This window comes from Aphis gossypii, chromosome X, assembly GCF_020184175.1.
Source record: "Aphis gossypii isolate Hap1 chromosome X, ASM2018417v2, whole genome shotgun sequence".
Taxonomy (NCBI): Eukaryota; Metazoa; Arthropoda; class Insecta; order Hemiptera; family Aphididae; genus Aphis; species Aphis gossypii.
The window spans coordinates 1,707,526-1,772,476 of NC_065533.1; the positions used below are offsets into that span (position 1 = coordinate 1,707,526).

The window sequence follows — 64,951 nt, forward strand, 5'->3', positions numbered from 1 at the left end:
TTTTAAAAATAACTTACAACTCAATATAGATAAGGTTCTCATACAATCTATATCAATTTTCCAAGGTAAAACCAATGGAACTTTTATTTTTATTTAATAATAATATATATAGTACCTACTCACTACTTAGTACTATATTAGACTAAAGGATATATTATATTATACTCGTACTATCGTCTACATTGATCATACCTAATTATTGATTAGTAATTACCTATGTATATATTTATTTTATATGATTTAATTCTTAAAACAATAGTACCGATGTGAACGAAATTAAACATATTTCATATACCTACGTGTTTTACATATTAATAAATAATACATACTTTTTTTATATATATAAAATAGCCATAAATAATTAATAGAAAATATAGTTAAATGTTTAAAGTAATACAAAATGTTTGATTATTATTATTTGCCTGACTTGAAATATACATTTAGTTAAATGCCTAGTCATTTTATTAAATTACTAGTTATTTGACTATATGCCTAGGCATTTAGTAACATACCTGATTTGACTATATGCCTACGACATAATATACACTGTTAATGTATAATGTAGTATAGGTAGGTAGGTAATAGTGCTGCAGCTAGTAACTCACTCAGTCACTCATACAGTGATCGCTGTATCTTAAAAACTACACAACGTAAAATTACAATTGGGTGGGCAATATTACGCAGTGTTTAGATGGTGTCAGTTAATAACTAATAAATCCGTTTTATCCTATTCAAGTTCCGGATTACAAAATATCTGTAAATCTATTACATTATCAATAAAACACTGTATTATTTCGTTTTTAATGTTTAATGAAAAAGCTCATATTATTTGTATTAAAAAAAGAATTCGCCAGACGACATAATAAATTATTCTAGTATGTAATGTACGTGCGCTATTATGCGTATATATAATAACATTATCTCTAGCATATAATAATATATATTATAGTATATAGTGTTGGCGATTAAGCAACACATATTAATAATAATATATATTATCTTACAATAATCGACTATGTATGTTCGCCGATCATTTATATTTGAAAATTTAAAAAAATATGTGGTAGTAGCATTTAAAATACATATTTCTTCTATTGATTAAGAATTATAAATTGTATAACTAAAACAATAATTAATGCATGCGAAAAATAAAAAAATAATTTTTAGTTTTTATTCTCAATTTTACATGTTTTATAACAATCAGCTTATCATTGATATATTTCTTGAAATAAATATATTTGTGTGTGTATCTTTTAAAAATTAAGATGCATATTTTTACATACTTTGGTAAATAAAATGCATATTTTACAATTTTTTATTGCATATAAATCCCAGCTCTGATTATAAGCAAACGATACTAACAGATTATTTCGATTTAAAATTAAGATTTTACTAAGTTAAAAAATAAATAAAATAAGTTTGATAAAAATGTTAATAATTAGTAATTTACAAATGTGTATAATGTATTTGCAATATGTAATAAATTAAATTTAAAAAAACATAATTGATAGTTGATACACCGTAGTTCAGCAATTTAGCACTGTTGCTCTCGTATTGAAAAACAATTTTACTGAAGAATTAGGAATAAACTAATATAAAATACAGAAACCGACTGGTGAATGCTGATAAAGATAAACGTAGGTCGTAGGTATAATGTATAAGTACTAATATTAAGATAAACTTTTATCACTATTCTGTATAGATATTATAGTTAAAGTTGGATATCTGTTGTCATATTAGTTAAATCCTAAATAGTCGAGAAAACCTTAGTCGTTTGTGGTAATCATTGTTATAGCCGTTCGTCGTTCTGCCGTTATGACTTTACGTTATATACACGCAAAAATAAAATATATTTTATATTATATTTACCTACCTCAATATATAATATAAATGTTTAAATAGTAAACACTAATAAATAAACATCACCAAGGCGCAATCCAGTTATATATATAGTTTATTGGCTTTAAATAATTTATAAAAAAAAAATTTTATTCTCAAATGCGCTCCTTACTTAACTGCGTTCTTGGCGAGCGCCCATTGCCGCTAACTTCTAGTTACGGCACTGATAACACAACTGCTGCGTAGTGACTTATAACACGCAGAACTACTTAACCATTATTAGTATTTTTTTTTTTTGAAACAACAAATATTTTTTGTGCAAGTGCTACGTATGTTAAATTAAAATTAAAATGACTAATGATGATTTACAACAATTGGAACGATTAGTTACCAAGTTGAGGTAGGTACACATGCGGGCTCACCAACGACCCACTCACTGCACTATGATAATAATAAAATACAAATTATATCCCTCTTTGTATATATTTAATAGGAGAAAAAATGCATGTTAAATGTTATTGCATTTGCGTAACTCAGTACCTATATTATGTGAAAATAATCATTAATTTGAGTGCGACGTCATTTGACTGAGATGCTCTGCACATAGTGGTTCTTAACCGCCGGTCCGCGATAAAAAAAGGTACTGCAATGGTCCGCGAAAGCAAAAAGATTGAGGCCCGCTGCTCAACACATATACGCAGTGCATCACGCAACTTACATTACGCACTTACGCCATTAACAGAATCTCTTATAGAAAAAATTCTTACACTGGTATAATTTGGCCATTTTTTTTCTGTTAAAAAGTAGAAGATTTTCTTTAGGATACAATAGAATTCGATTTTTATTATTTTTATCATAAGATATAGGTATCTTGATTTTGAGAATATCGAAATCTAATAAGAGTAATCTAATACTCAGAGTACAATACAAAAGAGATAGGCTATGTTTTTGAAAAAAAAAAACAGTTAACTCATGCAAAAGTTCAAAGCTGTTCTGTTATTTTTTTCACTACTCAATTATTATTCATTTTACGTTTTAATCAATTATTTCGATTACAATACATACATTCATACATACATGCATACAATACATTTTAATACCTAGCTATTATTAATATAGCCGTATATGTTTGGGCAAAACAAATGTTACTTACACAGTTACACACATTTCATTTAAATAAGCAGTTATAAAATATAAAACCTTATAACTACGTCAAATACATAAAGTTAAAGAAATTCAACAAACATTTTATGTATAAACCGTAGGTACGCAATCATCATGTACCTCAAAATGTACACAATTCTGCACGTTTGATAAGGAATGTATAATACAAGCAATCGCGTTCCTTCTATTAGATTTATTGTAGGTACATTTTATGCTCTCGAATATAGAAATAATATGCCTGAAACTACTAGGGACTCATCCGATGATGCGTGCGTGTACGAGATAGTCGTATTTGTAATCTTTTAAGAAATAAAATTGATATTGGTAATAAATTATTTTTAATTTTATTAATACCTAATTAAAATTATTTATTTATTTAATATTATTAACCTTTTGACTAAAATCATTTAGTCCAAATGTTCATAATCTACATATTATATACACATTACACACCCACACATATATTATGTATAAATATTACATGGTTTTGATTTTATAAATATTATTTTAATTTTATTTCTGTAATCTGTATTCTGTACATTATTAGGTGCTCGTCGCTTCGATTGCCTGTATATTTTGTGTAGATGATGCAATAGCTACAGTGAATATAATCGGTTTATGGTAACTAAAATACATTATATACGTTCTTGATTCGATTGAGTATTTGAGTAAAGATAACGAAAAAATATAGCATCTATTGTTGTTCCTGATTTTGTTATTGAAGTAGGTATAATATCGGTCTTATGGCTCGTGTGTGTTCATTTCATCAGGCTGGGGCTATACACGGCGTTTTCCGACGCGTTTCGTACGCCGCGTATTCCGCCGCGTTTCCCGTCGAATCGAAAATGCGTTGGTTTATATCGGAGTAGCTATACACAACGGACGTAATACGCCGCGTTTTAATCCGCGGCGGAAAACTCCGGCCGGCTTGTGTTTTGGCGGACGAACGCCGAAGTTATAAAAACGCAAACTCCTAATTTTACATTGTTTTAAATTAGGATGGGCTATACTGGTGACGGAAAACGTCGCGTTTGCACCATAATTTTTTAGATATTGTACAGATATCCGCGGCGGAATAGTTATTGTATGCATGTATGAATGTATGTATGTATGTATGTATGTATGTATGTATTATTATTATAAGATAATTCAATTTTACTTATTACTATTTAAATTTAAAATGATTGGTATAAAATATAATGTTAGTGATAAATATTTTGGATTATGCTGTTTCCGGTTATACTTATTAAATATTATTTGTATTTAATCTTTAATTACATAATATATAGGTATTATAATATTTAAACAATAAAAAATAAAATTTTTGAGCGGAGTTAGGGTTGAGATGAATAGATGATATAATATAAAATTGCAGAAATGCATTCGTTGAATACTTTAATTTTTTTATTTTGAACAGAGCAATAGTTATTTTATTATATTTTAAAGACATTCGAATTAAATAGGAACAATATCATTTCCGATAGCTGTTGAGTGTAGACGCGGTCTCATGTTTTGGTGGTAAAACCATTTCTTCGAGTAAAATCGATTCCAATATTATTTTTATTAACGTATATTCTTTTATTTCGATTGTAAGCGTAGGCTTGCAGGTCTTGGTGGTCTGTAGACGAGGATGACAGTACCCAACTCAAATAAATCATTTCGGACACAAAAGGGATGGAATGCTTGTCTGCACATGTGTACGATTTAGGTCACAGCTCACATAAGTGAAATCGAACAACTAAAATACAAATCCTGCTAGTATTATTGCAATACGTTTCTCTTAGTCGTGAAACTGCGCAGTATTTCTTTCAGCTCTTTATACATAAAGGATAGTTTGTTGACCATCTGCTGTGACATTGTGACAATAGTTTATAATGCAGGTACTTTGATCCCTAACGTACAATGCCAAGCCGGTCCCGTGTTCTGTGACTGACCGAAGGGCGCCAGCCAGCCGAGTCAGGAACAGAACACGGCACCGACGCCGTCGACCGCAGTTATAAGAATAATAACAAGTATACACCTATAGCCATAGCCTTGTATTTTAAATCGTGACAGATTTTCGTCTTATTTATTAACAAGACGAATCTAATTAGAGTAATCTAATACTCAGAGTACAAGACAAAATAGATACCTAGACCAGTGTTTCCCAAAGGGTGTGCCGTGAAGCTGTTCTGTTATTTTTTTTACTATACTCAATTATTATTCATTTTACTTTTTAATAAATTATTTCGGTTACAAAACATACATGCATACAATACATTTTAATACCTAGCTATTAGTAATATAGCCGTATATGTTTGGGCAAAACAAATGTTACTTACACAGTTACACACATTTCATTTAAATAAGCACTTATAAAATATAAAACCTTATAACTACGTCAAATACATAAAGTTAAAGAAATTCAACAAACATTTTATGAATAAACCGTAGGTACGCAATCATCATGTACCTCAAAATGTACACAATTCTGTACGTTTGATAAGGAATGTATAATACAAGCAATCGCGTTCCTTCTATTAGATTTATTGTAGGTACATTTTATGCTCTCGAATATTGAAATAATATGCCTGAAACTACTAGGGACTCATCCGATGATGCGTGCGTGTACGAGATAGTCGTATTTGTAATCTTTTAAGAAATAAAATTGATATTGGTAATAAATCATTTTTAATTTTATTAATACCTAATTAAAATTATTTATTTATTTAATATTATTAACCTTTTGACTAAAATCATTTAGTCCAAATTTTCATATGCACTACAATCTACATATTATACACACACACACATCTATATATATATATATATATACATGGTTTTGATGTTATATCGAAGTTATACGGTCATGTATCATAATTCATCCAGAACTTTAGACTTGCTCGTTTGATAAGGGCTGTAGAATATAAGCAATCGTGTTTTACTAGATTTATTGTATTTAGATTTTATGCTTTCAAATATTGAAATAATATATCAGAAGCTACTAGGGTATCATCTTACAATGTGCGTGCTCGAGTTTTAGAATATAATCTAATTTGGTGCCAAAGTACCTATGACATTTTTTTTAAGTATTTAAATTAAAAAATAAATCTTAAAATGTTTTAAATGCTATAAGTATGAAAATATAATTTTATCAGTGTAAAAAAAGAGTTAAATATTATGAGGAGGACAATACACAACCCATATAAATCACTTCGGACATAAAAGGGACGGTATGCTTGTCTGCACACGTGTGCAGGATTTAGGTCACAGCTCAGCTCATAAGTGAAATCGAACAACTAAAATACGAACCTTGCAATGTATTATAGCAATACGTATCTCTAAGTTCGGAAACTGCGCAGTATTTCCTTCAGCTCTTTATACATAATGGATATTTTGTTGACCATCTGCTGTGACATTGTGACAATGGTTTATAATGCAGGTACTTTGATCCCTAACGTACAATGCCACGACAGTCCCGTGTTCTGTGACTGACCGAAGGACGCCAGCCAGCCGAGTCAGGAACAGACCACGGCACCGACGCCGTCGACCGCAGTTATAAGAATAATAACAAGTATACACCTATAACCATAGCCTTGTATAATAAATCGTGACGGATTTTCGTCTTATTTATGAATAAGACGAATCTGAAAACAGATTTGAATTTTTCATCAAATATACTTTAGAACGTCCAGTTCACAATTTTTATTAAAATATAAATTTTTAAACAATTGAAAAATGACAATTTTTAATTACTCGTTTGTTATATAATGATTTTAGGAATTTGGTAGATAATATCAAAAATGTGCACTGACCGTTCTCAAGTAGACTTGAGCGACAAATTCAAATATGTTTTCAGATTCGTCTTATACATAAATAAGATGAAAATCCGTCACGATTTAAAATACAAGGCTATGGCTATAGGTATATATTTGTTATTATTCTTATATCTGCTGTCGACGGCGTCGGTGCCGTTTTCTGTTCCTGACTCGGCTGGCTGGCGCCCTTCGGTCAGTCACAGAACACGGGACTGGCGTGGCATTGTACGTTAGGGATCAAAGTACCTGTATTATAAACTATTGTAACAATGTCACAGCAGATGGTCAACAAAATATCCATTATGTTAAGGTACAAGACGATATTATAGTAGTTTATAAAACAGGAGTGTACTTCATTATAGAATATATAAAATAATATATAATTCAATATATTTATAATATTATTACAATACGTTTCTCTCAAGTCAAGAAACTGCGCAGTGCACAGTATTTCCTGATCTTTATATTTTTACGAATTATATATTATTTTATATATTCTACAATGATATACACTCGTGTTAGAGAACAAAATCAGAAGATATATAAAGGGAGGGAAAATATATATTTATAGAATAACATACAATACTGTTTCGATGTAAATTTATTTAATCTTTAATATAAATAATATAATAATAATATATAAATATAATATAATATTATAATATATTAATATAATATTAATATTTAATATTAATAATATATTGTATTTAGGCATTCGCTGAATATTTTAATTTTTAATTTCGAACAGAGCAATTGTTATTTTAATATTTTGATGACATTCGAATTAAATAGGTGCAATTTTCATTTCAGATAACTGTAGAGAGTAGACGCGGTCTCGTGTTTTAGTGGTAAACTCGTCTCTTCAATTATAAGCGATTCCAATATTATGTTTATTATCGTTTATTCTTTTATTTCGATTGTAAGCGTAGGCTTGGTCTTGGTGGCCTGTGGGCGAGGATGACAGTACCCAAACCATATAAATCACTTCAGACACAAAAGGGACGGAATGCTTGTCTGCACAAGTGTACGATTTAGGTCACAACTCAGTTCATAAGTGAAACCGAACAACTAAAATACGAATCCTGCAATGTATTATTTCAATACGTTTCTCTAAGTCAGGAAACTGCGCAGTGCGCAGTATTTCCTGATCTTTATATTTTTACGAATTATATATTATTTTATAAAATACTACAATATCGTCTTGTGCCTTTACAGAATGTATATATTTGGTTGACCATCTGCTATTTTGCTGTGACAAATGACAATGGTTTATGGTACAGGTAACGTACACCGCCACTCCGGTACACCGTACACGTACCCTTTGGTCAACAGGACGTGTTATTTGCGCTGCAAACACGATTACTGTCTTTTTATCTTCATGCTTAAGTACAAAAAGAACACACACACACACACACACATCACCTTTGCGCTCAAAAACATATAACACTGTTGACTTAAATTATTTACAGTTGATAAATACACACATAATTTTATACAATATACGATATAGGCACCTAATATTATGATGTGCATATTTCATTCACATTTTATTACATTAATAAAATATATTATTATAAAAATACAATATACCTAGTACCTACATTATAAATACATTATTACATTATCATTATTATTTACATTTATTTATTACATTTTTATTAAGTTTTGGTACTGTAAGTAAATCATTACAGACATTATGATATTTAAAGCATAATATTGTGAAATACTTTAAAGTTTATGATATAATTTAATTTATAACATTTTTAAGTGTTCTTGAAAAAATATACTTAGTAATATGTAGGTTGGTACAATTAGAAAATATATTTAATACAATTTACGATTTTATATTTTATATTAAACAAATATAATAATAGTATCAATTATATTTAATGGAAACTCCTATTAAACGACAACTCAAATTTAATTTAGTTATAATACTACAATTATTTTTGCATAATCTGTTATAATTTACAAACACGTCAGCATTTTCTACACACAATCAAGCGGAGATAATGATGGTTATATTTCAAAAAAAACGATAAAAAACTAATTTAAATGTAATTAAATTTATTAATACTACATGATGTGATAATAATAATTCTTTATTTTCCAGACGGTTAGTCATTAACCATCAATTTAAACGACAAAGTTATTGATTTTGAATACGTTAGTGTGCCCAACATATGTAAAGTTTTTTTGGTAATTATTATTTATGATTCGTGAAAAATAAAATGGATTACAAACACGGCCCGCACGAGTGGCCGTACTCGTTGCGGACGGTCTCGTGTTATATATATATATTATAGGTCACCTTCTGTGACGGACCAGATCGCGCCAGCCAGCTGAGTCAGGAACAGAACACAGCAACGACGCCGTCAACCGCTTATGATAATAATAACAAATATAATATATAGCTATAGCCTTGTATTATAAATTGTGACAGATTTTCGTTTTATTTATGAATAAGACGAATCTAATTAGAGTAATCTAATACTCAGAGTACAAGACAGAAGAGATAAGTTATGTTTTTGAAAAAAAGAAAACAGTTAACTCATGCAAAAGTTCAAAGCTGTTCTGTTATTATTTTCACTATACTCAATTATTATTCATTTTACGTTTTAATCAATTATTTCGGTTACAATACATACAATAAATTTTAATACCTAGCTATTATTAATATAGCCGTATATGTTTGGGCAAAACAAATATTACGTACACAGTTACACACATTTCATTTAATTAAGCAGTTATAAAATATAAAATCCTATAACTAAGTCAAATACATAAAGTTAAAGAAATTCAACAAACATTTTATGTATAAACCGTAGGTACGCAATCATCATGTACCTCAAAATGTGCACAATTCTGTACGTTTGATAAGGAATGTATAATACAAGCAATCGCGTTCCTTCTATTAGATTTATTGTAGGTAGGTACATTTTATGCTCTCGAATATTGAAATAATATGCCTGAAACTACTAGGGACTCATCCGATGATGCGTGTGTACGAGATAGTCGTATTTGTAATCTTTTAAGAAATTAAATTGATATTGGTAATAAATCATTTTTAATTTTATTAATACCTAATTAAAATAATTTATTTATTAACCTTTTGACTAAAATCATTTAGTCCAAATGTCCATATGCACTATAATCTATATATTACACACACACACACACACACACACACACACACACACACACACACACACACATATATATATACATGGTTTTAATTAAATATATCGAAATTAAACGGTCATGTATCATAATTCATCCAGAATTTTAGACTTTCTCGTTTGATAAGGACTGTATAATATAAGCAATCGTGTTTTACCAGATTTATTGTTGGTAGATTTTATGCTTTCGAGTATTGAAATAATATACCTGAAGTTACCCACATCTTACAATGTGCGTGCGCGAGTTTTAGAATACCACCTAATTTTGAGTCAAAGTACCTATGACATTTTTTTTAAGTATTAAAATAAAAAAATAAATCTTATAATATTTTAAATGCTATTAGTGTAGATGCCCAATCAGTGTAAAAAAAGAGTTAAAAAAACGGTGGGTAATAAATAGACTGATTATTTACAACTTTAACATAAAGCAGGTATATTAGTCAACACAGAATCTTACGAAATTCCTACATCACTAGAGAAATAAAAATACTACCTGAGTACAAAAGTCTAGTCCAGTATTCTGAATAGCTGTATAAAAAGAATATTATCCTACCTATGTGTAATTTAAGATAACATAAAATTATAGATTTTTAAAGAATGTACACAAATTACACGGCCTAAAATAAAATAATTAATATATAGGTACATACTACGTATTATATAAATGGAAGATGGAAAGCGCCACATCAAATACGTCTCGATGATTTTAAATGTCTCTTAGTTATACGTTTTTTTATTTATTATAGAAATGTAATAATATATATAATAATAGGGTGTGATACTCCGATTCGTTATATAAGTCTCTTGAGAATTTGACATTTTTTTTTTTGAGTAAAAACGTCAAGCTATCCCATATCGGTCGGCTTTAAGACATGCGTTGAATAACTGGGCGTGGGAATTAATCGGGAAGGTTATTCTGGAATTAACCTGACATTGAACATAACACTTTTAAGCATATATCTTTCTATTAGGAAAAAATACTTTAATTCAATTTGGAAAAATATTTAAGTTTTTATAGCGTTATGTTCAAAAAATGTAGCGAAAATTACGATTTATATGTAAAATCTACCGGTTTTTTATGTTCAAAAAACGATTACTCCAAAAATATGTTAAGTACAAAAGCACATTGCACATAACACTTTTAAGCATATTTCGTTCTATTAGGAAAATATAGTGTGTACCAATTTGGAATAATATTAAGGTTTTTATAGCGTTATGTTCAAAAAGTAGATAGTATAATTACCGTTTATTACTAAAATCAACGATTTTTTTATGTTCAAAAAATGATTACATCCAAAATACTTTAAGTACAAAAACAAATTGCACATAACACTTTTAAGCATATTTCATTCTATTAGGATAATATAGTGTGTACCAATTTGGAATAATATTAAGGTTTTTATAGCGTTATGTTCAAAAAGTAGATAGTATAATTACCGTTTATTACTAAAATCAACGATTTTTTTATGTTCAAAAAATGATTACATCCAAAATACTTTAAGTACAAAAACACATTGCACATAACACTTTTAAGCATATATCTTTCTATTAGGAAAAAATACTTTATTTCAATTTGGAAAAATATTTAAGTTTTTATAGCGTTATGTTCAAAAAATGTAGCGAAAATTACGATTTATATGTAAAATCTACCGGTTTTTTATGTTCAAAAAACGATTACTCCAAAAACATGTTAAGTACAAAAGCACATTGCACATAACACTTTTAAGCATATATCTTTCTATTAAGAAAGAATACTTTATTTCAATTTGGGAAAATATTAAGGTTTTTATAGCGTTATGTTCAAAAAATGTAGCGAAAATTACGATTTATATGTAAAATCTACCGGTTTTTTATGTTCAAAAAACGATTACTCCAAAAATATGTTAAGTACAAAAGCACATTGCACATAACACTTTAAAGCATATATCTTTCTATTAGGAAAAAATACTTTATTTCAATTTGGAATAATATTAGGGTTTTTATAGCGTTATGTTCAAAAAGTAGATAGTATAATTACCGTTTATTACTAAAATCAACGATTTTTTTTTGTTCAAAGAACGATTACTCCAAAAATATGTTAAGTACAAAAACAAATTGCACATAACACTTTTAAGCATATTTCGTTCTATTAGGAAAATATAGTGTGTACCAATTTTGAAAAATATTTAAGTTTTAATAACGTTATGTTCAAAATATAACTTTTGTCATAGTAAAATAGATATTTTTTTCCTAAATTACTTCGAAAAAATGTATATTGTGATAATCCAAAATACCGTGATTACAGTGGTTTCTATTTTGATCATAAGTCTATTTACCCTTTAATTTTTACCCAAACTTTATTTATATATTTCTGATAGATAATTACATGACGAATCGTTTTATATACAAATCATAGCTTAGGTTCAAATATATTGACAGAAAATCACGTATTGAACGAAATTTATTCAGTATATTTGCATCGATTTAGCGGGTGTTATCGGTTTTGAACGTAAGCATATTTTTGCTTCATTTTTTACCCAAAATGTGTGAACATATTTTTTTCTGATAGAAGATTATGTGATGAGTATTTGCATATAACATTTGTCATAAAAATACGATTTTTTTTCTTTTAAATTTCTACGAAATCTGATATGTTTTGACGAATCAAAATATCAAAAAATTCACCTCATTAATTCGGTTTTAGGATTGATGGAAGTATTCCAACAGTAAAATATCAATAAGAATACCATTATGAACAATTAAAAAAAAAAATCAGGTCGATAAGTGCAATATTAAAGAAATTAGGATATCATATATTTTTGAAATACGTCCATGCTGATACGTTTATCTGCGAATACGTTATTTCTTAATTTCACGGACCATATGTAGTATAAAAACCTATATTCCTCAACCAAACTCTATGAATTTATATATTTCTGATAGATAATTACATGACGAATCGTTGTATATACAAATCATAGCTTAGGTTCAAAAAAAATTCCAGAAAATCACGTATTAATCATAAATTATTCAGTATATTTTCATCGTTTTAGCGCTGTTTTTCTTTTTTGAACGTAAGGCTATTTCTATTTTGTTTTTTACCCAAAATTGTTGCGCATAATTTTTATTGATAGACCACTATGTGCTGAATATTTACATATATTATTTGTCATAGTACAATAATTATTATTTTTATTTAAATTGCTTCGAAAAATGATATGCTTTGACGATCCCAAATATCTTAGATTTCACGCCACTGATCCGGTTTTACGGTTGATGGAAATTTTCCAACTGTAAAATATGACTAAGGATACCATTCTGATCATTTAAAAAAAAAAATCAAGTCGATATGTGCAATATTCAAGAAATTAGGTTTTCATAGATTTTTGTTTAAGTCCAGGCTGCTTACGCATAACTGTGAATACGTTGTTTTTTAACTCTGCGCACCAAATGTAGTATAAAAAACTGTATTTTTCAACAAAACTCTATACAATTATATTTTTCTGATAGATAATATCACACTGAATCTTTATATCTACTAAACTTACCTTAACTTCAAATATTTTCGCAGAAATCACATTTTGAACGTAAATATTTGACATATTTTCATAGTTTTAGAGGGTTATTTTTTGTTTGAACATATGCCTATCAAACTTTTATTTCTTACCTAAACTTTATGAAGTTGTATTTTTCTGGTAGACCAGGTCATGGCGGTTAAGAAAATATATCTTTTGTCATAGTACGATAGATATTTTTTATCCTAAATTACTTCGAAAAAATGTATATTGTGATAATCCAAAATATCGTATTTACAGTGGTTTCTATTTTGATCATAAGTCTATTTACCCTTTAATTTTTACCCAAATTTTATGAAATTATATTTTCCTGATAGACCATTTGTACTATATTTATTTTATTTTTTTAATTACTACGAACAATAATATTATTGTTATATTTCACCTTTAAAAAAATGTATAATTTAATTTATTTCTTATGCATTTTATGTATGCCAACCAATGTTTTGCCACCCAGCACAGTGCACCTTTTCTGCACTTCGTTTCGGCATGATGATGAACTTAATAAAAAAAAAAAAAACCTAAAACGTTTGATTCATATCTTATAATATTATTTTTTTGTGTACTTAAACTCTAAAATAAAAAAAAGTCAGATTCATTTAAGGTTTATAGTCATATATTTATTGATTGATATTAAGAATGATATTAAGATTGATATTTATTGATATTAAGAAATATAACACGGACATTCAGTCTCTTCATTTTGCGGGTGAAAAGGACGAGGAGGAGGCGGCACCATGTACCCAGAATCATAGGTAGTTGATTTTTGTTTTCCTGTAAACAATTAAATAAATGAAAATTTATTAGTTAAAATATTTCAATAAAAAAAAAACAGCAAATAATTGATTCATTTCATAATGATAGTAGGGCAATTGAATTAAAAATACAGTAATGTAGATATATTTAATTACATATGGAATAATAACAGGTTGTGATAACATATAAACAGAGATAGCTGGTAGTGGCAGGACTAATTTATATTTAAATTATCAATCAAGGTAATTTTATTTTATACACAAGTCAATGAAAATATGTTATCATGTATTTTTTTATTATTTCTTATATTGTTAGTTACGTTAATCTCTTAGTTTAATTTGTTTGTAAATTAACTACTGTCCAATAATTATTCTTATGTATTTATTTTAAACAATAAGAACCTGCCTCAGCACAAGCTATGCTTATTATAGGGGGTACTACAATTTTTAATTCATATTTCGTTGATAATATATATATATATATTATATATTCTATTGTTGTAATAAATATTATATAAATACATAAATAAAATTAAAAAGTAAAAATTACTTTTGCATAAATGTATGTCATATCTGTCTTCTTGCTTTTTTGAAGGACGAGGAGGAGGCAGCACCTTATATCTATCAATATCATTGTTTTCAGATGGTATTAGTTTTCCTGTAAACAATTAAATAAATGAAAATATACTAGTTGAAAATATTTAAAAAAAAAAAAACCAAATTATTTATACTTAAATAATCAATCAAGGTTTATTAAAAAGTAAAAATTACTTTTGCAACTGCAATCTCCTATTTTGGAACCGACTTTGCCATATATTTCATGTATGTTTGTTGACTTGACCCACAAAAAACCACAATGAAAACTTTTATTGTCATCGAGCACAATATAAAAAAATGTATCCCTTATACCGCAAGCTCTGATACTGGAATACTGTAAGAAAAAAAATTTGTTTAAGCAAATAAAACGGTTTTAAATTCTTAAGTGGACGTAGTACCCGCACGTGTTATCTCCGTAAGTTAACGTTAAACCTAAATAATATTCCCAAGTCTATGAAGTTATTTTTTTCTTATAGAACGAATTATAACAAATATTATTATGTGCAATGTGCTTTTGTACTTAGAATATTTTGGAAGTAATCATTTTTTGAACATAAGAAAATCGTTGATTTTAGTAATAAACGGTAATTATACCATCTACTTTTTGAACATAACGCTCTAAAAACTTAAATATTTTTTCCAAGTCTATGATATTATTTTTTCCTGATAAAAGGTAAGTTAACGTTTCAACACAGTAAATTTTTTCATAATAGCAAAATTATAAAAGAATGTAATAAATACCATAAGGTCTATCGATTTTGATTTAGAAGAGTTTTTTCTTTTTTCCTTCATAAAGCTTATTTTATCTTGGTTTAAACTCATTACAGTCATCTTTAAAAATTTACGTTTAGTTCCGAGATCCCTTTTCAGAATACTGATATTGAAGATGTTATGATCTGCAAAAAAAAATATTTTAACATTATCTAAACCTAACCTAACCTAGGGAGGTTTTACTGTAACTATAATCGCATAAATTATTCAAACTTCCACACATACACACACAACCACCCTTACCCTAAGAAAAAAAATTAATTACCTTGATTTGTATTGGGCGATTTTAAGTCCGTAATTGAATATGGACGCCTAAATAAGTATTGAAAACACATGGTCAATTCGTATTTCGTCGTATGGAGTTCAGTGTTCGCACTGCTGAGCGTAAACTGTAAATGCCAAATTTGAGGAAATCGTTTATCGGTTAATCGACGATAAAATATAAAATTATTAAGATAAAATAAAAGTTGTTGGGGATTCCCCTATTTCCATTATTGTTGTACATGATAGCCAAATGCATGGCTGATAGCCATATACATTGCTTCATATTGCTATAAATACGCGTATCGGTAATGGCCCCTCTATATTACTCTGTGTTAAATTGTAAGAATTCATTTTGTCCAAAACTATATAAAAAATGTATCTGTGAAAATGTATACTTCAGATCATTTTTTTATATTGTAAATGGACAATTTAGAACACTTCCTATGTGTAGTTTATCCCAATAATTGTTGTTATTATTTAAGTGCTATATTTTCAATTATATTAAATTTATATTGAATTATATTAAAAAACAAAATTAAATTAAAACAGTGTTACTTTATTGTATTCCATTTTTACTTTATTTCGTATGAAACCGGTGTATTCCCCAATTTCCAATAATTTTTTCAGTAATAGTTCGTCTTAAGATTTTAGATAGTATGATGTGTTATCATTTTATCGATTGTTTATGTTATCATAGTAGTATCACAGAATAGGTGAAATTTCTACTAACCACGACCGTTGTAGTATGTTCATGATTACCTTATGTTCAATTACCATTAACTAGGACGCAATACCCTAACCCTACATAATTTTATACACTTTTCATTTCATGGCTGGCGCTTGTTCGTTACGTTTCCTTGTACCATGCCTCCGTTCACTGAAAATGCCAAAAAGTTACCATGACTTTACATTTCAGACGGCTTGTAGCCATTGTTATGGCTGAATACATATCGCAAGTAAAGAATAAAAGTATGAAAGATTTAAATTTAATCGAATTTGACAACTTTCTAGACACTTTGAAAAAACCACGTGCTACGATATCCCGCCTAGTGCGGGATATCCTAGTGGTTTTATGTGGGCAATGTAATGTAGATGATGCAGCGGCCAACGTCGTTGCCATGTGGATTAGAAGAAAACATCCATTAAGTTCAGTAAGTAACCTCTATAAATTAATAAATGTATGGGTAGCGTCAGTGGCGGCGCGAACTTTTTTAGTCTTTGAAGCATATTGTATATTTAGTACAGTTATTTTTTAAAACTGCAGAAGTGGCATAATCATTTAAATAAAAGCTATCTCTTAATAAATCTGATGCCATAGCATACACATTAATTGCTTCTTCATAATTGATACTTACCTATATCTCTCTCACAGCTAAGAATCATCAGACTTTCCAATCGGTCTTGTCCAATGGTTGAACGTAGTTTAGTCTTGATTAATTTAACCTGTATAATAAAATGTATATGAAATACTATGACTTCAAAATTCAAACTATTTTTTATTAAGATAAATAGATTTTTCAAATTAAATAAAATTAATAATATTATGTTAATAACGCATGAATACCTTTGCAAATGCTATCTAGATTCAGATGAGGCGGGTATTGTTAGTAAACCTTTGTAAGCCAACTATAAATTGGGGAAAGTTTGACTCAAATTGTAGTTAGATAAAACTTTAGTAATTTTTTGTGATGTAAGTGATGAATTTTCTTCTTTCTTTTGTATTATTATACTAATTATAATATTTATCATGATATTTATGTTGAGATCTTACAATTATACACCCACCCGGACCCGGCTACCTTGTATCCCGCCGCCACTGGGTAGCGTCCTCTTAATGTACAGCTAAAGTTGACACTTTTATTTTTTTCAGACCCTTTTTCAACAAGCAAATGTTAGCATTAGAGAACGCCAAATTGAAGGTTACCATTTATACCCAAACTATAAGAAAATTATAGTAGAAAAGTGGTTTATACTTGATAAACAGATAATTCCAAGTGAAAAGACCATCGAAGAAATGAAACTAATATTTGAAAAATATGGAAACCCCAAAAATCCCTCTGAAAAAAAGTGGACCTATTTAGCAATAAATTTTAAAGGATTGCCGTCGAACAGTGAGAATTGTAAATTGGGATCCAGGAAAAGATTTAAAGACATCGTCAATCATTGTGATGTAAGTATATTGTATATAAGATATTTATCAGCTCAGGTTTATTTTTTAAATTAAATGTATGTTAAAATCAGTATTAATACTAAGACATTATGTTTAACAGGAGCCTGCATTTGAACCCGACGAACCACCGCCTACAAAAATCCAGACTGAAAAAAACAATCATTGTGATGTAAGTATATTGTATATAAGATATTTATCAGCTCAGGTTTATTTTTTAAATAAAATGTATGTTAAAATCAGTATTAATAATTAGACATTATGTTTAACAGGAGCCTGCATTTGAACCCGACGAACCACCGCCTACAAAAAACCAGACTGAAAATTGTATTTTTATTTATTTATTTGTTAACGGGCTGGGCCCTATACAACAGTTTAACATAATACAATAATATATAATTTAAATAATTAACACAATGACACAATTAAATTTTTATAAGATAATAATTCAGAATAATAAGTATAATAATGATAATAAAACAATATAAAAATATATAATAATAAATGTATCAGTTTTGATGAACGGTGCTCTCATTGGCCAGCCGCATCATGCGGTCTAACGGATTATTTCTGCCATAGTTGGTAGTGTGCGCAGGAACAACGAAAGGAATATGGTATCTAGTAGTACGGGAAGGAACTTTGAAATTGACTAACGAGAGAAGTGAGGGAGCATCTATACGACCATCAACCAGTTTATTCAGAAACTCTATGTTAGCGTTAACTCGCCTGTCAGCCAGTGAAATGAGGCTGAGTTCCTGCATAACTAAGAAATAGTCGTGGGGAGGATGATTTATTTTTAAGACAAAAGCTGCGCAAGATAAGAACCGTCTCTGAACACGTTCTAGTTGACAGGAGACAGATACCGTATAAGGGTCCCATAGGACCGATGAATACTCTAATAGTGAACGCACCAATGAGCAGTATAAAGTTTTTAATGAAGAAGATAGATTGAACTCCTTTGAAATGCGCATTACAAACCCAAGCGTTTTTAAGGCTTTGCAGCATATCATTTCAGTGTGGGAGTGAAAGTTGAGATCGAAATTAAATATAATACCTAAGTCTTTCTTACTACATACCGATGTTACACTTGAGCCATTGATGGAGTAAGTATAGTTAATAGGAAAGCGGTGTCTTAAAAATGACATGGAATGACATTTATTTACATTAAACTGAAGACCAATATTATTAAACCACGAGACTAGGTTGTTGAGATCATTTTGGAGCGTAGAGCAGTCAGATAAGTTTTCAATTTTCCTAAAGAGCTTCAAGTCGTCGGCAAACATGAGTAGTTCACAGTTTTTGACCATTTCTTTGATGCCATTTACATACAAAGAAAACAATATTGGAGATAAATGTCCTCCTTGAGGAACACCAGAAGAAACCTTTGAGATGGATGATTTGCATCCGAACACTTTTACCCACTGGACTCTGTCTGACAAATAAGATTTGAACCAAGACAACAATGGTTCACCGAACCCAGTTTTGTATAGGGTCTCGATTAAGCGGCCATGGTCGATTCTATCGAAGGCTTTAGTAAAGTCTGTGTAAATAACATCAACTTGGATGTGCTTTTCGACAGCCTTCAAAACAAAATCGTTAAAAACGATTAAATTAGTAGTGGTCGAGCGACCAGGTCTAAATCCATGTTGCTCGTCGATTAGAATAGAGTTAATTGACGATTGAATACTTCTCAATACTAGAAGTTCAAACAGTTTGGATATGTGGCTCAAAATAGAGACAGGTCTATAATTTTTGACATCAGCCTTATCACCAGATTTAAAAATAGGAGTGACAGAGCTAATCTTGAAAGATGAGGGAAAAACTCCGCTATCGATTGAACGTTTAAAAAGTAGCCACAGTGGAAAACATAATGAAGATTTCACATTGTATAAGAATATACCTGACAAGCCGTCGGGGCCTACCGACTTAACATTTTTTAGTGCGTCTAGACCAGCGTCCACATCATCGATGTTGAATGAGCAAGTGCTAGGTAGGTCATGAAACAAAAAAGGAGACGAAAAGTCATTAGACAAAGGAGGAACATAGACTGTATTAAAGTAATGGGAAAATAAGTTAGAGACAGACTCTGAACCAAAGCTTTGTAAATTCTCATAATGTACTGAGTGGGGAATTTCGTTGCTAGATTTATTAACTCGGACAAAGTCCCAAAACGACCCGGGGTTAGATTTCAGCATAGACTCAGTGCGAGACAAGAAGACAGTATGGCATCTCTTGTATTCGTATTCTGTCTTGTAAGAGGCACGAAGTGCGGAAAATTCCGCATAATCAAGGGGACAGCGAGAAGCTTTAAACTTGGCATGTGCCCTTTTCTTGCTAAAAACAATATGTTTGAGATTTTTTGAAAACCATTTCGGGAATGTCGAAGGTATATAAGACACTTTCGGAACAAAGTTTAAAATGCAAAAGTGCAAGGCGTCATAAATTGCCTTAGCAGCTTCATCAACGTCGAGGGATATTATGGTCTCCAACCAATTAAATGAATTTAGGAATTCGCATATTTTTGAATAGGGAGCACGGCGGAAGTCATAATAATTATGGGAGCGATCAAGTAAAGAGGAGGGTTTATCTAATTTTATCATAATATCAAGAGCCGGGTGGTAGGGATCACAAGGTACTGCTGAAGTTACGGCTTTAGAGATATAGATACTGTTAACATTGGAGAACACAAGGTCCAAGACAACACCAAAAGAGTTTTGAATATCATTTAGCTGGAAAAAATTAAAGAACGCGAATGCATCAGGGATACATTGAACTCTGGGATTAGAAACCGTATTGTAAAGTAAACCAAAATCATCGTTGGACCATATAATATCTGGTAAATTGAAGTCACCACAAAAAATAAATACACATTCTGGATGAAGGAGAAGAACAGATTGTACAGCGGAAATAAAAGACTCGTAAGCAGAAAGCGGGCAATTGGGAGGAAAGTACACTGAGCACACTACATAGTTGATGTTATTAAAGCTAAGTTTAACAAATAGATGTTCAACATTAGTAACTGGAGTGTAAATTAAATTAGATACTATGTCACTACGAATGGCAATGAGAGCGCCACCACCTCTAGAAAAATTACTTGTTAAACTATTTCTATCACATCTATAAATGATATAGTTAGATAGACTAAGTTCACTATCATAGAAGCTGTCACATAGCCATGTTTCAGAGAAACAGATAAAAACATAATCAAAAACAGCGACATTACATTTTAAAATACTTAGCTTGGTTCTTAAACCGCGGCAATTTTGATAAAAACCTAAGAGAAAATGGTTACAAGTACATAAATCACTACATAAACAATAATCCTTATTATTATAATTATAAGCGTGTATATCAACAAGAGGAGCACAGGTAGGCGTACATGAAGAAATTAGTTTTTTGGAGTGTCGCTTAGAATCATCTCGGGCGTAAGACGACCCCAAAAGCGTTTGACCATTACGCCATCAGGCCAGAATGTAGGTTCGAGGACATCATCAAGCTTCTCCGCAGGCAGGCGCACATGGAATGAAGAATATGATGGGTGTTTTGTCACTAATTAAGTATTAATTAATTAGTAACTGAATATATAAGTAAGATCACCAAGTCTTATAGACTACCCAGACATATGGATAGAATTGAACAAATATTATCATCAGAATCTTCCTATCGGGATATTCAGAGATGCTTTCGAAACGTGGCGGATACTATTACTTCTAGAGGAGTGCTAGCGAAATATACATCGCCCCAACTCGACATGATGACAGAGGACTTGGCTAAAATGTTCAATCATTACGACTTTAGAACATCTATAATGGCGGACAACAAAATGAATCATATTAACATTAACTCGTCATCAATTTAATTTAAACCCAGTGAGACGCAGTAATATTAGTGGGCCAGCTATATATGCCTCCAAAGTGAATCATATTAACATTTACTTGTCAGCAAATAAATCCAACACAGTGAGTCACGGTAACATCAGTTGTCCAGCTAAAGCGATTAACAAAAAAAACATGTTAACAATGGTTTGTCAGCATATTATAAAAACAAAACGAATTGTGGTAAGACTGAGTCGTCAGAAATGATAACAAACAAATTGAAAAATATGCAGTTGTAAACCAAATTATAATAATAGACAATAAGAAAGGTTAACTTAGATAAATAGTTGGGAAAACCGCGGTCTTTGTGGTAATCATTGTTATAGCCATTCGTCGTTCATGCTGATATGACTAAACGTTTTATACACGCAAAAATAAAATATACTTATGTACTTAATATTATATATTAATATATATATATATAAATGTTTAAGTAGTAAACACGTATAAATAAACATCATTGAGGCGCAATCCAGTATGTAATTTTTGTGGATTACACATTTACGATTGACTTCAAATAATATATATAAAAAAAAATTTTATTCTCAAATGCGCCCTTGGCGGACAACCTTGGGTCCACGGCTCCTTTTGATTTTGAAATAAAATATACGGCTCCCATACGAACATTTAAAATAAATAAATTTACATTATTTATAAAGCTATCGAACGATTGAGAACGGTACCATTGAGAATGTTATTTTTGGCAACACGATTGAGAACGCTCGAATTTTTTTTTTTCAACGTTGCCAAATGTAATCGATCGATAATATGAGCACAATAATCTGTTGATATTTATTGAACTTTTATCGGATTTTCAGGATGTTAATAGTAATTTAGATACAAAATACGAGAGAAATGAGAATGATGGTTAGATTAGATTTGCAGTTGTGCAGTTTGCAGTCGTTGTACAAACTATTCGTTCGTCAATAATAATACCTAGATTAAAATGGAAAATAACGAAATTAAAATGATAAAAAGTGAACGAGGTGAAGACCTGATATTATTAGACAACAATAAATTTCGTTTAATTCGAAAACGTAAAGACACGAGGATGAAATGGAAGTGTTCAAATAATATTTGTCTGCAAGCATAACCATTCTAATATCCCTACATCTACTTTAGAACGTCAAGTTGTACGTGAAAACTGCAAACGAAAAGCTGTAGATAGCATTTCAACAAAACCGAATAAAATAATACGCACAGAACTTTTAACAGACAATTATTCGAATTTGTGTCACAAAGACTTTACAACGGTTAGGAAATGTATGTACACCGAAAGAAGAAAATACTATCCACAATTTCCTAAGTCACTTGATGAAGTATATACTCAACTTAAGAAAAATCAAAATGAAACCAGTTTAATGTACAAAGGGGAAAAATTTATTCACGTACCTGACAATTGTAGTAAACCGACGTTTTTAGTAAAAAAAACGTAGTTCCGAAGTCCAGTGGCCTATGACTATATCACGTCACCGAGTCGGACCACTAATGCCGTTTCCTGATTGGATTAGACACATCACGCCACTTCATAGACGTAGATCATCCGATTCTCCATCACGGCATGTTCCATATAAATATGAGTCCTCATCATAGATTTAATTAGAGTTAGTTAGAGTTAGCTAAGAGTCAGTTAGACCAAGTTAGTGTTGTCACTTGCTCTCCGGTAGCTAAGTACTTGTGCTTACGCTAACGAAAGCCTTTTCATTATTGTTTTATAAGTTAATAAACGTATCAATTGTCTTATTAATTTATTGTTAACTTATATATACCTCAACTCTCCAACCTACGACGGAACGTGCATTCGTCGTAAAAGAAGCGTGCAGTAACTATCACTGGTTACTACATAAAATTTGGTGTCGGATGTGGGGTCATACTTCATCAAACGAAATTTTTTTTGAGTCAAATCAAAAAATAAGTACTTTGAGACCCACCGACGAAACCACGTTCACGACAGGAAGGAGAACAGAGAGAATTCAAACGGTCTAGTCCAGGGAGGACAGAAATCAAATTCCAGAAGGACGGAAGTCAACTTTTCAAACGATCCACGGATAAAGATGCAAGCTCTGTATGTCATTTGAATAATATATTGTATATTGTATGTCTGACAGAGATCCCAAAAATTGGCAAGTAGTATCATATAATCCGGAAACATTTAAAATAAAAATGGTTAACCCAGAAAAATTAAATTTACAAGGGGCAACCGCATTGGTTCCTGCTTTTTCGGGAGGAACAGAGTCCGATTTAGTTTCTTTCTTGGCTAAATGCGAGTTCATTTTTAATAATATTTCCGATACTATTAAACCTAATATATTAGAAGCGATACTGGCACAATTAACGGGTAAAGCATTATCGGCCGTGAGGTATAAAAAAATTACTACCTGGGATGAATTAAAAAAATTATTTAAAACCGTTTTTGGATCGACACATTCAGTGTCTTACTTACAAGTACAGTTAAGTCAAATGCGTCAGAACGCAAAAGAATCAGTTAAAGATTTTTCTATTAGAATTGAAGAAACAGCCCATGCATTAATGAACGCGTTAACGGTAGGTAGGGACGCAGTAGAATCAGAAATAATAGCGCAAACAGTGCGAGCACACGCACTAAGCGTATTCATAGCGGGTATCCCACAAACTATCGGTTATTATTAAAAGCGCGTAACATACAAGGTTTCGAAGAAGCCGTTTTAATTGCAATGGAAGAGGAAACAACAACAGAATTTTATAATAGCATAAACGGGTATAACAAAACACCGAATTATAAAAATAAAGTTGATAAAGAAAACACTAGAGATAAAAGCGCGATTAAATGCCATCGTTGTGAGAAATTTGGTCATTATGCTAATGAATGTAGAACAAGCGAGCATAAGCTAGCTACTTTTAAAAATCCGAATAATGGACAAAGTCCAAAGACCGAATTTAAACGCGAATATTCTAGTAAATTCTGTAAATATTGTAGAAAAAAGAATCACGATATAAGTGAGTGTCGTAAATTAAAACGTAACGAACAAGATGAAACCGTCGAAAGAAATGGTCAGGAAAATCACGATAGGACTATCAGTGAAATACAATCGGGAAGTAACGTTCGTATTATAACACCAATAACACAGGAACATATTACGTGTTTTTCGGATAAATTTGTTAAAAACGAAATTAATTTTTAATTGATAGTGGTTCGGAAATGAACATTATAAAAATTTCAAGTTTAAAAGGTCACATAATCGTGAACGAAAAAGATAAAAAAAAGATTAAGGGCATTAATGCAAGTCCAGTAGAAACAGTAGGATCTGTGGTAATTCCAATTTACATTAACAAACAACTTTTTACAGTTAAATTCGGTATTGTATACGATGATTTTCCAATACCTGAAGCAGGTATAATAGGCATAACATTTTTGAAATTAAACAAAGTCGTATTAGATTGGGATAAGGAAATATTAATAACACCAGAAAAAAAAGAAATCGATAATAACGCGTTAATTATTCCACCGCGAAGTAACTGCGTTTTACAAATTAGAGCGGACGAACAAATTAAACACGAATTTATTGCGATAAAAAAATACGAGATTAACGAGGACGTAATTATAGCTAATAGTATCAGTCCAGTAAAAGGCGATAAAATTATAAGTAATATAGTAAATATATCGGAGCAACCATTTATTATCAATCAATTAACCACGAGTAATCTAAAGTGGGAACCTTTTAATGATTGTGTTTTTATTGCTAACGAAGAAAAATACGCGGATAATAAAATTAGAAAAATTAAGGAAACTATTAAAACGGAACACCTTAACAATGAGGAACGTGATAGTGTAATAGACCTTTGTAGCCGTTTTTCTGATTTATTTATTTATTTATTTATTTATTTTTCTTATCAAATTTGTTTAAAGACGTTTGTAAATTATTGAAAATCGAAAAAACTAAAACAACTCCGTGGCATCCCCAATCAAATGGTTATTTGGAACGATCACATTTAACTTTGAAAACGTACTTATGCAATTTCGTAGACAAAGATAATAATTGGGACGCGTTAATTAGTTATGCTATGTTTTGCTATAATACCACGGTGCATACTTCAACGAATTATACTCCGTACGAGTTAGTTTTCGGGAAAAAACCAATAATTCCGACACGTTTTTTTCAAACGACTGAACCACAATATAATTATGATAATTACGCGTTAGATTTAAAAAGAATAATGCAGGAAACACATAAGATAGCAAGGGAAAATCTAATAAAAAAGAAAAATTCCAATAAGCAATATTATGACCAAAACGCAAACATATTAGAATTACACGTAGGAGATAAAGTGTTACTAAAAGAACAGAACAAGAAAAACGCATTATGTTCTAATTGGTCAGGGCCATACGAGGTGATAATGATTCACGACAATGAAAATATAACAATAAAGAAAGGGAGGAAGGACTACAGCAGTGTTTCCCAAAGTGGGCGATATCGCCCCCTTGGGGGCGCTAGACCTATCCAGGGGGGCAATGGAAGTTACAAGCTTAATTGGGGGGCATTTCATTACAAAAAGGGGGCGGTGATAGTTTCATCTGTCGTTATCGTAATAACAGAAACACCGTACGTGATCCAAATTATCTGAATTGTGTATTTTGTATTTTTAGATTAATCGTTCGTCGTCTGTCGACATTTGTCGATAATCTGTCGTTATTGCGATAACAGAAACAACGTAGGTACGTGATCTAAATTATCTGAATTATTTTTGTATTTAGTACACTCGCGAATGCCGACCTTATTCGTTGTCGTTTTTATAATAATTTTTGTTAATTTGTGTATTATTTTATTTAAATTCTAAACGTTTTTCACATCATGGCATCTGAATCGAAGAAAAAATGTAGGCAGTATAATATTGAATATTTGAAGTATGGTTTTATTCAATCGCCTACAAATATAACATTACCAATGTGTCTCATTTGCCGAAAAGTATTTTCAAATGAAGCTATGAAACCATCGAGACTGCAAGAACATTTAATAAAAGTTCATGCTAATAAAAAAAATATGGATTTATTTTATTTTCAAACACTTGAAAAGAAATTTTTGAAAGAGCCGACATTGGTCAATATGTTTTCAACAACGTCGAAACAAGATGATGACGGATTGCGAGCTTCGTACAACATTTCTCTACTGATAGCCAAGTCTGGTAAACCACATACTATTGGCGAAGAACTTATTTTACCAGCTATAAGCGAGGTAATAAACACAATGCTGCATAAACCAGCTTTTGACATTATTAAAAAAATTCCTCTGAGCAATAATACAGTGCAAAGGAGAATTGATGAAATGGCACAATCTGTCGAAGAATTATTATGCGAGTTTTTAAAAGCCACCAAACTTTCTATACAGCTTGATGAATCAACTTTACCAGGTAACGAAGCCTTATTATTAGCTTACGTACGATTCGTAAAAGAAGAAAAGATTTGCCAAGAATTATTATTTGCTAAAAACTTGATGACTGACACAAAAGGAGAATCAATATATTACACATTGGAAGAGTTTTTTAAAGAAAAAGAAATTCCTATGTGTAATATCTTATCAGTTGCGACCGATGGTGCTCCAGCCATGGTAGGGTGCCATCGAGGTTTTATTGCATATTTGAAAAAAACTGTACCAAATGTACTCGCTGTACATTGTGTCATTCATCGACAAAATTTAGTTGCCAAAAATTTGAATGAACGCTTACATAAGTCATTACATTATGTAATTTCAGCTATCAATAAAATCAAAAATAATTCATTGAATGATAGATTGTTTGGACAACTTTGTACTGAAAATGATGAAGAATTCAATCAATTATTATTTCACACAGAAGTTCGTTGGTTGTCGAAAGGTGCCTGTTTAGACAGATTCTATAAGTTGTTTGACTCGGTACTTGAATTTTTAAAAACTAAAGATGATATTTTACGAGGCAACTTAATTAATTATAGAAGTGACATTGCTTATTTGACTGACCTGTTTAAAAATTTAATGAAACAAATTTGCAGTTGCAAGGTGATGATTTGAATTTAATCAAAACAAAAAATATTATTTCTGCATTTTTAATAAAACTTCTTATGTACAAAAGAAATTTAGGACGAAAAGAATTTATACAGTTTCCAAATCTATCAATGGCACAAAAAAATGATGAAGATTTAATGACATATTGTCAACACCTGGAACCTGGTCACTACAGGATCCACATTAATAATACAAAAAAATATTTCGAGACCGATCTATGAACACTTCAAGTGTCATAACATATTTATATATATTATATAGCTGTAGGATCCTCTAAGTTTTTTTATTTGTTATAAGTAGTCATAGTCATATCATTATCATTAGTATTATTTAGTAAATTCGTTATCAGGTATGATATATCGAAATATGACATCCAAAGCTGATATGAGAAGCTTTCTAACGTATCATTTTAAATATTAAGGTAGGAATGCCAAGTGGTACAGACTTACCCATAGATTTAAATGAAAGTAATGTACAAGAAATGATACCCCTATCAAACATAACGATATATTATTCAAATGACAAAATTGTTTTTATTTTAAATATACTTTTAGTGTATCAATACGAATTGACACTTTTTCAGCTAATACCTTTACCAGATTGTAATAATAATAATTGTGTTTATATAAAACCTAATTATAAGTATTTAGCTGTAAGTAAATCTAAAGAAATGTATTCAGTCTATGGTGAAATTGACCAAAGCCTTTGTAAACGTGCCGGCGATTTCCTTTTATGTCCTGAAATTTATCCTTTACATCCTAGAAGCGGACGTCCTATATGTGAGGTGCTTTTACTACAAGAGCCAAAAGAGGTTCCAGACAGTTGCGAAATCATGCAAGTACAGTTGCGAGCAAATCTATTTCACAAATTGAAGTTCAAAAACGAATGGATCTATGCTACACCAGGAGAAACCATATTCATTACATGCGACCAAGACAAGAGAAGTACAAATCATTTCCTAGAAGGAGTAGGTATACTATCTTTAAACGAAACGTGTAAAGCCTATGCGTCACGCGACCTATTGATTCCACATAAAGTCGAAACAGATATCGAACTAATTGATTTTGTACCAAATTCTTAAATTAAAGAACCTGAAGATCGATATGCTAAGTTAACGACTAATATTTTGGAAAATAAGCATATTCGAACCAACCAGATGTTCGATTTAAATATAGTCGCTAAGTCAACAACGGAAATTAAAGAAATGGTGATCAAAGATGCCAAGACAGAACAAATACGAAATAGTAAACGCAGACACGACTATTTATTATATGTAATTAGTACAATAACAATTATCTGTATTGTTCTAACTATAATAAGATGCACAGAAAAACAACCATGGTGCACAATAAGCAGTACCAGGAGATCCAGACGAAATATCGCAACAGATCCAGAAGTAGAATTATGGCATTTTCAAACTCCAGTACAAGTCGAAGAACCATACCCGACAGAACCAAACGAAGACGTTCCAGCAACTAATCGAACACAGGACCCGATCAAGGACGACATTATTCCATTACCATCCGCACCTCAGATCAAGACAAGGTATTCCGTGTACCCCACCCCGATGTGATACGGAGTATCGTCTTATAGGGGAGGAATGTAGTAAACCGACGTTTTTAGTATAAAAACGTAGTTCCGAAGTCCAGTGGCCTATGACTATATCACGCCACCGAGTCGGACCACTAATGCCGTTTCCTGATTGGATTAGACACATCACGCCACTTCATAGACGTAGATCATCCGATTCTCCATCACGGCATGTTCCATATAAATATGAGTCCTCATCATAGATTTAATTAGAGTTAGTTAGAGTTAGCTAAGAGTCAGTTAGACCAAGTTAGTGTTGTCACTTGCTCTCCGGTAGCTAAGTACTTGTGCTTACGCTAACGAAAGCCTTTTCATTATTGTTTTATAAGTTAATAAACGTATCAATTGTCTTATTAATTTATTGTTAACTTGTATATACCTCAACTCTCCAACCTACGACGGAACGTACATTCGTCGTAAAAGAAGCGTGCAGTAACTATCACTGGTTACTACACAATCAACTGTTTATATGTTTAACTACAGCACAAAATATAGAATTTATGACGACATGTACTGATTTCTTTGGTGACGGTACATTTGAATATGCACCAAAATATTTTGTTCAGCTTTACACGATTCATTGTTTTAAAAATGGACATTATGTGCCTGTGGTATACTTTTTTTTAAACAACAAATTAAAAGAAACGTATACTAACATGTGGAAGTTTATTGTTGACTTATGTTTTAAATTGACAAAAAAAGTATTAATCATTCCTAATTTGCACTTGGATTTTGAACGTAGAGCCCATAAAGCAGTGAAAGAAGTATTTCCTGATATTAATATTGTTGGTTGTAGATTCCATCTAGGACAAGCATGGTGGCGAAAGGTAACTTAAAAATAAATTATCGTATAGAATTTAAATTTAAATATTTTTTTTTTTTTTTAGATAAATAGTGAAAGTGAACTTCGAAATGCATACAAAAATCCTGATGATGACCTAGGAAATTGGCTAAAGATGTTTTTTGGTCTCCAATTTCTAGACCATGACGAAGTTGAAGATGCATTCGTAGAGTTAATCGCTGTTTGTCCAAATGAAGAAATTGGTCACATTTTTTCGGATTATGTTTTAAATAATTACATAGAGCCTGGGTGTCCATTCAATACAAACTTGTGGGCAATGAAACCTTCGGAAAATCCCAGGTAATTTTCAAATAAATTAATACATGCAAATTATTATTTACTACAATTCATAACTTTCTAGGACTACCAACTCTGCAGAAAGCTTTCACAGAACATACAACAGTCAATTTTACAGTTCTCATCCATCAATATATATAGTTATTAAAATTCTGATTGAAACTCAAGCAGAAACAGTACTGAAAATAGCTACGATAGAACAGAGTAAAAAAAAAGAAATGCCAATAAAACAAAAGGATAAAATACTTAATATTCATAATAAATATATGTGGTATGTGGAAAATAAAAATTCTAATAATTTATTAAAATATTTAGAGTATGTTGGCTTACGCTATCCTGCTATAACTGATATATAGGTAATTAAGTTGCCATTATAAAATATTATATTTATTTCATTTTTATACATATATATTTAATATCATTTTATAAGTTCTGCATATATTAAATTTTTTTTATACATATTATATAATATACACTATACACTATACAGGTATTAGATATTTTTTTAAGTTCCTACATAATATTTAAAATTTGTTATTTTTAATTAGGCGCTTATTTGTATACGATTATAATTATAAATTTATGACTTTTCAAGAATATATTTTATTTTATGTATACTGAATTTTTAAAAAACCTAATAAATGATATGGCAACGTTGCACGTAAATTTGTTCTCAATCGTATAGTTTTTTGGGTTTTTTTGGGGGTCAGCGGTAAGTTCTTTGTTAATTTTAAGTGTTCTCAATCGTTCGGCTAAAAAGGTATAACATTCTCAATCGTATTTTACCGATTTACAATAATTTTAATCTAACTTTATTTAATGATAAACATGTAATTAGGTATTAATAATAGAAAACATTTTGTCATAATGGACACTATATCCATAGCAGCTGGTAAAATTAGATTTTCTGCGATAGTATGAGGTTTTTTTCTCTTTGCTATTCGCCAAGCTACTTTATAGGAAGAAAGAAGTGCTTTAGAAGAAATAGTAGCTTGTTTTGTAAAAATATGTTTTTGTTGAGCCATAGCTTTTAATTTTGATACGAAATAATCACGTGGTTTGTTCACCAAATTTCCATGAACTGTCTCCAAATGGCGTTTCATTTAATTTGGAATTTTTTGTTTCTTTTCAATATTTGAAATCACTTCTGGACAATCACGTTTTCTACTAGAATTCAAAAACTTATCCATAGTTATAACTACTATTATTACAGAAAAAATACACAACAAATAACGCAGAACAAAAAACGATCGTAATAAATATCGGTCGATGTACGTAGCCGTAGCGCATATAACACACTGAATACAAAGCATACAGCGGTGTGCATTTTACGACTGAATGACTGATAGATTAGATTAGAGGCAAATCATTAAGTACCTATCAAATTATAAATAGTAATCGAAATAATATGCTGTTATACTCGATATCGCAAACACGGTTATCGACGGCCGATCTGTCTCACACATACAACATGTAATATGTATTGGTGCGCGGAAATTTTATTTTTAGTTTCTATTGCGAACGCGGCTCCCTCGATAATAACCGCTGACGCCTCTGAGAGCCGCGACGCACAGGTTGAAAACCCCTGATATATACTGGTGTACACGTACATTTTGCTGTTTGGTGCAAATATCTTCTAGAAACACTTTAATGCTACACAGCACAACCAATGGTTGAAGATATATGTTAAGGTTGAGCTACCGACAACAACTGAATACGATAGCTCAGGACGCTCAGATTAATTTTAATTAAAACAAACGAGTCTTAATTATATATATGATTTTACTTTATTATGTTTTTCGTGCGGCTCGTCGCGTGCTTACTAGTTAAACGGTTCGTTCTCGACAGGACAAAGTCCGATCGATTGTCACCGAACGCTAAAATAGCATTACATGATATGGAACCCCCAAGAAAAAAAAACATGGATCAGAAAAAAATGTAAAATTACAATATTTATGTACGATGTTTGTTAATAACGAGTTAACAATACCAGAATTCTTAAATAGAATTGGTCATTGCTTAAGAAAACGAAATGTAGAATAAATTATTATTGTTATTATAAATGTAGACTAGATTTTTTAAAAAGTATAACTTTTTTTTTAAATATTATTATTGTAATGACATCGACAATCATTTCTTAGGGAAACGTATTGTATATAGGTATCAAATTATTATTATTATTATTATTGTATAGGCAAACGTAATGTATATAATATTTAAATAATTTTTTCTGTGTCGGTAATCGTAGAAATAATAAAATATAAAAAATAATTTTAATATTTTTGTTATTTTGTATTTTCGGACTTTTTGTCTGACAGTAAAAATGTACTCGGACTTTTTGTCCGGCAATCAAAAAATGAATCCGGACTTTTTGTCCAACTTTTTTCATACTGGACTTTTTGTCCCCGGACTTTTTGACCGTTTACCCCGAACCGCTAGCCGGACGTTTCTTATCTTATAACATTTTAATCATTTTATACACTTTATAGGTACTTATTTCCTAATAATTATATAACATATATATATATATATATATGTATATGTATAAGTATACAAATAATGTATGTACGCAACGATAACCAAACAATATAAGTACACAAAGATAAAATTCAATTCATTCATTGAATCAAAAACAGTATTGTGCATCGGTAAATAAATACTGGGCGTCGAATCAAACTTCAACGTAATAATTACAATATAATATACGCGAACATCTAAGCAAAAGCAATAGAATCGTTCGGGGTCCGCAATCTTAATCACCGGTCACGATAACACGAACCGAAATTGTCAACAAATCGTAAACCTACGAACAGTACGAACAGCTTTTGAAATAAACGCACTACGTGATTGCCGACAGATCGGACGTAAAAAACACGAAACAGACGTATAAAAATCAAAAACACCGAAGGAAAACGTGCGGAGGACCGTAGTCGACGGTCGTACCCGTTACCGCTACGAACGAAACTACGAAAGTGACGAAAAAACCGCATACTCAGTACTCACGGCTTTCGAGAGACGCGAACACGCAGTATGGTCGTCAAGGAGTTAAAAACGTTCAGAAAAGTCAAAACATCCGGCGAGAATCGTAAAAGTCGTTTTCGAAAACTCGCTTTGTCAACCTGAGAAGAACGATAATCGCGTTATCGACGGTTGGAGAATTGTTCGTTTCGATAACGGCGCAGCTCCGTAGATAACAGCGACCTGAAAAAATCTAATTTTCTGATTGGTGTGACACTATAATATTTTAGCATTTGACACCGACGGGCGAACTGCTTACGGTTTTCTCGGATCTCGTCGTTTCAACTTTCAAGTTACCTACCGATGTTAACTATTATAATATTATGTTTATATACACAGTATATTATGTATATACAATACCAAGGGCGGTCGAACGGACGATCGCAGACAATTTCAAAGTCGATCATGTTAGAATTTGATATTAAGGCCACGCACCTAATATGCGTAATATATTATAATATGTTTCTTAATAATTATAGTTATTTAAAACAAAAAAAATTTCTATGATGGAAGTCAATCCTATGTACTCTAAAACAACCCGTGACTCAGTTCGTCATAAAAGATTATATTGGGACTCAGTTCGTATGAAGCCAAAAAAGGTAATGGTCGATTTGCATTCGGGTAAAAATAGGTAATGATTGAACTGCAGCACGGTTAAATGCAGATGTTCAACAAATAATGTTAATTTAAACATTAATTCCCCTTACCGATTAAAATACAATAATACTAATAATAATAATTTTTTTTTAATTTTAAATCTTATACATAATATGTATATCATATTACAAGTATGTATTATTTAATGAAATTATTTTTGTGGAAATTATAAAAAATTATAGATATTATGCTGTAATATAATATGGAACTTCACTGTCTTAAAGAGATATTGTGTTTGAAAAATAGCTTATAGTTTGGTATTTTTTTTTCACATTACAAATATAAAAATAATACCCACTTTTAACTTGAGTACAATTCAAATTATTTCAATTATTATCTTTTAAAAATATATGGTCACTTCAGGTATATATATATAAATATAGAGTTTTCTCTTTAAAACACAAATAAAAGCACGTAGTATGCGTCTCTCATGCTGAGACTCGAACTGACAATACGTATATAGACATATGTTACTATGTTATATGCCCCATAATCTCTTTTCTTATACCTTGCTTTTAATATACTAATATAATATACGCTGTTTCCGGTGCGTCGATAAATCACTGTCTATGTATATAGAAAGAATATCATCCTCGAAATATTTGATCGAATAATACCAACCATATGTCCATATCTATAGCTAAATACCGTGTACATGTGTCCAAATTGCTTAACCATTACCCGTTGTGCACGTTTGAGACACGCAAAGGCAGCACATTTTATAACAATTCATCCGAATGCGTGGTGGGTGGTAAGTATGCATAGTAGGTAGATAATACATTAGTGTACTACCTATATATATAATATGTGTCGATTGTGCTGTTCTCAAATGTCTGGACAAAAAAAAAAAAAAAATACTGTATAAACGTTACCTACCTATATAATGATAAATTGTGATGTTATTCGCAAGGGATTTAAGACGTGCAGCCTATACGAATCCATCGACCACTATTTTATGAAATCGGTCAATAAATCCGCATTCCGCATTTGGCGCCAGACATCCGAGTAAATAATAATAATGAATTACTGTGACCAATGAAAACTTTTGGGTACACTGAACACCTACGGTATTTCAATATTATAAAATTATAAAAATTATAAAACTAATGAAAACCCGACACTAATAATATATATGGAGCATGGCTGTGTTTTTAAAAGAAATCAAAACGATAAAACGATACCTTCATAACGCACATCGCCTTGGCGACCTATGTCCAGGTTCAATATCGATAAGTAATATTGTTACAAACAACTTTAATTGTACGATTATATTTTCGTTTCGCACTCATTCGCAGTGGTTTTCCTTTGTGCTTATTTTTCGTTTTTTTTTTTTTTTTGTTCTCCGATACGGACGGTGGAACGGACAATTCCGGGAACGTCGTAACGATCCCGCTATACTGCTGGAGTTCGTGACGAACCGGAAACGACAATGGAGCCGTTAATCGTGGACAATGACTTACCAGAAGCCGAACTGGAACTCGGACAACAGTAGGAGCCGGTGCAGGAGGTGTTGGCGGCAATTCCGTCGGCAGACCAGCCCGTCGCCAATGTGACAGCGCTTGTTATACGACTTCCGTGCACCACAGGCCGCCTGCTTCTTGTCGGCGCCACCGTCGCAGACCACTCCCGTCTTCGCGACTCTATGGCGACCGCCGACTGTCGTCTAACCGGCCTTACGATCACCGCCTCCCTGATGGACGACAATCCATACGCGGCGAAGAAGGAGAACGACTCCGAAACCAAAAACATGGACCGTTGCGGCCGTCGCAGCCGCCGCTACAGACGAAGCTTCCGCGGACGGAGCTGCAGCGGAGCGGAAGCGACGACAGTGAAAAGTCCGTCGTTGCGGTGGTCGCCGACGAGCGGTCGGCCGGAAGTCGTCCCGTGGGCAAGGTGACAAGACGACAGGTGGCGGTCGTGGTGGAGTCGCGATGACGGCAGCGGCCTGTTGCGGTGGCGCCGACAAAAAGCAGGCGCCCTGCGGCGTCCGGAAGTCGTCCAATAAGCGCGGTCGCGGGGGCCGGAAGACCGCCGACGGCTATCCTGCGCGGAGGACGATGTGGACCGACCGCCTGCGTTCCCGCAAAACTCGTCAACAGCTGAAATCGGCGCGATCGAAATAATAAAATCCACCGACGCTCTTCTGGTCACGTTACGCCGTTACGGCGTGTTATACATAATATTATAGGTAGTGTTGGCCAAAGATATTGATAATTCGATACGATACCGATATCGTAGGTATTTTTTTTTAATAATTTCGATATCGATATCTAAAAATAATTAATGAAAATATCGCGATATCGAGATTGTTAATCGGGGCTCACTTTTATTACTTTTATCTTCTAGACAATAAAAATATTGAACGATAAAATCATGAATTTAAAATTATATCAGTATTTTGAATATTCAAAACCTTGAACGTCAAAATCTTGAACATAAAAATAGTTTCCGTCAAAACTTTGAACGTGAAAATATTGAACATAAAAATTGTTTTCATCAAAACCTTTGTAAGAATTTAAGATTTTGAATACATTATTACCTAATATATAATTAGGTTGTTATTTAAATTTCAAACAGAATAATATGTTATAATATATATTAATATTTTTTAATTATAAAATTTTAATTTATTATTTATTATACTAAATATTTTTAATATAATATCAACTTTAAAAGTTTCAATAATAACCAGTGAACAAATTTCTACACAACATTTTGGTGCTCCCGTGGCAATGGTTGTCATTCCCCCCCAACCCTCTAACTGATATCCAGGATGTACTGCTGATATATAGTGGTCAGAATTCTACTGATTTTGTATAGCACTTCAGCTACTCCCTCCAAAATGTAGCTTGCTATCACCGGTACTGTTCTTCACATAAGCAACTAATCACAGAATAAATTAAACAAGTAGCGGGTAGGTATACCTATTAATTGCCTATGATTTACTCAATATACACCACTTTCGTTTATTTTGAATATGTGTGTATTTCGATAATTATAAACTGCAATAAAAGAATAAGTTATAAATTATAATAAACTAAGTATTAAATGTTTGAGCTTTATAACCAAGCATATCATTTTATTGACACATAATAAATTAATAGGAATATAAACAAATAATTTTATAAAAGTACTTGTTATATTATTATTATAAGAAAAAAACTAAAAAAAAATCGAAAATATTAATCATTTAAAAAACATTCTTTAATTGAAAAAGATAATAACATTGATAACAAATGAAAAATATATAATTTAAAAAATCGGAAAATACGTAAAGTTGGTATACATTAGTAAGTGTTAAATGAGCCACTGTAATGGATTTGCATACGGAAAAAAATGTAGTTGATGTTACTATAATTGTAATAATTTTGACTATATTTTATAGTTATATATAGGACAGCTTTTTCTTAATTAATAATACTATATTATTATCGTTATCCTATTATAGCTATGGTAACTATAATATAGTATTGTACTAGTGTCAACTAAAACATCCCAATAACTTTTATTGAGTATTTATTTCATTTTTCATTTATTTTAATATCATATAACCATATTATTCAACAAGTTATATTATGATTACTCTACATTTAATTATAAACCTAATGGTTATATTCAAAAAAAAAAAAAATACGAATGCATGTATTATTATTAGGTAATTTACAATAATATTGGTGTGTTTACATATCTATAAAGTATTAAAAACATGATTTTATATTTCCTTAATTTTATATCATCCTTCTATTCAATAAGTTACAATATAGATACTCTACATTTATAATAAATCTAATGGTTATATTTTAAAATTTGTAATATGAATGCATATACTTTTATAAGGTAATTTACAATGATATTGGTGTGTTTACATGTATATAAAGTATTAAAAACATGATTAGATATTTCCTTAATTTTATATCATCCTTTTATTCAATAAGTTATAGTATACATACTCTACATTTATAAATGAATCTAATGCTTATAGTTAAATATTTGTGGGATAAAAATTCATAATTATTAGTAACAAAATAACAAAGGAAATGGTGTGTTTACACAGTACAAACATATTTAAATAAAAAAAGAGATTACATTTATTTTCTATTGGATATCATCCTTCTATTCATTAAGTTATAGTATAGATACAATACAATTATATATGAATCTAATGGTTATTTTTTTAAATTTGTAATATGAATGCATATATTTTTATTAGGTAATTTACAATAATATTGGTGTGTTTACATATATACAAAGTATTAAAAACATGATTTGATATTTCCTTAATTTTATATCATCGTTCTATTCAATTTGTTATAGTATAGATACTCTAAATTTAATTATGAATCTAATGGTTATATTTTAAAATTTGTAATATGAATGCATATACTTTTATAAGGTAATTTACAATGATATTGGTGTGTTTACATGTATATAAAGTATTAAAAACATGATTAGATATTTCCTTAATTTTATATCATCCTTCTATTCAATATGTTACAATATAGATACTCGACATTTATAAATAAATCTAATGGTTACATTTTAAAATTTGTCATATGAATGCATAAATTTTTATTAGGTAATTTACAATAATATTGGTGTATTTACACGTATATAAAGTATTAAAAACATGATTTTATATTTCCTTAATTTTATATCATCCTTTTATTCAATAAGTTATAGTATACATACTCTACATTTATAAATGAATCTAATGCTTATAGTTAAATATTTGTGGAATAAAAATTCATAATTATTAGTAACAAAATAACAAAGGAAATGGTGTGTTTACACAGTACAAACATATTTAAATAAAAAAAGAGATTACATTTATTTTCTATTGGATATCATCCTTCTATTCATTAAGTTATAGTATAGATACAATACATTTATATATGAATCTAATGGTTATTTTTTAAAATTTGTAATATGAATGCATATATTTTTATTAGGTAATTTACAAAAATATTGGTGTGTTTACATATATACAAAGTATTAAAAACATGATTTGATATTTCCTTAATTTTATATCATCGTTCTATTCAATTTGTTATAGTATAGATACTCTAAATTTAATTATGAATCTAATGGTTATATTTTAAAATTTGTGGAATAAAAATTGATAATTTTTATTTACAAAATAAAAAAGGAAATGGTGTGTTTACACAGTACAAACATATTATTAACTATTAAAAATATTCAATTATTTTCATATATTTCATTTTATTATTTGATTCAATAAGTTATATTAGAGTTTCTTTACATTTAAAAATGATTCTAGTGGTTAACGCTTCAAAGGTGTGAAACTAAAACATATATTGTTTATTTACAATATAAAAAAGGAAATGGTGTGTATACCTAGTAGAAATGTAATGAAAGTTGTCAAAAAAGAATTTTATTTTTTTATTTTCCTTAACAACATTTTATTCAAAAAGTTATATTATAGTTAGTCTACATTTATAAATGATGATTATGGTTATAAATGCAACTGTCTGAAATTAAAACTCGATTATTTTTCATGAAACTAAATTGTGAATTTGTATTTCAACGGATAATAATTATGATATGAAATTTGGTTTTGGTTTAACCTTAATCTTATAGGGATATATTATGTATAAAATAATTTTATAAAATGTTTATGGCTAATGTTACGGGTTTTTTATCAATAGATTAAAATAATATTCTTCATGTGCTCTTAATCCTTTCTTCAACTCATTGTTTCCTTTTTTTGGCTCATGTACACTGTGGATTGGTGCTGCTAGATGTCTTATTTCCTCTGTATCTGCTTTGCTGCTATTGATGTTGTGCTGGAATTTTCCAGCTGTCTCTTTTGACTATCTAAAACGGAATGCGATTAGTTTTGGTTCCCTAAAGTCTTAGCAACTTATTAAAAACATTGTAGTCACTTATTTTTTCAGATTGAAACCCAAATGAAAAAATTAGTTCACATTTGCAAGTCTATGCATGGTTACTGCTATAGTTTTTACTGCGGTAGGTCTATCTGAAATTAAATATGATTAATATCTGTTCACTTATGTGCCTTTAGTTAATTTAATAGCAGATCATATTATAGACCAGTGGTTCTCCGACTGATATAATATCCGCCTCGCGTATGTTAATATCATATGAGCGATGTACTATAGCCAAGGCTATAATCAACGACGACAATATAATATCATTTATCAGAAATTAACAATACAATAAGAATATATTGAAATATTCAAACCATTAATTTATTTTACCTGAACTTCACAACAACTATTCTGTATTCACGATTTCTCATACGGTGTTCATAATTTTGACTGGTGTATTGCATTGATACAATGTTTTGAAATATTATATATTGTAGGCGATCAGGTACCGTATCATGAATCTCAGAATATAATTTTCTTTTATTTCATTTGTTTTTAGTGTTGCCGTGTTGGTTTTTTATTTAAAATATTAATATAATATATCCGTTGTTATCACTAACAGTTATCAGTTCATTACTATTTTCTGTCGTATTACCTCCAATTGGTATATAAAAGGAGTATTTACGCATTATATACATAATAATAATTGGGAAAAAATTATCTTATAATTTTTACGTTCCTTACAAACATTTTATTCAAAAAGTTGTAGTACAGTTACACTGCATTTAACAACGATTTGTATGCTTAAAGTTTCAACTGTGTGAAATCAAATCTTATATTAATATTGGCGAAATTATAATGAAAATAGTATGTTTACATACAATTTAAATATTATAAATAAGATTTTACTTTTTGTAAACTTAATATTATCATTTTGTTCATAAAGTTATATAATAGTTACCCTACATTTAAAAATGATGTTTATGGTTCAAGTTGCAACTGGGTTAAATGAAAACTTATATTTTTTATTTGTAAATTAGAATGAAGTTGGTATGTTTACGCAAATTTTTAAATGAAATTAAGATTTCATTTTCCATTTATTTATTTATTTTAATATCTTATCATTTTATTCAACAAGTTATAGTATAGATACTCTACATTTAATTATGAATCTAAAGGTTATATTTTAAAATTTTAATATGAATGCATATATATTTATTAGGTAATTTACAATAATATTTTGGTATATACATAAAATAAAATGACTTATTGTATTAAAATTCTGTATATTAATACAAAAAACAATTGAATTAAACCAATTTGTGTACAATTTCAAATATTAAAAATAAGTTATAAAACAAGAATCTTGATTCTATAATCATATTTAAAATAAATTATTCGCAAGATTTTTACATAAAAAGTTAATATCAATAAAGGTAAATATGTACCATAATTAGATGTCTTAAATCTGAATTTAATTACAGGTTTGAAATATTATTACAATATTAATCCAATACCATTATTACCTTAGCCACCACATTAAGAATTCATATTTTTACCATTATAAAAATGAAAAAGTAATTTTAGAGAAAAAATGTAAAATAATGATTAAACAACAAAAGTGCTTAAATAAATAATAAATAAACATAGAATCAAAATAACTAATTTTAATTTTGCATTTTTGGCTTTTTTTTATTTTTTACGTCATATTAATATATTTTCATTCAATTCTGCTGAAGATTTGTTGAATTTAAAATTTGGTCACTTCGGTAGATGTGGTAAGTAATTTTTCAAAATATAAATATTTAGTACTTATTTGCTGTACAATAATCGTAATTCATTTTGATGAAACATGGTTTAATAATTGTAGAATGCAATAATAGTTTTGAATTTGTTATTTTTAATTGGTAATAATTATTTATAAATTTTTATTAATTTTTAGGTCATATTTGAATACATATATTTTCATTATTTTTAATGTATGATAACCATATATTAGTATTTGGTGTATATCATTAAACTTATCATTGATGTAGACTTAGGTAAGAACTAATATTCATTTATATTACGAGTGTATGTGCCTCTATCACCACACTGTGCTCTGTGTTCCCACATAATTGTGATTATTCTATAAATAAATGATGTTTTAGTATCGTTTCTAATTCCTAATTCTTATTTTTATATTTAAAAATTTTGATTTATCATTGTATTGGAGTAACCTAACACATTCCAATACCTATGCGTGTTTGCAATTTTGTATAAAAATTAAAATATGTGTTAGTGCTGTTTATTTTTTAAATTTATTCTGTGATGTAAACAATTACTAAGCACTATAATAATTAATAGTTCAGTTAAGTTTCAGTGTTGTAAATAATTGTAATTATTTAGACTTTGTCTTTGACATTATATTAGTATAAGACTTTGATAAAATATTATATAGAGGTATACACTTCATAATAAAAATATGTGTCCATACTCTATTATTTTACTCAAATTTTAATAAAAGAAACATTATGGTGATAAAATTGTGTTTATGTACACATATACAGTCAAATAAATTAAAACTATCATTATTTTCATAATTTCATGAATTGTTTATTTTCTTATTATTTTAGATTCAATGCTATATTATGTTCAGACTGATGATTTTTATAATAACTTAGTTAATGATTCTAACTTGCTTGACTGTATGTATAATTCAGAGTTACTAAAAGACCACTCATGCTACTTTATCGAATGAAAGATAATTTCTTTGCTTTTTTTTATGAAACAAAAGGTGTTTTTATGAATACTTAAAATAGAATTCTTTTGTGAATTGTAAGTGTTAACTACTATTTTATAGTGAACATCTGAAGATATTAAAACTTAATAAATTTGAAGGCTAGAATTGTTAATTATTTACCATCAATTTCATTTCTCAACTATGCAGAAAAATCATTTATAAACTACAGTATAACTGTACGTTGTATATAGTTACCCTATATTTATTACTGATGTATACATTTTATTTATTTGAAGCAGTTTCTTCATAATCATTATACCTACCAATGTATTAAATAAAAATTGATTTTTAACGTTTAAAGTACTTAGGTACCTACAGAATTAATAACATGATTTAGCAATAAATATTTAAAAATACATTGGTTAAAAATTAAATTACACTATATCATTATTACTCATATATTAATAGGAACCGGTATTTCTCGTGACAAAAACTTTATGAATCCTGTAATCTTACCTATGACTGATGACCATGTTGTTAATCGTTTTTACGTTTTTACGCATTAAACAAATATATAGAAAAAACTCCATAATACAAAATAAATTATTAATACAAATAAATTTATTCAAGAAAATATATTAAAATATTAAATTGTTTATTGAAAAAAAAAAAAAATTACAAAATGTAATTAAAAAAAAAATATATTTATCATGATTACATCTTTAGACATGATCTATTCATCTACATGAGATGGTCGTTCTTGACCATTTACAACATATAAAAACCCTTATTAAAATAATAGTCAAAAATGTTTTGGGGAACTGGCATCTTTGTAGTTGTTGTACGGCTATCTAGGTACTCCATACGTTTCTCATTATATCTGTAAATATTATAATATAAAATCAATGTTTGGTAAATGCAAATCATTGTTTACAAAAGTACATAATGTTTTTAAAGAAACCAAGGTACTTCAACTCGTTCTGCTTTATAGAAAATTGCTCATGTACCCAGTTATTGAGAAGAAACCATAATGGATTAGTTAATTTTTTTGAATAATTCCTTAATAAGTATTTCCTCAATCCTTTTAATCAACAATTGTAACAGACCAAAATCAAATAAAATTTAAATCTAAATTCATTAAACAATAAAAATGAATATTTGGAAGAAGTTTTACTTTCGATACCCCCTCCTTTCTCAAAGAACTAACTAGATGAAATAATATATCAGAATATTTTCCAAAATTAAAAATTAAAGTATCTGGACTGGACAGTTATGAATGTTGATAACAGATCCAAAAGAAGGACATTGATTTTAAAATCAATACATTCATCACTCCATTCAGAATCTAAATCGTTCTGAAGATGCATAACTATCAAAAAATGATAAATAATCTTTTGAATTATTTGATATGAAAGTACACATTTGAAATATTTTAAAACCTATTATGCTATTTGGCAGTCAAGAAATTTTAAATTGAACAAAATGTTATTTTACTGTTAGAATTTTATACTATCATCAGTATTGGTTAAAATATATACCTTGTAGTTCTTATAGAATTTGTTGTTGTTTGCATTGTTGTTAATGGCATTGTAGTCGTTGATTTCATTGGACGACTGGTAGGATGTTTCATCGAGTCCATAGGTCCATCGGGGGTTAACTTTGCCAACTTAAAAAGGTACTCTGACCAATCAAGCAAAGTTCGGTGCCCTTCTGAAATGTATGGCATTGTAGTCGTTGATTTCATTGGACGACTGGTAGGATGTTTCATCGAGTCCATAGGTTCATCGAGGGCTAACTTTGCCAACTTAAAAAGGTACTCTGACCAATCAAGCAAAGTTCGGTGCCCTTCTGAAATGTATGGCATTGTAGTCGTTGATTTCATTGGACGATTGGTAGGGTGTTTCATCGAGTTCATAGATCCATCGAGGGCTGGCTTTCCCAACATATAAAGGTACACTGACCCATCAGGCCAAGTTCGGTCCCCTTCTGAAATGTATGTTGGGTCATCCTTTGCCATAGTTCTTGATAGACTGTCACACAGGTCTTCGAGCATTTGCTCGTTGCTAGGTGGACTTATCACCATTCGAATCATTTTGACACCCTCAGCAGGAGCATCATTCACTTCGTATGCCTATAAGCCAAACCGTAAAAGACAGATATAGATATCAAAACTTATAATATAAATTTATAAATTCAAGTACACTGAAATCCAACCTCAATTTACAATGATCGATGAAGTCGCGTTTTAAACTGATAGATTGGACAGTAATTAGAAATATTAAGACTAATTACAAACAATATTAATGTTAAGTCAGCAATGATTAACATAGCTATGGTAATTTATTGGTGTTTATTGATGATTAAACATATTTAATTGAACATATTGTAACAATTTCATATAAAAAAAATCTACATAATATATATATAATGATTATGCAGATGAACAAACTCACAAATAGCATTTGGTTATTTTATGTATATATTATCATTATTGTTTATTTCATTGAAAAAATAATGGGCACCACTGATTGGGTTAACCCATGAGTTCACAATTTATAATAATAAACTTTCTATAGAAATTCAACTTACTACAATATAGGTACCTACATTTTAATTTATATAATATATACTTTTAGTTGTACAAAGCTTATAATAGGTAACTATTTAAGTAATAAGATAGGTACCTACATTATGTGAGCAACTAGATTAAAGTTTAATATTTAATGTTTTATATTTTGTTCATTATGCAGTCAATTAGTTATTATTATTTTTTTAACTATTAAAGGATTGATTTGTTTTGGCATTAGAATGGTAACATAATATTATATATATATATCTTATTATAAGTAAATAGATTGAGTTAGTTTTCTGAGCAGTTGTGGTATAGCCGGCTGTATTTAATAATAATTGTCTTGAGTTACAACTATGTTTAAATACAAGTCGTTAGTTTTTTTAATTATATAAATTACAAATACTTTTAAGAATAATTTTTTTATTGGTACCTAGTATATTTCATTTTGGTATACATATTCTGGATTTTAGAAATTATTCTTTTTTTATTATTTATACTTATATATTAAACACAAGGATCTTATTAGTATAGAAAATGATAAACTGAGAAAAGAGTATGAGTTTAGTTGTATATTTCTAGTGGTAGGTACCTACTTTCATTATTTTATATATCCTGTTAGACCTATAGTTTCGTTTATAATTAATTCTGTGAACATTTTGTGCTCGTTGAAAAAATAAAATTTATCATTAACAAACATCGTATAATAAAATATATTTTATCACGAACTACCCGCCCGAATGAATGGTCTATAATACGTGTATCGTGTTCACCCTCCACTCCTTAAGTTAAATAACAACGAGTTTGTCTATATTATAATAAATAACATGCTAATAGTGTATACTCACGGCACATCTCAAAACCAGGTCGTTGATATCCTGTGAGATTTTTGGCTGGGAATGATCTATTAATTGAACATAATTCCAACCTTTAAAAATCTCTTCCTTCTTAGTAGGTTCCTTTTTTGAAACGCACTCAAAAGCGAAGTGATCCATGTCTGATTATAAGGCACAAAAATAGAACAAATACATGAGTATTTAAAGTTATAATCGGCTTAACTTTTTAATATTAATAGGTAATTGTCAGTTGTCACGAAATTGCTTGTAATAATAGTAATAATAATAATTCATTATACGTACTACGCATGTCTTTACATGACCATCATTGGTGGTTTTCCCCGGACGTTTAAGCCACAAATTAAATAGTGGTGCAGCGCTTATCGTACGGTTGTGTTCCAAGTAGGCGCATCCGAACATTGTCATCGGTGTTTGTATCATGGCAACTTCATAACGTATTCCTAGTCCTAACGGAGGACACAGTTTGCCCATTAAACTGTCCAAAGCTACAACACACATGATGGAGACAAATTAGGCATTAATTTATGTAAGCGTATTATACTGTTATTATACTTAAATATTTTAGTTTATTTTTTGAAAATATTTAGAGGAAAAAAATTATGATTGATTAATTTCTCACTAGTTAAAAAATGTCTTAAATTATATGTTGATTTGGTCCATTTAATACTCTTTACGTATATTAAATAATTATGAATTATATCGATCGCGGCAGTAGAATTGTAAATAAGTATTTAAGCAGATTAATAAAAATATAATAAAGAAAATAACGTTAAAATGTTAAAACATATTATTGTTTAGTACCTAGGTACATAAATAAAATTACAAATCGTAATAATAAATGAGAACAAATATAAATTTATATTAAAATAATTTAATGTGTACTAATTGGTTATTAGTTATTGCTTACTTTGTTTTTTAATTTCTTCATCCGAAGTTTCTTCGATCATCGAGGCTGCCACCCAGGATGAGAATAATACGATGAAAAAGAAAATATAAAATTGTTTTTTTAAAGACTCCATCATTTATAAAAATCGGACGTTTTACGAACGAGAATTAAAACACAACAGATTACAGTTATCGGCACAACGCAAAAAAGTGAAAAGAAAAACGAATAGTGATACACTAAAGGTGTCTGCGCTCTTACATGCCTTTTTATAAGCTTCTGCGGCGGCGGCGGCGGCGAAATTGGGATCCATCCCTTCCACCGGTTTAGGGTAGGGGGCGTCATTGTCGTGTACTCGTGTATTATATGGATGTGAATCTCCAACGTCCAACAATATGGGTCAGTGGTGGAGGTAAATACATTATTTGACGTAGGTGAACGGCGCTAGTGGTGAATATAATAAATAATATAATATAAAATGAAAATCGTACGGAATCGGGATTCTATACTCCGTAATATATATAAATGGATAATTAATATTATTATTTTTTCATTACCTATAATATTAACTCCGCCGCCCCATTGACCGATTGTTCTTTTTAAGTAAAACGTCGTGTGCGATCGCTTAGATGTTGTAGGCACATATTACGTCGTGTAATGTATAATATGTTGTAGGCATATAGTCAAATCAGGCATTTTACTAAATGCCTAGGCATATAGGCAAAGAACTTAATTTATACGCAATTTAATTATCCACCTTGACATTTAGTCAAATGACTAGGCATTTACCTAACTAAATGCCTATTTAAAGTCAGGAAAATACTAAAAATCAAACATTTTGTATTATTTTAAACATTGAACTATATTTTCTATAAATAATTTATTGCTATTTTATTAAAAAAAAAAAACTATGTATTATTTATTAATATGTAAAACACGTAATGAAGTATGTTTAATTTCATACACATCGATACTATTTTTTTAAAACTTAAATCATAATTATATTATATATAGCTGTATAGGTAAACTAATTAGATGTGATAGTACGAGTATAAAAATGATTAAAAAGGATATATTATAATTAAAAATGTTTGTTAATTTTTATTTATAACTTATTATTACATGTAATTGTTTGGTGGCATTAGCTGTAACATTTAAATATTTGATATTTTTTTTTTAAAATAACTTACAACTCAATATAGATAAGGTTCTCATACAATCTATATCAATTTTCCAAGGTAAAACCAATGGAACTTTTATTTTTATTTAATAATAATATATATAGTACCTACTCACTACTTAGTACTATATTAGACTAAAGGATATATTATATTATACTCGTACTATCGTCTACATTGATCATACCTAATTATTGATTAGTAATTACCTATGTATATATTTATTTTATATGATTTAATTCTTAAAACAATAGTACCGATGTGAACGAAATTAAACATATTTCATATACCTACGTGTTTTACATATTAATAAATAATACATACTTTTTTTATATATATAAAATAGCCATAAATAATTAATAGAAAATATAGTTAAATGTTTAAAGTAATACAAAATGTTTGATTATTATTATTTGCCTGACTTGAAATATACATTTAGTTAAATGCCTAGTCATTTTATTAAATTACTAGTTATTTGACTATATGCCTAGGCATTTAGTAACATACCTGATTTGACTATATGCCTACGACATAATATACACTGTTAATGTATAATGTAGTATAGGTAGGTAGGTAATAGTGCTGCAGCTAGTAACTCACTCAGTCACTCATACAGTGATCGCTGTATCTTAAAAACTACACAACGTAAAATTACAATTGGGTGGGCAATATTACGCAGTGTTTAGATGGTGTCAGTTAATAACTAATAAATCCGTTTTATCCTATTCAAGTTCCGGATTACAAAATATCTGTAAATCTATTACATTATCAATAAAACACTGTATTATTTCGTTTTTAATGTTTAATGAAAAAGCTCATATTATTGTATTAAAAAAAGAATTCGCCAGACGACATAATAAATTATTCTAGTATGTAATGTACGTGCGCTATTATGCGTATATATAATAACATTATCTCTAGCATATAATAATATATATTATAGTATATAGTGTTGGCGATTAAGCAACACATATTAATAATAATATATATTATCTTACAATAATCGACTATGTATGTTCGCCGATCATTTATATTTGAAAATTTAAAAAAATATGTGGTAGTAGCATTTAAAATACATATTTCTTCTATTGATTAAGAATTATAAATTGTATAACTAAAATAATAATTAATGCATGCGAAAAATAAAAAAATAATTTTTAGTTTTTATTCTCAATTTTACATGTTTTATAACAATCAGCTTATCATTGATATATTTCTTGAAATAAATATATTTGTGTGTGTATCTTTTAAAAATTAAGATGCATATTTTTACATACTTTGGTAAATAAAATGCATATTTTACAATTTTTTATTGCATATAAATCCTAGATCTGATTATAAGCAAACGATACTAACAGATTATTTCGATTTAAAATTAAGATTTTACTAAGTTAAAAAATAAATAAAATAAGTTCGATAAAAATGTTAATTATTAGTAATTTACAAATGTGTATAATGTATTTGCAATATGTAATAAATTAAATTTAAAAAAACATAATTGATAGTTGATACACCGTAGTTCAGCAATTTAGCACTGTTGCTCTCGTATTGAAAAACAATTTTACTGAAGAATTTGAAATAAACTAATATAAAATACAGAAACCGACTGGTGAATGCTGATAAAGATAAACGTAGGTCGTAGGTATAATGTATAAGTAGGTACTAATATTAAGATAAACTTTTATCACTATTCTGTATAGATATTATAGTTAAAGTTGGATATCTGTTGTCATATTAGTTAAATCCTAAATAGTCGAGAAAACCTTAGTCGTTTGTGGTAATCATTGTTATAGCCGTTCGTCGTTCTGCCGTTATGACTTTACGTTATATACACGCAAAAATAAAATATATTTTATATTATATTTACCTACCTCAATATATAATATAAATGTTTAAATAGTAAACACTAATAAATAAACATCACCAAGGCGCAATCCAGTTATATATATAGTTTATTGGCTTTAAATAATTTATAAAAAAAAAATTTTATTCTCAAATGCGCCCCTTACTTAACTGCGTTCTTGGCGAGCGCCCATGCCGCTAACTTCTAGTTACGGCACTGATAACACAACTGCTGCGTAGTGACTTATAACACGCAGAACTACTTAACCATTATTAGTATTTTTTTTTTTTGAAACAACAAATATTTTTTGTGCAAGTGCTACGTATGTTAAATTAAAATTAAAATGACTAATGATGATTTACAACAATTGGACCGATTAGTTACCAAGTTGAGGTAGGTACACATGCGGGCTCACCTACGACCCACTCACTGCACTATGATAATAATAAAATACAAATTATATCCCTCTTTGTATATATTTAATAGGAGAAAAAATGCATGTTAAATGTTATTGCATTTGCGTAACTCAGTACCTATATTATGTGAAAATAATCATTAATTTGAGTGCGACGTCATTTGACTGAGATGCTCTGCACATAGTGGTTCTTAACCGCCGGTCCGCGATAAAAAAAGGTACTGCAATGGTCCGCGAAAGCAAAAAGATTGAGGCCCGCTGCTCAACACATATACGCAGTGCATCACGCAACTTACATTACGCACTTACGCCATTAACAGAATCTCTTATAGAAAAAATTCTTACACTGGTATAATTTGGCCATTTTTTTTCTGTTAAAAAGTAGAAGATTTTCTTTAGGATACAATAGAATTCGATTTTTATTATTTTTATCATAAGATATAGGTATCTTGATTTTGAGAATATCGAAATCTAATAAGAGTAATCTAATACTCAGAGTACAATACAAAAGAGATAGGCTATGTTTTTGAAAAAAAAAAACAGTTAACTCATGCAAAAGTTCAAAGCTGTTCTGTTATTTTTTTCACTACTCAATTATTATTCATTTTACGTTTTAATCAATTATTTCGATTACAATACATACATTCATACATACATGCATACAATACATTTTAATACCTAGCTATTATTAATATAGCCGTATATGTTTGGGCAAAACAAATGTTACTTACACAGTTACACACATTTCATTTAAATAAGCAGTTATAAAATATAAAACCTTATAACTACGTCAAATACATAAAGTTAAAGAAATTCAACAAACATTTTATGTATAAACCGTAGGTACGCAATCATCATGTACCTCAAAATGTACACAATTCTGCACGTTTGATAAGGAATGTATAATACAAGCAATCGCGTTCCTTCTATTAGATTTATTGTAGGTACATTTTATGCTCTCGAATATAGAAATAATATGCCTGAAACTACTAGGGACTCATCCGATGATGCGTGCGTGTACGAGATAGTCGTATTTGTAATCTTTTAAGAAATAAAATTGATATTGGTAATAAATTATTTTTAATTTTATTAATACCTAATTAAAATTATTTATTTATTTAATATTATTAACCTTTTGACTAAAATCATTTAGTCCAAATGTTCATAATCTACATATTATATACACATTACACACCCACACATATATTATGTATAAATATTACATGGTTTTGATTTTATAAATATTATTTTAATTTTATTTCTGTAATCTGTATTCTGTACATTATTAGGTGCTCGTCGCTTCGATTGCCTGTATATTTTGTGTAGATGATGCAATAGCTACAGTGAATATAATCGGTTTATGGTAACTAAAATACATTATATACGTTCTTGATTCGATTGAGTATTTGAGTAAAGATAACGAAAAAATATAGCATCTATTGTTGTTCCTGATTTTGTTATTGAAGTAGGTATAATATCGGTCTTATGGCTCGTGTGTGTTCATTTCATCAGGCTGGGGCTATACACGGCGTTTTCCGACGCGTTTCGTACGCCGCGTATTCCGCCGCGTTTCCCGTCGAATCGAAAATGCGTTGGTTTATATCGGAGTAGCTATACACAACGGACGTAATACGCCGCGTTTTAATCCGCGGCGGAAAACTCCGGCCGGCTTGTGTTTTGGCGGACGAACGCCGAAGTTATAAAAACGCAAACTCCTAATTTTACATTGTTTTAAATTAGGATGGGCTATACTGGTGACGGAAAACGTCGCGTTTGCACCATAATTTTTTAGATATTGTACAGATATCCGCGGCGGAATAGTTATTGTATGCATGTATGAATGTATGTATGTATGTATGTATGTATGTATGTATTATTATTATAAGATAATTCAATTTTACTTATTACTATTTAAATTTAAAATGATTGGTATAAAATATAATGTTAGTGATAAATATTTTGGATTATGCTGTTTCCGGTTATACTTATTAAATATTATTTGTATTTAATCTTTAATTACATAATATATAGGTATTATAATATTTAAACAATAAAAAATAAAATTTTTGAGCGGAGTTAGGGTTGAGATGAATAGATGATATAATATAAAATTGCAGAAATGCATTCGTTGAATACTTTAATTTTTTTATTTTGAACAGAGCAATAGTTATTTTATTATATTTTAAAGACATTCGAATTAAATAGGAACAATATCATTTCCGATAGCTGTTGAGTGTAGACGCGGTCTCATGTTTTGGTGGTAAAACCATTTCTTCGAGTAAAATCGATTCCAATATTATTTTTATTAACGTATATTCTTTTATTTCGATTGTAAGCGTAGGCTTGCAGGTCTTGGTGGTCTGTAGACGAGGATGACAGTACCCAACTCAAATAAATCATTTCGGACACAAAAGGGATGGAATGCTTGTCTGCACATGTGTACGATTTAGGTCACAGCTCACATAAGTGAAATCGAACAACTAAAATACAAATCCTGCTAGTATTATTGCAATACGTTTCTCTTAGTCGTGAAACTGCGCAGTATTTCTTTCAGCTCTTTATACATAAAGGATAGTTTGTTGACCATCTGCTGTGACATTGTGACAATAGTTTATAATGCAGGTACTTTGATCCCTAACGTACAATGCCAAGCCGGTCCCGTGTTCTGTGACTGACCGAAGGGCGCCAGCCAGCCGAGTCAGGAACAGAACACGGCACCGACGCCGTCGACCGCAGTTATAAGAATAATAACAAGTATACACCTATAGCCATAGCCTTGTATTTTAAATCGTGACAGATTTTCGTCTTATTTATTAACAAGACGAATCTAATTAGAGTAATCTAATACTCAGAGTACAAGACAAAATAGATACCTAGACCAGTGTTTCCCAAAGGGTGTGCCGTGAAGCTGTTCTGTTATTTTTTTTACTATACTCAATTATTATTCATTTTACTTTTTAATAAATTATTTCGGTTACAAAACATACATGCATACAATACATTTTAATACCTAGCTATTAGTAATATAGCCGTATATGTTTGGGCAAAACAAATGTTACTTACACAGTTACACACATTTCATTTAAATAAGCACTTATAAAATATAAAACCTTATAACTACGTCAAATACATAAAGTTAAAGAAATTCAACAAACATTTTATGAATAAACCGTAGGTACGCAATCATCATGTACCTCAAAATGTACACAATTCTGTACGTTTGATAAGGAATGTATAATACAAGCAATCGCGTTCCTTCTATTAGATTTATTGTAGGTACATTTTATGCTCTCGAATATTGAAATAATATGCCTGAAACTACTAGGGACTCATCCGATGATGCGTGCGTGTACGAGATAGTCGTATTTGTAATCTTTTAAGAAATAAAATTGATATTGGTAATAAATCATTTTTAATTTTATTAATACCTAATTAAAATTATTTATTTATTTAATATTATTAACCTTTTGACTAAAATCATTTAGTCCAAATTTTCATATGCACTACAATCTACATATTATACACACACACACATCTATATATATATATATATATACATGGTTTTGATGTTATATCGAAGTTATACGGTCATGTATCATAATTCATCCAGAACTTTAGACTTGCTCGTTTGATAAGGGCTGTAGAATATAAGCAATCGTGTTTTACTAGATTTATTGTATTTAGATTTTATGCTTTCAAATATTGAAATAATATATCAGAAGCTACTAGGGTATCATCTTACAATGTGCGTGCTCGAGTTTTAGAATATAATCTAATTTGGTGCCAAAGTACCTATGACATTTTTTTTAAGTATTTAAATTAAAAAATAAATCTTAAAATGTTTTAAATGCTATAAGTATGAAAATATAATTTTATCAGTGTAAAAAAAGAGTTAAATATTATGAGGAGGACAATACACAACCCATATAAATCACTTCGGACATAAAAGGGACGGTATGCTTGTCTGCACACGTGTGCAGGATTTAGGTCACAGCTCAGCTCATAAGTGAAATCGAACAACTAAAATACGAACCTTGCAATGTATTATAGCAATACGTATCTCTAAGTTCGGAAACTGCGCAGTATTTCCTTCAGCTCTTTATACATAATGGATATTTTGTTGACCATCTGCTGTGACATTGTGACAATGGTTTATAATGCAGGTACTTTGATCCCTAACGTACAATGCCACGACAGTCCCGTGTTCTGTGACTGACCGAAGGACGCCAGCCAGCCGAGTCAGGAACAGACCACGGCACCGACGCCGTCGACCGCAGTTATAAGAATAATAACAAGTATACACCTATAACCATAGCCTTGTATAATAAATCGTGACGGATTTTCGTCTTATTTATGAATAAGACGAATCTGAAAACAGATTTGAATTTTTCATCAAATATACTTTAGAACGTCCAGTTCACAATTTTTATTAAAATATAAATTTTTAAACAATTGAAAAATGACAATTTTTAATTACTCGTTTGTTATATAATGATTTTAGGAATTTGGTAGATAATATCAAAAATGTGGACTGACCGTTCTCAAGTAGACTTGGCGACAAATTCAAATCTGTTTTCAGATTCGTCTTATACATGAATTAGACGAAAATCCGTCACGGTTTAAAATACAAGGCTATGGCTATAGGTATATATTTGTTATTATTCTTATATCTGCGGTCGACGGCGTCGGTGCCGTGTTCTGTTCCTGACTCGGCTGGCTGGCGCCCGTCGGTCAGTCACAGAACACGGGACCGGCGTGGCATTGTACGTTAGGGATCAAAGTACCTGCATTATAAACCATTGTCACAATGGCACAGCAGATGGTCAACAAAATACACATTGTGTTAAGGTACAAGACGGTATTGTGGTATTATATAACACGCGAGTGTACATCATTGTAGAATATATAAAATAATATATAATTCAATATATTTATAATATTATTACAATACGTTTCTCTCAAGTCAAGAAACTGCGCAGTGCACAGTATTTCCTGATCTTTATATTTTTACGAATTATATATTATTTTATATATTCTACAATGATATACACTCGTGTTAGAGAACAAAATCAGAAGATATATAAAGGGAGGGAAAATATATATTTATAGAATAACATACAATACTGTTTCGATGTAAATTTATTTAATCTTTAATATAAATAATATAATAATAATATATAAATATAATATAATATTATAATATATTAATATAATATTAATATTTAATATTAATAATATATTGTATTTAGGCATTCGCTGAATATTTTAATTTTTAATTTCGAACAGAGCAATTGTTATTTTAATATTTTGATGACATTCGAATTAAATAGGTGCAATTTTCATTTCAGATAACTGTAGAGAGTAGACGCGGTCTCGTGTTTTAGTGGTAAACTCGTCTCTTCAATTATAAGCGATTCCAATATTATGTTTATTATCGTTTATTCTTTTATTTCGATTGTAAGCGTAGGCTTGGTCTTGGTGGCCTGTGGGCGAGGATGACAGTACCCAAACCATATAAATCACTTCAGACACAAAAGGGACGGAATGCTTGTCTGCACAAGTGTACGATTTAGGTCACAACTCAGTTCATAAGTGAAACCGAACAACTAAAATACGAATCCTGCAATGTATTATTTCAATACGTTTCTCTAAGTCAGGAAACTGCGCAGTGCGCAGTATTTCCTGATCTTTATATTTTTACGAATTATATATTATTTTATAAAATACTACAATATCGTCTTGTGCCTTTACAGAATGTATATATTTGGTTGACCATCTGCTATTTTGCTGTGACAAATGACAATGGTTTATGGTACAGGTAACGTACACCGCCACTCCGGTACACCGTACACGTACCCTTTGGTCAACAGGACGTGTTATTTGCGCTGCAAACACGATTACTGTCTTTTTATCTTCATGCTTAAGTACAAAAAGAACACACACACACACACACACATCACCTTTGCGCTCAAAAACATATAACACTGTTGACTTAAATTATTTACAGTTGATAAATACACACATAATTTTATACAATATACGATATAGGCACCTAATATTATGATGTGCATATTTCATTCACATTTTATTACATTAATAAAATATATTATTATAAAAATACAATATACCTAGTACCTACATTATAAATACATTATTACATTATCATTATTATTTACATTTATTTATTACATTTTTATTAAGTTTTGGTACTGTAAGTAAATCATTACAGACATTATGATATTTAAAGCATAATATTGTGAAATACTTTAAAGTTTATGATATAATTTAATTTATAACATTTTTAAGTGTTCTTGAAAAAATATACTTAGTAATATGTAGGTTGGTACAATTAGAAAATATATTTATACAATTTACGATTTTATATTTTATATTAAACAAATATAATAATAGTATCAATTATATTTAATGGAAACTCCTATTAAACGACAACTCAAATTTAATTTAGTTATAATACTACAATTATTTTTGCATAATCTGTTATAATTTACAAACACGTCAGCATTTTCTACACACAATCAAGCGGAGATAATGATGGTTATATTTCAAAAAAAACGATAAAAAACTAATTTAAATGTAATTAAATTTATTAATACTACATGATGTGATAATAATAATTCTTTATTTTCCAGACGGTTAGTCATTAACCATCAATTTAAACGACAAAGTTATTGATTTTGAATACGTTAGTGTGCCCAACATATGTAAAGTTTTTTTGGTAATTATTATTTATGATTCGTGAAAAATAAAATGGATTACAAACACGGCCCGCACGAGTGGCCGTACTCGTTGCGGACGGTCTCGTGTTATATATATATATTATAGGTCACCTTCTGTGACGGACCAGATCGCGCCAGCCAGCTGAGTCAGGAACAGAACACAGCAACGACGCCGTCAACCGCTTATGATAATAATAACAAATATAATATATAGCTATAGCCTTGTATTATAAATTGTGACAGATTTTCGTTTTATTTATGAATAAGACGAATCTAATTAGAGTAATCTAATACTCAGAGTACAAGACAGAAGAGATAAGTTATGTTTTTGAAAAAAAGAAAACAGTTAACTCATGCAAAAGTTCAAAGCTGTTCTGTTATTATTTTCACTATACTCAATTATTATTCATTTTACGTTTTAATCAATTATTTCGGTTACAATACATACAATAAATTTTAATACCTAGCTATTATTAATATAGCCGTATATGTTTGGGCAAAACAAATATTACGTACACAGTTACACACATTTCATTTAATTAAGCAGTTATAAAATATAAAATCCTATAACTAAGTCAAATACATAAAGTTAAAGAAATTCAACAAACATTTTATGTATAAACCGTAGGTACGCAATCATCATGTACCTCAAAATGTGCACAATTCTGTACGTTTGATAAGGAATGTATAATACAAGCAATCGCGTTCCTTCTATTAGATTTATTGTAGGTAGGTACATTTTATGCTCTCGAATATTGAAATAATATGCCTGAAACTACTAGGGACTCATCCGATGATGCGTGTGTACGAGATAGTCGTATTTGTAATCTTTTAAGAAATTAAATTGATATTGGTAATAAATCATTTTTAATTTTATTAATACCTAATTAAAATAATTTATTTATTAACCTTTTGACTAAAATCATTTAGTCCAAATGTCCATATGCACTATAATCTATATATTACACACACACACACACACACACACACACACACACACACACACACACACACAATATATATACATGGTTTTAATTAAATATATCGAAATTAAACGGTCATGTATCATAATTCATCCAGAATTTTAGACTTTCTCGTTTGATAAGGACTGTATAATATAAGCAATCGTGTTTTACCAGATTTATTGTTGGTAGATTTTATGCTTTCGAGTATTGAAATAATATACCTGAAGTTACCCACATCTTACAATGTGCGTGCGCGAGTTTTAGAATACCACCTAATTTTGAGTCAAAGTACCTATGACATTTTTTTTAAGTATTAAAATAAAAAAATAAATCTTATAATATTTTAAATGCTATTAGTGTAGATGCCCAATCAGTGTAAAAAAAGAGTTAAAAAAACGGTGGGTAATAAATAGACTGATTATTTACAACTTTAACATAAAGCAGGTATATTAGTCAACACAGAATCTTACGAAATTCCTACATCACTAGAGAAATAAAAATACTACCTGAGTACAAAAGTCTAGTCCAGTATTCTGAATAGCTGTATAAAAAGAATATTATCCTACCTATGTGTAATTTAAGATAACATAAAATTATAGATTTTTAAAGAATGTACACAAATTACACGGCCTAAAATAAAATAATTAATATATAGGTACATACTACGTATTATATAAATGGAAGATGGAAAGCGCCACATCAAATACGTCTCGATGATTTTAAATGTCTCTTAGTTATACGTTTTTTTATTTATTATAGAAATGTAATAATATATATAATAATAGGGTGTGATACTCCGATTCGTTATATAAGTCTCTTGAGAATTTGACATTTTTTTTTTTGAGTAAAAACGTCAAGCTATCCCATATCGGTCGGCTTTAAGACATGCGTTGAATAACTGGGCGTGGGAATTAATCGGGAAGGTTATTCTGGAATTAACCTGACATTGAACATAACACTTTTAAGCATATATCTTTCTATTAGGAAAAAATACTTTAATTCAATTTGGAAAAATATTTAAGTTTTTATAGCGTTATGTTCAAAAAATGTAGCGAAAATTACGATTTATATGTAAAATCTACCGGTTTTTTATGTTCAAAAAACGATTACTCCAAAAATATGTTAAGTACAAAAGCACATTGCACATAACACTTTTAAGCATATTTCGTTCTATTAGGAAAATATAGTGTGTACCAATTTGGAATAATATTAAGGTTTTTATAGCGTTATGTTCAAAAAGTAGATAGTATAATTACCGTTTATTACTAAAATCAACGATTTTTTTATGTTCAAAAAATGATTACATCCAAAATACTTTAAGTACAAAAACAAATTGCACATAACACTTTTAAGCATATTTCATTCTATTAGGATAATATAGTGTGTACCAATTTGGAATAATATTAAGGTTTTTATAGCGTTATGTTCAAAAAGTAGATAGTATAATTACCGTTTATTACTAAAATCAACGATTTTTTTATGTTCAAAAAATGATTACATCCAAAATACTTTAAGTACAAAAACACATTGCACATAACACTTTTAAGCATATATCTTTCTATTAGGAAAAAATACTTTATTTCAATTTGGAAAAATATTTAAGTTTTTATAGCGTTATGTTCAAAAAATGTAGCGAAAATTACGATTTATATGTAAAATCTACCGGTTTTTTATGTTCAAAAAACGATTACTCCAAAAACATGTTAAGTACAAAAGCACATTGCACATAACACTTTTAAGCATATATCTTTCTATTAAGAAAGAATACTTTATTTCAATTTGGGAAAATATTAAGGTTTTTATAGCGTTATGTTCAAAAAATGTAGCGAAAATTACGATTTATATGTAAAATCTACCGGTTTTTTATGTTCAAAAAACGATTACTCCAAAAATATGTTAAGTACAAAAGCACATTGCACATAACACTTTAAAGCATATATCTTTCTATTAGGAAAAAATACTTTATTTCAATTTGGAATAATATTAGGGTTTTTATAGCGTTATGTTCAAAAAGTAGATAGTATAATTACCGTTTATTACTAAAATCAACGATTTTTTTTTGTTCAAAGAACGATTACTCCAAAAATATGTTAAGTACAAAAACAAATTGCACATAACACTTTTAAGCATATTTCGTTCTATTAGGAAAATATAGTGTGTACCAATTTTGAAAAATATTTAAGTTTTAATAACGTTATGTTCAAAATATAACTTTTGTCATAGTAAAATAGATATTTTTTTCCTAAATTACTTCGAAAAAATGTATATTGTGATAATCCAAAATACCGTGATTACAGTGGTTTCTATTTTGATCATAAGTCTATTTACCCTTTAATTTTTACCCAAACTTTATTTATATATTTCTGATAGATAATTACATGACGAATCGTTTTATATACAAATCATAGCTTAGGTTCAAATATATTGACAGAAAATCACGTATTGAACGAAATTTATTCAGTATATTTGCATCGATTTAGCGGGTGTTATCGGTTTTGAACGTAAGCATATTTTTGCTTCATTTTTTACCCAAAATGTGTGAACATATTTTTTTCTGATAGAAGATTATGTGATGAGTATTTGCATATAACATTTGTCATAAAAATACGATTTTTTTTCTTTTAAATTTCTACGAAATCTGATATGTTTTGACGAATCAAAATATCAAAAAATTCACCTCATTAATTCGGTTTTAGGATTGATGGAAGTATTCCAACAGTAAAATATCAATAAGAATACCATTATGAACAATTAAAAAAAAAAATCAGGTCGATAAGTGCAATATTAAAGAAATTAGGATATCATATATTTTTGAAATACGTCCATGCTGATACGTTTATCTGCGAATACGTTATTTCTTAATTTCACGGACCATATGTAGTATAAAAACCTATATTCCTCAACCAAACTCTATGAATTTATATATTTCTGATAGATAATTACATGACGAATCGTTGTATATACAAATCATAGCTTAGGTTCAAAAAAAATTCCAGAAAATCACGTATTAATCATAAATTATTCAGTATATTTTCATCGTTTTAGCGCTGTTTTTCTTTTTTGAACGTAAGGCTATTTCTATTTTGTTTTTTACCCAAAATTGTTGCGCATAATTTTTATTGATAGACCACTATGTGCTGAATATTTACATATATTATTTGTCATAGTACAATAATTATTATTTTTATTTAAATTGCTTCGAAAAATGATATGCTTTGACGATCCCAAATATCTTAGATTTCACGCCACTGATCCGGTTTTACGGTTGATGGAAATTTTCCAACTGTAAAATATGACTAAGGATACCATTCTGATCATTTAAAAAAAAAAATCAAGTCGATATGTGCAATATTCAAGAAATTAGGTTTTCATAGATTTTTGTTTAAGTCCAGGCTGCTTACGCATAACTGTGAATACGTTGTTTTTTAACTCTGCGCACCAAATGTAGTATAAAAAACTGTATTTTTCAACAAAACTCTATACAATTATATTTTTCTGATAGATAATATCACACTGAATCTTTATATCTACTAAACTTACCTTAACTTCAAATATTTTCGCAGAAATCACATTTTGAACGTAAATATTTGACATATTTTCATAGTTTTAGAGGGTTATTTTTTGTTTGAACATATGCCTATCAAACTTTTATTTCTTACCTAAACTTTATGAAGTTGTATTTTTCTGGTAGACCAGGTCATGGCGGTTAAGAAAATATATCTTTTGTCATAGTACGATAGATATTTTTTATCCTAAATTACTTCGAAAAAATGTATATTGTGATAATCCAAAATATCGTATTTACAGTGGTTTCTATTTTGATCATAAGTCTATTTACCCTTTAATTTTTACCCAAATTTTATGAAATTATATTTTCCTGATAGACCATTTGTACTATATTTATTTTATTTTTTTAATTACTACGAACAATAATATTATTGTTATATTTCACCTTAAAAAAATGTATAATTTAATTTATTTCTTATGCATTTTATGTATGCCAACCAATGTTTTGCCACCCAGCACAGTGCACCTTTTCTGCACTTCGTTTCGGCATGATGATGAACTTAATAAAAAAAAAAAAAACCTAAAACGTTTGATTCATATCTTATAATATTATTTTTTTGTGTACTTAAACTCTAAAATAAAAAAAAGTCAGATTCATTTAAGGTTTATAGTCATATATTTATTGATTGATATTAAGAATGATATTAAGATTGATATTTATTGATATTAAGAAATATAACACGGACATTCAGTCTCTTCATTTTGCGGGTGAAAAGGACGAGGAGGAGGCGGCACCATGTACCCAGAATCATAGGTAGTTGATTTTTGTTTTCCTGTAAACAATTAAATAAATGAAAATTTATTAGTTAAAATATTTCAATAAAAAAAAAACAGCAAATAATTGATTCATTTCATAATGATAGTAGGGCAATTGAATTAAAAATACAGTAATGTAGATATATTTAATTACATATGGAATAATAACAGGTTGTGATAACATATAAACAGAGATAGCTGGTAGTGGCAGGACTAATTTATATTTAAATTATCAATCAAGGTAATTTTATTTTATACACAAGTCAATGAAAATATGTTATCATGTATTTTTTTATTATTTCTTATATTGTTAGTTACGTTAATCTCTTAGTTTAATTTGTTTGTAAATTAACTACTGTCCAATAATTATTCTTATGTATTTATTTTAAACAATAAGAACCTGCCTCAGCACAAGCTATGCTTATTATAGGGGGTACTACAATTTTTAATTCATATTTCGTTGATAATATATATATATATATTATATATTCTATTGTTGTAATAAATATTATATAAATACATAAATAAAATTAAAAAGTAAAAATTACTTTTGCATAAATGTATGTCATATCTGTCTTCTTGCTTTTTTGAAGGACGAGGAGGAGGCAGCACCTTATATCTATCAATATCATTGTTTTCAGATGGTATTAGTTTTCCTGTAAACAATTAAATAAATGAAAATATACTAGTTGAAAATATTTAAAAAAAAAAAAACCAAATTATTTATACTTAAATAATCAATCAAGGTTTATTAAAAAGTAAAAATTACTTTTGCAACTGCAATCTCCTATTTTGGAACCGACTTTGCCATATATTTCATGTATGTTTGTTGACTTGACCCACAAAAAACCACAATGAAAACTTTTATTGTCATCGAGCACAATATAAAAAAATGTATCCCTTATACCGCAAGCTCTGATACTGGAATACTGTAAGAAAAAAAATTTGTTTAAGCAAATAAAACGGTTTTAAATTCTTAAGTGGACGTAGTACCCGCACGTGTTATCTCCGTAAGTTAACGTTAAACCTAAATAATATTCCCAAGTCTATGAAGTTATTTTTTTCTTATAGAACGAATTATAACAAATATTATTATGTGCAATGTGCTTTTGTACTTAGAATATTTTGGAAGTAATCATTTTTTGAACATAAGAAAATCGTTGATTTTAGTAATAAACGGTAATTATACCATCTACTTTTTGAACATAACGCTCTAAAAACTTAAATATTTTTTCCAAGTCTATGATATTATTTTTTCCTGATAAAAGGTAAGTTAACGTTTCAACACAGTAAATTTTTTCATAATAGCAAAATTATAAAAGAATGTAATAAATACCATAAGGTCTATCGATTTTGATTTAGAAGAGTTTTTTCTTTTTTCCTTCATAAAGCTTATTTTATCTTGGTTTAAACTCATTACAGTCATCTTTAAAAATTTACGTTTAGTTCCGAGATCCCTTTTCAGAATACTGATATTGAAGATGTTATGATCTGCAAAAAAAAATATTTTAACATTATCTAAACCTAACCTAACCTAGGGAGGTTTTACTGTAACTATAATCGCATAAATTATTCAAACTTCCACACATACACACACAACCACCCTTACCCTAAGAAAAAAAATTAATTACCTTGATTTGTATTGGGCGATTTTAAGTCCGTAATTGAATATGGACGCCTAAATAAGTATTGAAAACACATGGTCAATTCGTATTTCGTCGTATGGAGTTCAGTGTTCGCACTGCTGAGCGTAAACTGTAAATGCCAAATTTGAGGAAATCGTTTATCGGTTAATCGACGATAAAATATAAAATTATTAAGATAAAATAAAAGTTGTTGGGGATTCCCCTATTTCCATTATTGTTGTACATGATAGCCAAATGCATGGCTGATAGCCATATACATTGCTTCATATTGCTATAAATACGCGTATCGGTAATGGCCCCTCTATATTACTCTGTGTTAAATTGTAAGAATTCATTTTGTCCAAAACTATATAAAAAAATGTATCTGTGAAAATGTATACTTCAGATCATTTTTTTATATTGTAAATGGACAATTTAGAACACTTCCTATGTGTAGTTTATCCCAATAATTGTTGTTATTATTTAAGTGCTATATTTTCAATTATATTAAATTTATATTGAATTATATTAAAAAACAAAATTAAATTAAAACAGTGTTACTTTATTGTATTCCATTTTTACTTTATTTCGTATGAAACCGGTGTA

General features: G+C 29.4%; 5 protein-coding genes across 5 annotated transcripts; 2 read left to right on the forward strand and 3 right to left on the reverse strand.

Moving 5' to 3' along the window:
• Positions 1-14,127: 14,127 nt before the first annotated feature.
• Positions 14,128-16,177, reverse strand: LOC126552227 (uncharacterized). Its single transcript, XM_050206924.1, has 5 exons — positions 15,922-16,177; positions 15,627-15,781; positions 15,060-15,219; positions 14,839-14,946; positions 14,128-14,307 (listed from the first exon to the last, which is right to left on the reverse strand). The coding sequence occupies exons 1-5, from the start codon at positions 15,989-15,991 to the stop codon at positions 14,201-14,203; spliced, it is 600 nt and encodes a 199-aa protein (XP_050062881.1). The 5' UTR covers positions 15,992-16,177; the 3' UTR covers positions 14,128-14,200.
• A 10,567-nt stretch (positions 16,178-26,744) lies between these two features.
• Positions 26,745-28,085, forward strand: LOC126552218 (protein ZBED8-like). The gene has a single exon (XM_050206918.1). The coding sequence runs from the start codon at positions 26,792-26,794 to the stop codon at positions 27,980-27,982; it is 1,191 nt and encodes a 396-aa protein (XP_050062875.1). The 5' UTR covers positions 26,745-26,791; the 3' UTR covers positions 27,983-28,085.
• Positions 28,086-30,222: 2,137 nt separating this feature from the next.
• Positions 30,223-31,060, forward strand: LOC126552262 (uncharacterized). The gene is made up of 4 exons (XM_050206959.1): positions 30,223-30,393; positions 30,454-30,707; positions 30,769-30,908; positions 31,020-31,060. Exons 1-4 carry the CDS (start codon positions 30,223-30,225, stop codon positions 31,058-31,060), a joined length of 606 nt encoding a protein of 201 aa, XP_050062916.1.
• Positions 31,061-43,638: 12,578 nt separating this feature from the next.
• LOC126552225 (uncharacterized) lies at positions 43,639-47,525 on the reverse strand. Its single transcript, XM_050206922.1, has 5 exons — positions 47,284-47,525; positions 46,659-46,861; positions 46,368-46,516; positions 44,489-45,081; positions 43,639-43,830 (listed from the first exon to the last, which is right to left on the reverse strand). The coding sequence occupies exons 2-5, from the start codon at positions 46,663-46,665 to the stop codon at positions 43,719-43,721; spliced, it is 861 nt and encodes a 286-aa protein (XP_050062879.1). The 5' UTR covers positions 46,666-46,861; positions 47,284-47,525; the 3' UTR covers positions 43,639-43,718.
• Positions 47,526-62,557: 15,032 nt separating this feature from the next.
• On the reverse strand, positions 62,558-64,770 carry LOC126552228 (uncharacterized). The gene is made up of 5 exons (XM_050206925.1): positions 64,352-64,770; positions 64,057-64,211; positions 63,490-63,649; positions 63,269-63,376; positions 62,558-62,737 (listed from the first exon to the last, which is right to left on the reverse strand). Exons 1-5 carry the CDS (start codon positions 64,419-64,421, stop codon positions 62,631-62,633), a joined length of 600 nt encoding a protein of 199 aa, XP_050062882.1. The 5' UTR covers positions 64,422-64,770; the 3' UTR covers positions 62,558-62,630.
• Between the last annotated feature and the right edge of the window lie 181 nt (positions 64,771-64,951).

Excerpts from the sequence above, each read along its gene's own strand:
- LOC126552227 (XM_050206924.1), bottom strand. The coding sequence starts at position 15,991 with ATGTGTTTTCAATACTTATTTAGGCGTCCATATTCAATTACGGACTTA. Across the intron at positions 15,782-15,921 it reads ATCGCCCAATACAAATCAAG|ATCATAACATCTTCAATATC; the intron begins GTAATTAATTTT and ends TTTTTTTTGCAG. Across the intron at positions 15,220-15,626 it reads CAAAATCGATAGACCTTATG|TATTCCAGTATCAGAGCTTG; the intron begins GTATTTATTACA and ends TTTTTCTTACAG.
- LOC126552218 (XM_050206918.1), top strand. The coding sequence starts at position 26,792 with ATGGCATCTGAATCGAAGAAAAAATGTAGGCAGTATAATATTGAATAT.
- LOC126552262 (XM_050206959.1), top strand. The coding sequence starts at position 30,223 with ATGTGGAAGTTTATTGTTGACTTATGTTTTAAATTGACAAAAAAAGTA. Across the intron at positions 30,394-30,453 it reads GACAAGCATGGTGGCGAAAG|ATAAATAGTGAAAGTGAACT; the intron begins GTAACTTAAAAA and ends TTTTTTTTTTAG. Across the intron at positions 30,708-30,768 it reads AAACCTTCGGAAAATCCCAG|GACTACCAACTCTGCAGAAA; the intron begins GTAATTTTCAAA and ends ATAACTTTCTAG.
- LOC126552225 (XM_050206922.1), bottom strand. Across the intron at positions 45,082-46,367 it reads ACCTGGTTTTGAGATGTGCC|GCATACGAAGTGAATGATGC; the intron begins GTGAGTATACAC and ends TTTGGCTTATAG. Across the intron at positions 43,831-44,488 it reads AATTCTATAAGAACTACAAG|ATATAATGAGAAACGTATGG; the intron begins GTATATATTTTA and ends TAATATTTACAG.
- LOC126552228 (XM_050206925.1), bottom strand. The coding sequence starts at position 64,421 with ATGTGTTTTCAATACTTATTTAGGCGTCCATATTCAATTACGGACTTA. Across the intron at positions 63,650-64,056 it reads CAAAATCGATAGACCTTATG|TATTCCAGTATCAGAGCTTG; the intron begins GTATTTATTACA and ends TTTTTCTTACAG. Across the intron at positions 62,738-63,268 it reads TGACATACATTTATGCAAAA|GAAAACAAAAATCAACTACC; the intron begins GTAATTTTTACT and ends AATTGTTTACAG.